Source organism: Eucalyptus grandis, chromosome 6, assembly GCF_016545825.1.
Source record: "Eucalyptus grandis isolate ANBG69807.140 chromosome 6, ASM1654582v1, whole genome shotgun sequence".
NCBI classification, from domain to species: Eukaryota; Viridiplantae; Streptophyta; class Magnoliopsida; order Myrtales; family Myrtaceae; genus Eucalyptus; species Eucalyptus grandis.
Window position 1 is genome coordinate 16062 of NC_052617.1, and position 72089 is coordinate 88150.

Genomic DNA, 72089 nt, shown 5'->3' on the forward strand with positions numbered 1-72089 from the left:
GCACACTTTGAGGAATTAGAATGAATAGCAGTTGTCCAACTCTATCACACTTGCTATTTGCGGATGACTCCATTTTCTTTCTTGATAGAACAACATTGGAATGTCAAAATCTAGCGACCATCCTTCATCAATATTGTTTTGCATCAGGTCAGGCTATTAACCTTAACAAATCAGGAATTTATTTCAGCAAAAGCTGTCCAATTAGTTTGAGGAGGAATATGGCTTCAGAATTAAGAGTTCCAAAAATTGCAAAATTGAGGAAGTACTTAGGAATTCCTTCAGACTGGGGGGTTTCAAATAAAGATATGTTCGCTTGAATTCTAGCCAAAGTTAACATGAAGCTGGAAAGTTGAAAGGAAAACTTGTTTTCAAAAGCGGGTAAGGAAATATTAATTAAGTCAATGGTACAATCTATTCCTCAATATGCTATGTCCATCTTTAAAATCCCTATTTCAGTTTGCAAAGCTATTGAGATGAAAATTGCTAATTTATGATGGAGGAATAGCAATAAAAGTGCTGAGGTTCATTGGAAAAAATGGGAAAACCTGAAACTTAGAAAGGATGAGTGGGGTCTTGGCTTCAAAGATTTGACTGCTTTTAATAAGGCGATGCTAGGCAAGCAAGCCTGGCACATTTCACAGCATCCTCAATCCCTCTTAAGCCGAGTAATGAAAGGTCTCTATTATTCACAGTGTGACTTTTGGAAAGCTGGAAAAGGTTCTAGACCTTCGTGGGGATGGCAAAGTATTATACTAGGAAGAGATTTTATATCTCAGCATACTATGTACTCAGTTGGGAATGGAAAAGGAATTTCGATTAGAGGGGATAAATGATTGAAGAGCGGACCTATTGGGGGCCTAGCAACAAGTGGAGAACCAGATCAGGTGGCTAATTTAATTAACCAAGAAACTGGAAAATGGAACGTGCCGATGGTCGAGTCACTATTTGAGGAACAAAGAGTAAGAGAAATACTTGCTACCCCTATCAGATTGCCCACTGAAGAAGCTAGATTGGTCTGGATCAAAAACAAATCATGGTCATATACAGTTAAAAGTGGCTACTTCACCACAAGAGAAATCCCTACCAGCAAACATTCAGCAACAGCAACTTCATCGCATCAGACTAAACCAGAACTATGGAAATATATCTGGTACTCTGAAATTCTCCCCAAGGTTAAACTATTCTTATGGAACGCATGTCAAATAGCTTTACCCACAATGGAGAACTTGTACACGAGCAAGATAATACCTAACCCGTTATGCCCTATTTGCAAACAGGAAGTTGAAACCATCGAACACACTCTCTTGCTCTGCTCTTGGACAGATCGAATATGGAAAACAGCTCCCTTGCAAATAAAAATTTCACGAATAGGGTTAACTCAGCTAGATGATTGGCTATACATGGCAAAATCCAACCAAAGAAAGACCATCAAGTTTAACCTAACAGCAGCAACCCTCTGGAGCATCTGGAAGGACCGGAATCAGTGGATTTTCAGCCATCGCCCCCTGCAACAGCAACAAACACTACTCAAGGCTATGGCCTTGCACGAAAACTACACCGCATGGAACTGTAAATCAAGAGGAGAGCAAGACAAAGCGACCCAACCTCAAAAATGGAAACCGTCAACTCCAAATGCGCTGAAGAACAAACTCATGCATCATTTCCCCCAAACGAAGCAACTGATCCAAAATTCGGAGAGTGCAGGGGAGCGGATGAAAACAGGGGAGCTATAGCCTATATTTTCCTAGACTTTAGGGGTCGTCTCATCGACAGCTTCGTCAAAATGGTAGCGGCTTCATCGACACAACAGGCAGAAGCTCTGGCCTTCCTTGAAACCCTAGATTTTCTTTCGAACTGAACTAATCTAACTCTGCAAGTACAATCCGACTATCTTCCACATGTGCAAGCCATCAACAGTTCGAAGGAGATATGTTGGGAAGTGAAGACTGTTGTGGACCGGGCCAGGGCAAAAATGAAGGAATTTCCGGGCCTTTCTCCAGCCCATTGCAGCAGAGATGCGAATAAACCAGCCGATTGGCTTGCGAAAGCCCGAAGATATAGCTCTCTTTCATCGAATTGGTTATCTAGCCCTTCGCCTGCTCTATTTGATCTATTATGCGTTGATGCTTTTGATGTATTTACCCCAAACTTGGCCAAGTAACTTAATAGTAGTCGTTTATTTCGCCAAAAAAAAATGCGCTTGAACTTAAAATCTCTCTTGGCGATCTCCTCAGGTGTTGCACGCTCCTAATAAATGATATCAAAGCCGATAATTGCGCCTTCTAGGCAGGTGGACGTTGTGTGTAGTAACGCAAGCCCATGAGGATGAAGTTGGGTCAAAAAGATACTTGAATTAAGGGGGGTAGACCTAACACTAAGCTCACACGTGAGAAAGAGATTGTTAAGATGCATATGTGAGTGAGTTGTATTAGAGAAATTCTACATTGCAGAATTGATAAGTGTTGAGCAATTAATATATTCTAGTTGGCCTTTAACTTATTAGCTTAAACTTTTAAATAAATATGAGTTCAACCAAATATATTAACAGGCTCAAACTTAGGCTCCCTCTTAGCGATCTCCCGAGGTAAATATATTGGACTTTTACTGTGCGCTCCCAACAATTTCTTCATGGATGTTTGTCCCTCACATCCAAGCTCTCTTTAAATACAACAATGCAAAAGTTACATTCTAAATTCTAGCAAAATAGGGACCCTTTTATCATGTCCCACATACTATGAAAGCATGTCGCCAATGAATTTTTCATTCGATCCACAAATGAGTCATGTAAAGTGGCATTTGCACTTCTCATACTACGGGTTCATTTGGTTCAGCATTTGCAAAACTCTTTGGGGCCACATAACCCCTTCGACAAATACAAATATTGTTTAACAAATTTTTTGGTTTTTCGTTGAAGAGATGCAATTGCATCTCTGAAGCTCTTTAAAGGTTTTAGCCGAAGCTAGGTTTAGAGATATTTGGGAATCCTACATTTCGGAAATGCAAATAATTTTTTTTCTTCCAACTTTGCCCTCACTCAACTTCATAATTTTGAAAAATATCTTTGAAAATCCTAACTTAGCCTCAATCACCGATGAACAACTGGCATGTCGTGCTGCTGACGTGCCATCGACAAGTGGCCTAAGGTGAGGCGACCTTAGGCAATCTCTATTGGCTAATTTGGCTCACCGATAGCAGTTAAATTCCATCGGTAAATAATTTGAGGCTTTCTATAATGAAAAAAATAACAAAAATCCTTTACAAAGTGTAATTTTTACCAAATGACATTTAATAAAGTTTCTTTTTAATGTATTTTTAAAATACATTTTACCAAATAATACTTACATTTCAAAGAATCTAAAAGATCATTACCAAAAACCGAACCAAACGCATTCATTTTCGAGAGCCCCCCTTTTCCCATCCACTCCTTCACCGTTCTATCTGCCTTGGCTGTTTGGTGGGCCCACGTTGCAGCTGCGGGTCCCACCATGAGTTCCGGCTCAAAACGGAGCGGAATACTCATTTGTGTAAAAACGTGCTTTTATGAAATTAGATGGCGAATCGCCCCTTTTATCCAATCAAATTTGCGCCTCGTCTACCTCCCCCCACTACGCCTCCATCCGTGTCCTGTTGCTTCATGAGCTCCTCCAATATCTTCCTCGCTTGGTTGCTGCTTTCGCTACTGCTGTTTGCTCGTGCCAGTGTTGCCCTTAGCCTTCTTCTTTTTCTTTCCCTTCTCGCCCTCACCGTCCGCATCATCGTCGTCCTCGTCAGAAGACAACTGGGAAGAAGATGCTTTCTTGCTCTTCTAGGTGCTTCCTCCACCGCCGCCTCCTCCTGCTTCGGCCTCCAGCATTCTTTGCATCTTGGCCGTGAAAATCGCTTGCATCTTATTGTATAATGGAATCGGGACCTCTTTGCATGAAATGCCTCCATAGGCTTGTCTCCGTTTTCATGGGCTTAGGTGAGTTTAATGGGTTTGGGCTTGATTGGTTTATGTGAGTTTGGACTGAAGTGGATTTGGACCAGTTTTCGGTTTAGTTCGATATGGGCTGAGTGGTCTTCATTTGGCGTTGTTTTTAAATGGGCCGAATATAGATGGCTCGAATTGGCTCCATGGCTCAGACCAGCAAAACCACATCTGAAATTATTCATATTGGGCCTTTAAGCCCAACCTGGGCCCCCATTTTCGGAATTAAAAATATTTTTAAACAAAGTCGAATTTTTTATTAAAATATTTTAAAAATAGAAACTATTCTAGAAATAGGTCGTTGAGGTTATCAGCTTTTTTTATATATATTTTTTGGTAAAAGCAATAAATATATAGAAAAAATGTCAAATGTACAAAAGATCACGGCATCAAAAACTTGCACTCAAGATGAGAAAACATTATGAGTGAAAGGATGCCTTGATGTAAAGCCGCAGCCACGACGTCCAAATACAAGGACCAGGAGAACAACAACAAAAGCAAGCACGGCGGAAATACAACCGGCTAGACACAACCCCTCGGCAAAGGAGGAGAGGACTTCCTCAAGCATCAATAATAAGATGGGTCATTTAAGGACCCCCGTGAAGATAATGGGATCGATGCCCCAACTTCTTTGCAGCTTTCTATTCCTGAAGTTGTCCTCCACATTTCTGAAGGTGCTAGCCTTATCTCTCACCACCTTAAACATATGGTTCTTCATCGCCGGGACGGTGAGGGGTTGATCCCTGAAAAGGATGTTAATATTGTTCTTCCAAATGATATGACAAAGAGCACCAAAGGAAAAGCGAACAATGCTTTTAAAGAAATCCTTGCCCATCAAGAAGGATGAAGCCCAACGAAGGTTTTCTCCCCAAGATCTGTTTTGCCAAGGTAAATTGCATCTAGCCACCCAAAAGAAAGCAATACCAGCCATGACAGGACAATCAAAAAATATGTAATCAATAGAATCAGGCATTCTATTGCAAAAAGCACAAGAATCCCTATCAATTCTACCATAGGATAAAAGTAGAGCTTGGGTGGGTAGCCTGCGTCTGGCAACAAGCCAAAGGTTAAGCTGATACCTTGCCGTGATTGTGTTGTTCAGATAAAAGCATGCCAGTAGACAATGGACTGCTTTCGCCTGATGGTTTCCCAAGCGGACGCCATCATGAACCGGCCCGACGGGTCTTCCCTCCAGCAACATCAGTCTTCTTCTTAGGAGAGGATCGAAAGGGGATGATCCCACGTCTCAAGGACTATCCTGAGAGCCTGCCCAGCATCGGAAAAGAGATCTGCAACTGAAGCCTGCCTCGAAAGCCCTAAGCTCTAAATAAGCAAGTATGAGAATATTAAATTCAGCCTTCCCCTTAGGTGCCAGTTGTCAAACCAAAGCAATACCGAGCGGCCATCACCAATCCTCCAGGAGAAGGCATTCCAAAATTAACTCCTGAGACTTAAGAGTTTCTTCCAAGCCCAGGAGCAAATAGTTGGCTTCTTGGCGACCCAAAAGTTCTTATCCTTTAAAAACGTGGAGTGAATCCATTTGCACCACAAGGCCTCTTTATCCGAGAATAGGAGCCAAATTTGCTTCAACATGGCTGCCCTGTTGCAATCTCAGAGTCTCCTGATACCAAGTCCTCCTTCCTTCTTAGGAAAACACACATCCTCCCAGACCACCTTGGCACCTCCTCTACCCAATTCTGGGCCTTTTCACAGGAATTGTCTGAGGATTTTTTCAATCTGGTCCAACACAGCTATAGGAAGCATAAAAACACTCGCTCAATAGGCTCGGATAACATGAAGAACTAACCTAATAAGGTGTAGACATCCAGCTAGAGAAAGGAAGCAATGAGTCTAAGATTGAACCCTTGCTGTGATTCTGCTAACGAGAGTGCAATAGTCGGCCTTTTTTAGTCTCGAGGTAATAATAGAAACTTCCAAATACCGAACCGGCAAGTTACCTTCAGGGAACCCAAACTCAAAGAGAATCTAATTACTTTAAGGTAGACGTGCCTCTCACAAGGAATACTTCGCTCTTAGTAGCATTTGGCCGCAAGTTGCTCCAGGAGGAGAAGGTTTGGAAGCCTTCTTTGAGGAGGGCCACTGAAGGTAAGTCCACCTCGCAAAACAAAAAGACGTCGTCCACAAAGAACATATGCGAGAGATTCGTTGACTTGCACCTCCAAAATAACTTAAATTCCATCTTTGAAGAGCACCTAAATAAGATCCCTAAAAGCACCTCCATAACCGAAGTAAATAGATAGGGAGAAATAGGATCATCTTGATGAAGGCCACGACCACTTGCAAAGAATCCGTGAAGCTCTCCATTTAGTGCAATTGAGAATTTGGGAGTGCACACACAGGTCATAATAAGATGAACTACAAACTCATAAAATCCAAAAGCAAAGAGAACCCTTTCGAGAAAGTCCCAATCAACCGTTTATATTGTTATTTAATTTAGCAAAATGCCAGTTGCATGACCCACCTTTAGTTTAGGGGTTTTAGTGAGTCATCTTCTTATATGAATTTAGTTTTAGTAGATTAATCTTTTGGGTAAGGAATTAAATTTGATATGAATTCAGCTTTATGGGGCTTAAAACGTAGCCATGTGTACTCTTTCCCCAACAAATCGGGTTTTTATTTCTGCACTTTTACTTTGAGCCATTAAATGGTTAGGTGTTTAGCTCTCACTTTTAACACATTAGTTGTTCTTTTCCTTTTTAGTACAGTTAGGATAAGCCTTAGGATCATAATAAACTCCTCAAAAGCCATTGCATGACACTTAGCAATATCGAATGACATTTACGACTCATAACTTTTAAGTCCCATATTATTTGGATTGCAGACATGGTTATATCTTTACTTTTGACTATCTAAGGTCACAATTCACATCCAAGCCCTCGCCAGCCACATCTCACCCAGATTTGGCGAGGGCTTGCTAGCCCACGAGGATTGCCTAAAATCAAAAAAGAAAACAAAAAAGAGAATAAGAAATAAAACAAAAAATTGTTAAAATATTATTAAAAATGTCTACATCAGTGTTCCCCACGCCACATGGGATAGCCGACATCTACGTCTGTGATCTTTGGCTCAAATTAGTCATATGAATTTAATTGGCAAAATGTGAAAATATTTATGATTAAATTGACACATTAGCCATGTCCCTTAGGATTTTATATTATGCTATAATCAGTTGTAGTAATGGATATTCATGGCATATTATTATCCTCGTTTAAGGATACATGGGCTTGAAAAATTAGTCCAAACGAAAGGCTTGAAATAACACTTAATATTAATAAATCTCTCTCACCATAGTGAAGCACCAATCCTTTTCCTATATATTCACGAAAAAATAACTGGATCAAAACCATTGATTGTCTGAATGTGCAACTAATAATGACTGGATAAAAGCTAGACAAGGAGAGCTTATTTATTTAGTGGTAACTTGCCCATCGATTTGCTTCTCATTCTTCCTATGCTTCATGTAAATTTATAGACCTTGTTAGGCAATCTCGGTGTGAGCATTACTTCAATCGGCATTGCCTTGGCAATTGTTATTCCTGTACCCTCTGACATATCCACCGGTAAATTGTCGGGAGTTGCTACCTTGAATGCATGCAGAAACCTAGCGAGCATAGAATGTACTGATTGAATGCCAAAGGACATTCGAAGACAAATTCTTCTACCACCTCCAAATGGCAAGTACTCAAAATTAGGGTCCTTCACGTCAATTTTCTTATGACTATTCAAGAACCTCTCGGGCCTAAACTCCATGGGTTCCAGCCATGCTCTTGGATCAGTTTGGATTTTCCTAAGTTGAAGATCACCCTTGTGCCTTTGGGCACATGGTACCCATTGATGATGCAATCGTCAGTCGATACGTGTGGTACGACCAATGGGACTAGCGAGTATAGTTGGAGGGAGAATTGTCCAAAAAATCCTAAACCTATTACACTTTTGCCAATTCAATCCTAAACCTTTTAACTTTGTCAATTGAGTCCTAAATTGTCAATCAGTCCATCCGGCCAATTTTAGCCGGAAAATGCTGACGTGGACGTCGACGGTGCCACGTAGGACCATCGGTGCTGACGTAGACAATTTTTAATAATATTTTAATATTTTTTGAATTTTTTTGAATTTTATTATTATTTTTCTGTTTTTTCCTCTCTCTTTTTTTTTCTTTCTTTTTTTCTTTTTGGCTTTTTCTTTTGTCTTTTTCGATGGCCAGCCTTGCCTGCCACAAGCGAGGCCCGGCCAGGGAAGAGGAGTTCCGACGAGGGCAGCCCTCACCCAGGCACGACCCAACAAGGGTTGCCCGGGCAAGGCCGACCCTCACCTTAGGGCGGCCTCGCCGAGCGTCGGCCAGGTGCCGGCAACGCCAGGAGAGGCCGACCTAGCCTGGGTGAGGGCCGGCCTCGCCAGATCTAGCGAGGGGAGCCCTCGTCGGGGCTTGCCCTCACCCCTGGCCGGCCGACACCACCCACCTCGATGAAATCACCTCTCTCTCCTCCGGCGTCGGCACCACCGCCACTGCCATCGTCTTCGTCTTCTCCACTATGGAAGACAAGCCTCTCGCCTTACCTCTTCGCCTTGCTGTCGTTCATCGTCTTCGGCCAACAACTCCAAGCCGCCCGAGCTCGGCTAGGGGCGAGGGCTGGCCTCGCCGGATCTAGTCTCGGGCAAGCCCCAACAAGGGCTCCCCTCACCAGATCCGGCGAGGTCGGCCCTCGCCCTGGCCAGGGCAGCCTCGCCCGCCGTCGTCGTCACCGTTGCCCGGCTGAAGCCTGGCGAGGCTACCCTGGCCTGGGCAAGGGTCGGCCTCACCCAAGCAACCCTTGCCGGGTCACGCCTGGGCGAGGGCTACCCTCGCTAGAGCTCCTTCTCGCCCGGTTGGGCCTCGCTTGTGGCGGGCGAGGCCAGCCGGCTGGCTATGGCCGATGGCCGGCTGGCTGTGGCCAGTGGCCGGCCACCGAAAAGGCAAAAGAAAAAGCCAAAAAGAAAAGAAAGAAAAGAAAAAAAAATTCAAAAATTCAAAAAAATTCAAAAAAATTCAAAAAATATTAAAATATTATTAAAATTTGTCCATGTCAGCACCGGTGGTCCTACGTGGCACCGCCGGCGTCCACGTCAGCATTTTTCGGCCAAAATTGGTCGGATGGACTGAATTGACAAGAAGTGAAAATGTTTAGGACTCAATTGACAAAGTTAAAGGTTTATGACTGAATTGGCAAAAGTGCAATAGGTTTAGGACTTTTTGAACAATTTTCCCTATAGTTGGAGGGTCTCTTTCACTATGGCATGTAGATAAGTTAGGTTGGAAATGTCCGACTCTTTGACATGTCTTTCTTTACCAATTTGAGCATTTAGTGCTTCTTGAGTTTTCTTTAGAGCATGACGATTGTTTAACAACAAAGACATTGCCCGTGTTATGGTGGTTATTGTAGTATCAGTGGCACCCGCTGCAAGAGCCTTCAAAGAAGAAATACATATTTTTTCTAGGAGTGATATATGGACAAAATAGGGCAAACAGCAAAACTGTCAAAACAAAAGTTCTTCTCAACTCGTTTTTCGGCAACTCTGGTGCAGTAGATAAGATGATGAACACGGATAATTCAAATAGAAGGCTTTCAAAGAAAATACTCTCATAAATATGTCATTAATCTAATAAGCTACATTATGAGGAAACATAGTGAATATTTATGTCTAAATGAAGAAACTATAATTATAAAAATAGGAAATAGATCAACCAAAAGGAAATTATATCCTACTAAGTATTTATTCTATATGACAACTATTAAAATTGAAACAAATCACCTAATGTGCCAACACAATTTCTGAAATAAATAAAGACAAGGAAATAAACAACAAATCATTTAAAGTACATGTTATAAATCAGGATAATAACACAAATCGTCCATGAATTAAGCCTAATGTGCAATGTGGTCTCTGAATTTTTAATTTGTTCAATGTAGTTTATGAACTTTTTATACATGTTCAATTTAGTCACTGATTTATACGAAAGTATTTAATATCGTCTTTTTATTTATTCAGATTCAATGACAATAAATATTTTCATATAATTCAAAAACTAAATTGAACATATACAAAAAATTAAGAGATCATGTTGAACAATTTGTTAACATACCACATTGAACAAATGAAAGTACATGAATCACATTGCATATTGAGTCAAAATTTATAAATTACTTATGTTATTTTCCTTTATAATTCTTATTTCCTTTGACCAAGACCATGGACAGTTTCAAAAAAGACACCGATATTGTTTTATAAAATAGAAGTCCAAAAATATTAATCAACTAAAACAAAAACACATAATTGTAGATACATCAGAAAACTTGCTAGCCCATAGAAAAGATCCATTACTGCCATGTGTGTTACAAACCACCTTGCAATCTTGATTGTTATAATAATACAAACAAGGTATAGTAGAAATTCGATATTCATCTTATAAAATTCCTCAGATGGAACTTAAGTTCAAATTCAATAATCTATTTAGCAGGACCGTTCTGTCTTAAAAATCTATCTTAATAAGTTGTAATTCAACTAAATTCATATCAATCACACGTGACATTAATTTTTCAATGTAAAACTCTCTCACTTAACGCCAACACGTCAGTTGATCTCCATCTCCTTCAGGAAAAATTGACGGTTGTACAGCTGAATGCGCTATGTTTGGGATCGGTGAACCATTTAATCAGGCAGGACCCAACGGATTTGACAGTGCAACTGTACTCCCTTATATAATATATCCGTCCCTCCCTTCTCTCCTGCTCTCTCGACACCATGACACAAAAGTCTTGTGATATGTACGTCATGTACAGAGGACTTTTCCTAAAAGTGGTCCATACAAATCAAAGTTCAGCATTTACGACGACTGTTCACAAGCACATGCGGGTCGACGGACACCGATCAGGCTAAGAGCGAGACTTTCTCCTCATGCAAAATAAGCAGGCACGAATTGTGCGCACGCACTCCGCTTTGGAGTACAAAGCAGTGGGTCCAAGCGGGGGAAAACAAGCGTACCTTGCATGTAGCTTTGATAATTGTATCAGAGTCGAAACCTCCGATGTCCATGCCCTCGAGGGTCGAAAGCATGACGTCCATAAAATCTCGATCGCCCCTATTTTAGCTCGGGTTTATGTTGTTCCTTTTGTGCTCCTCTAGCCAGCCACTTAGGATCGTGTCCCATTCTTTGGCGGTACTCTTCATAGACTTCTCCTGGCCACCCAAGTCTAACCATCCCAAAAAGGGAAGAGCGTCCGCCACCGGAAAAAGCCCTGGGTTTTACACGAGTTCCCTCAAGGCACGGTGGCGCTGTCGCTTCTGTTCCTCATCAACCGTGGCAATGCTGCTGTAGTAGCCCTTGCCAACTATAACTTTAAGGACAATGTTCTTAGACAACCTCGCAACCATTGCTTCAAGTCACCATACAGCCTGTGGTAAACACGGGAAAGATCATTTAAAAAATCTTAAGACTATTGTATTTTTACTAATTTAATTTTAAATCTTTTAATTTTGTCAATTGAATTATCAAACCATTTCACACTTTACTAATTGAGTCCATCCGACTACAGATCGCTAATGTCAATGTTTACCATCTTACGTGGCACCACCGACATTGAGATAAACTTTGTTATAATGTTTTAATATTTTTTTTCAAATTTGTTATTAATTTTGTTCTTTGTTACTTTTCTTCTCTTTTCCTTCTTTTCTTCTTTTCTATTTTTCCCTTTCTCTAATTCCTTTCTTTTCTTTTTCTTCTTTTTTTCCCTTTTTTCCTTTGTCGACCATCACCGAGCCTCATCAATGGCCAGCAGAGGTCATCAGCCTCAAGCAAGGGCTGCCCTTGCCTACCTCAAGTGAGGGACGCTTGGGCCTAGGTTGGCAAGGGTTGTGCTCGCCAGGCGAACATGGGCTACCCTCACCAACCCAAGCCTAGGCATCCCTCGCCTGAGGCTAGCAACTTGCACTGGCCATCAATGAAGCCCGACAATGGCCGGTGGAGGGGAAAAGGGAAAAGAAATAAAAGAAAAGGGAAAAAAATTTTAAAAAATGATAATAATTTGAAATATATATATATATATATATTGTTAAAATTGTCTACGTCAATGGAGGCCGTGCCACATAGGACGATCGACGTCCATGTCAGCGGTTTTGAGTCAATATTAGTCAAATGGACTCAATGGCAAAACATGAAAGGATTTAAGATTCAATTGGTAAAATTAAAAGGTTTAAAATTAAATTGGCAAAAATGCAAAAAGTTTAGGAATTTTTGGAAAATTTTCCCATAAAGACAAGCATGGTGTTAGACTAAGCGAAATCACATTTCTGTGTTTACCGTACAACATAATCACTTTACTGAAATCACTTGGCTTGGCTTGTGTCTATACACTAGTAGTTGAATTTTTTTTATAAATATTTTCTATTCCAAGTTCAGCCGATAACTACGATATAATGGATTACACCACCGTATAAAAGGGAAAATAAAGCATTTCAAATTTGCGCAATATACGGGGTAGTACCTGAATCATTCTTCTTCACGGTCCAAAGCATGTGCAACTCTTTAATGGCGATATCCGTGGCGGAGGCCAGTACCGGGTTGAGCAACGACTCGATCCTCCGGTTGGAGAGCGGCTCCAAGGTGGCGATTTCCTCATCTCACGCCAGTATGGACCATACCGAGTGAACTTTAAAAAGGCATAGTTGTAGCCCATTACTTCAGTGGCTAATTGCTGTGGACGAGAAGCGAGGACGAGGTCGTGCTTGGTGAAACATTCCTTGGCTATCTCGGAACTGCTAACCACTATGGCCGGGAACAACCGGAGCCTGATGGTGAAGATCGGTCCATACTTGTCAGCCATGGACACAAAGGTCCTGTAAGGAAGATGGGATTTTGCTAGTATGGGCATATGCCCCATGATGGGCCATGTACCTGCAACTTCCGGTGGTGTTCTGAGCTTGCGAGATGAGCCTGATTTGAGCCATACATGGATTGATAGGATGAGTATGGCTAGGATCATTCCATAGAAGTGAGTGGAGTTCATTTCTTGAAGCAGAGAGTCCATTTGCAATAGGTTCATCATTGAGTGGTGTGTAGTGTGTTTGAAGGAAGAGCATACACTTATACACATTCCCCTCGTAGGATCATTAAATATTTCTATGAAGTACAGTTAATTCACAGATTATGTTCAATTGAGCTTAAGAAGTTGCCTAAGCCTCGGAGGATCACTGAACTGTTCCTGAGAGCTACGGGAAAAGCACATTGCACGTGTTACGGTAAAAACAATTCTGAAATAAGTTGCGGCAATTAGACTTTTGCTCCAGATGACAGTGAAAGCACAACTGCCCTCAATATTTCTTCCATTCCAAGTATCTAGAGTTAGGCCATTTTCTTCAAATAATTGATCACTTATAGTAATTACCAAGGTTTATAATAATGAACGACCCACAAGCTACTCTCTCTTTTGGCCTTACATGGAAATTGTGCATGTAGGCTTGTTTTGTCTCACGTATTAACTACACATTAATAACCCTCGCATGCAAGTCAAGAAGGAACCGCATGGAGCCCATCTTAAAAAGAAAATGCTTGCATAACTGTGCCGTTTGATTAGAAAAGGGACAATGAAACCTCAGCCGGAAATGTTGAAAATGGAAAAGACGATATAAAAATCGAAATTAGGCCCTCCTTTGATTTTGTGACTGGCATTTCACCGTTATAGATCATGCTGACAAGGCTCTTTGTTCAAATACTACGCACATGCATAATAGATAATTTTTCACAGCAAATTTATGTCCGATTGCCCATTATACAAAAAATAAAATGGATGGCCCAAACTGCAGTGTTTCTCATAAAAATAATAGTGCACGGTCATGCTAGCGCACTCCCAAAACAAATCATTTGAGTGGTGATCCCACTCATGTAAATCAAGGGACCACCACTATATCTAAAAAACTCGTGTTGAAAAACCCACTACGTTATTTTTTATTTGTAAAAAATAGTGTAAAATTTGCTTTAAGTTTTGGCCGTTTAAATCAACCTTTACATTTATTTTAGATGATTTTACCATTTACAATCAAGTAACTTATTTAGTTAATTCGTTACAGCCATGGATAATAGATTTGCCTAACATCGGCCACTACCTAACAGAAGTTCATTATTATTTTTTTAGTGGACTTATTTAATTCAGTTGAACCCAAATGATATTTTCTCGTTTCTTTAGTGTACAATACATGTACCTTTATTAATAAACAATGTGAAAGGTGTAGGAAAAATTACTAAAAAGAAATTCCTAAATCTATGGTATAGATGCCAATTCAATTATGAACATTTCTATTTGATCCATTTAGATTTAAACCTATTTTACAAAGATCGCTAACATGGATATCAATTGACTTTAATATGGATAATTTTTACAAATCCCTACAAAAATTATGAGTATCTCTTCTTTTTTTTTTTTTTTACTTTCATTCTTTTCTTTTCTTTATTACTATGGCCGACGAGGGTCACCAAGTCCTCGCCAGCCATTGGACGAGGGCTTGGAAGCCCTTGTCGACCACTAGCAAGGGCTGCCTTGCTTGCAGCTAACCACCAAGAAAAAGAACTAAATAGAAATATATAAAAAAAAAATTGAAGAAAATTATAAAAAAAAAAAAATTATCTACATCAACACTGGATGTATTACATAAGATGACTAGTACCTAAGTCAATCGTTTCTAGCCAAAATTGGCTAGAAGAATTTTATTGGCATATTATTAAAAGGTTTAGGATTAATTGGTCAAATTGAAATGTATAAAAGTAAATTGGCATCTAGACAATATATTTAGGATTTTTATTTTTTTGGCAATTATCTCAAGAGGGCTATTGTATTTGGAAACTAATAATCCTATTAATTGCATTATTTGTGTAAGATGCCTGTTGACACCTAATTTTTATCTTTCAAAAAGTATATATAAAAAAAAATCAAAATCAAAATCAAAATCAAAATCAAAATCAAAAATTTTAATTATTAATTTTCCTTTAAAAAAAAGTCGTGCGGGTCCAAGTCGGGTCGGATCCGGCCTTAGCCCGACCCGGCCCTTTTCCCCTTATTTCTCCCCGCGTGGGCCTAGGCCCAACCCCTCTCCTCTCCTTTTTCTTCTTTCTTTTCCCCTCGCGCGACCCAGCTCTTCTTCCCTCCAGCCTGGCCCACCCCGTTGTCTTCTCCCTCAACCGTTTTCTAACGGGGAACCGGCGAAGACGAAAGCAGAAAGCAGCCGTCCACATGGGGAAATGGCGAAACCGAAAGCAGGGCCGCCATGGCAGCAGGGGACAGCATCATCTCGCGGGTGCAGGCGATCATTGGAATCGGGAGGTTAGAGCCGCCTGGCAAAGTACGCCGGTTGGTAAGCCAAGTGCACGCACGCGCGAGCTGAAGGAAAGGGAAGCATAGAGAGATCTAGAGCAAAAAAAGAGAGAAGAGAGGGGGAAGAGAACATAAGAGAGAGAAGTGCAAGGAGGGAGTTTGAACGAAAGAAATAGAGAGCAAAAGGAGAGGGAACTCACTGAGGCCACCGCCGTCGTCGCATCTCTCGATCGCTGCAATTGCCGCCTACGCATCTCTAGGCCGCCATCGCCGTCACCACCACCGCAGACATGTCTCCAATCTACCATCCCCGTCGGAACTCAGGTTGGCATTTCATCGAATACATGGTGTGTATTTTCTAGCTCAAGTTGGCCGGAGCTTGTTCCATCCATTTCGAGCGAGCTCCGGCCTCCGTAAGTCCCCTCTTAGGTCTTTGTTTATTGTTGTTTATTTGCTGGTCACCACCGCCACCGGCTCGAATCCCCATTAGGTCGGAAGCCGCTCGATTTGTTAGTGTCCATCACTTGTTCGCCGTAATGCCCAAATAGGCTCTCCCTCCACGGTTCCTCTGTGTAGAGTCCAACTAGTCTCTTAGTCACCGGAATGCTGCTGCCGTTTGCCTGAAAGCCAGACCATATCCCTTCAAACCAAGGCAGCACCGTCGCAACCCCAACCGGATCGCCGATGCCCCCTCGCCCATGTCTTCCCTATTGTTGCAACGCCCTAGTCGCGACTGAGCAGTCGCTGACCAGGGGAGCGCAGGCTGAGCTAAGCCAAGTCTGCGACCTAGCCCGCTCGACCTCTCCAAGCCTGCAGGCCCACTATCCGAAATCAGCCTGGGTCGTGGGCCTGCGAGTGAATCTTTTATTTTATTTTATTTTTAAGACTTGGGCCTTCCGAATTGGGCCCAAGTCTGGTCCGCCCTCAAGCAGGCCTGGTCAGGCGAACCCAACCCATCTTGCTCGAGGCTGAAACCCAGGTCCGGTCTGACCCGACCCGATCCGGTCCCAAAAAAAAATTCATTAAAAAAAGAAAACAATTTCGAAAAATTCAAAAAAAATTAAAAATTAAAAAATTAAAAAAAATTAAAAAAAAAAAAAAAAATCGAAAATTAAAAAACTATGGGGTTTGGTTAGAAATTGCTATGTTTTGCATTTTTAGTGTAATTAGACCTTTATTTGCTCGTATATTAATTATGTTGCATGTTTAATTTACATATCTAATTGTGTTTAATTGCTTGTGTTTAATTTTATTGCAATTAGGATCTTGATGGTTATGATTGTTACTTTAATGATTGCGCACCCACGTGATCACCTCACATGTTAGTGGATAAGCATAAAATCAATCCAAACTGCCTGACAAAAATCATTTTGTTAAAATGAACAAGATTAGATACCGAAAGGGCACTAATTGGTCAATTAGTGTAATCAAGTCTCCGACCCTAGATTCTCTAGTTGCGTAGGAAGTGAGGTACACTCCCATGTCTCCCTTGGTTTCTAGCCGACTCCAATAGGCTAGTGGCGACTCCTTTTGTGCAAAAATTCCTAAAGAATATCCCATGTCACGCAGGTATGGGCTTGGGAAAGCTCGCGCCTAATCATGGGCCTTAGGCCCGTCTTTTAGGCAATACTCTTAAACTTGTTCCCTCCCCCCAAGGGTAGGTCGCGATAGCTTGGCGACTCCGCTGGGGACTTGGTTTTAGATATTAGAGGACTTAGGCCAAAATTAATCTTGTTCAAAAATATTTTTGTTTGGCAGCGAGGATTCCGGATATGTCCCTAACATTAAAGGTGTTAAATGTTTTTGTAGAATGGGAGGTATAAGGGGAAGTGTTTGCTCACCTTTGTCTTGCAAGGAGATGTAGAAATGTATGGTTTATTTTTTTTATATATGAAGTGTTGATTGCTTATAAATTGTCATGTCTGCGTCCCATGCATTGCACTACACCATAGCACACACTACTTGCCACTAGACCTGGGCCGCATAGGATCACTTAGGATGGTGTTAAGGTGGATACCACTCCGACTACAAGCATGTAGTATAAGTCGCCCATCTCAACCCCGAAATTTCTTTCTTGATGTCAGAGGTCCCCACCCTGGTCTGCGAGCATGCGACACGGGCCAGTCCTTTGACAAAGCCGGGGTCATGGGTAACACGATCTAGCCACGAGCTTGTTGGTTCAATCATGTGATCCCATGGCTTCATTTTGGGCCATCTAAAGTAGAAATTGAACTATTGTCCATGCGCATGTCTATGACCTTTACATCGCTGCTCAATGAGTAAAGTAAGTTTTTCTTGAATTCTTTTCTTCGCAATTTACTTATTTGCTTTCATTTTGGTCGGTCCACGACAAATTAGGTTGATCATACGATTAGGGTACCCGACCTTCATATCATCTCCGTCCCGAAAGCCGAGCTTCCCACGTGGTGGGATAGATTAGATCCAACTAACCGTGATTGGGTGCGATCATATGTTGGATGTTTACTTCCCCTATTGGAGATAGAAACTCATTCTGGTGTCGTGCAAGAGTTAACGCATTTTTGGTGCCCCGCAACTTGCACGTTTGTACTCGGTGATCATGAACTCACTCCAACCCTGGAAGAATATAGTGTTGCCATTGGAAAGCCCTTGGTGTCGGAGTTTGTTAGCCCACCTGTTAGCCCACCTGTACGTACTGAGCATGCATCGACCTTATTTGATTTCCTTAAAATTAAAGGAGAGGACGTGAGGAAGGTTTTAAAAGCTAATCGCAAGACTTGCTCGTTTTCATTCTTAAATGAGTTTTTTCAAAATGCCCAATCTTTTCAAAAGAAAAGGATTTTCCTCTTAGCTTTTTTTGGGTTTGTATTATTCCCACATTGTAAGAACGCTATTAACCCTTTCATGGCATGGGTAGTTCGTGAGGATTGTATGGGAAAGGGCTTTGTTAATGCCGTTCTAATCGAAACCTTTATTTCCCTTATTCGTTTTAAAGAAAACAAAAACAAAGCTTTCTATGCTCTCCTGAACTCTTGCAAATTTGGTTCTTTTCTCACATTAAGGGGTTAAGTAGCTTGATGACCGCAAGCGACATTTCTGACTCTAGCCACCCTATCCTAAAGTTTAAAGATAGGAAAATGTTTGCCCCTGATTATCATTATTCTGAGTGGTTAGTTTTCATGACCAAATCAACCCTGGACCTGAGGACTTCCAATGACATGCCAAATGGCTCCAAGTTCAAGAAGCGTGGTTTGTGTGTGGGCTTACTGGACCTATTCCTTTGTTGGAAATCACTGGAGTCACCGAATATTACCCGACACGAGTCACCCGTCAGTTTCAAGAGATTCAACAGCTTCCACCGGCGATTTAGGAGGACCCGCTCAAGATAGACTTCCCTAATGGATGCCAAGGTCACGAGGATTCCGTCGCATTGGTCAGGTCGATGTGGGATATGTGTCACCCTCGGAAGCTAATTTGGCTCGAAGAAGAGTTGGAGGGGCGATAGAAGACTTACTATGCCTCGAAAGAGTACATCCTTAGGCACAAGATCCCAGAGAGCCTCTGCTCGAAGATTCCTGAAGTGCCATTAAAGATCACCCATCGAGCCGAGATAAAGCGCCTCAAAAGGGAGCTCAAGGAAGCTGAGGAATGTGCTTTGAAGTTAACCCGAGTTAGTGAAGCTGCCACGAGCGGAAGCCGTCCTCATTAGTTAGATTGAGTCAAGTGCGATTTGTATCAGGACCATACTCACATGCGTTACAATGTTAAAGAATTTGTCTCGAGTCTCAATGTTGGGAGTTAAAATAATGTCTTTCCATCTTCGAAGTAGCTTCGTTGTTTAGGGGTTTTCTATCATGTTTTTCTTGTATTATGTGGCAACCTAGCTTTGAATGAAGCAAACAAATTGGGGAGATTAGATCTTTGTCGTGGGCCGACCGCCTAATTATTACTTGTACTTATATATGCTTATCTCCCTTTGCTTCAGATACTAACTGATCGATTGTCTTCTACTGATCGTCAACACGGCCAAGCGAAGATCTCCGATTTGCACGCGCGCAAAAGTCAGAATGGAGAACGATGACACCAACGTGTGCATGGCCAAGATGGAGGACCAGCTGGCCTAACTCACCGCAATGATGCTTGAAATAAGCCAGAAGCTTAAGGAGCCCCCCGTTGTAGCTGTTACTAGAACATCCACTCCTACGTTATCAGGACACGTTTCCCCGTCAATGGGAGGCACGCACGTTGTTGATCTTCATGGGAAAGAAACTGCCGGAGAGGCTCCTTCTATCACACCAATCATCGTCAATTTAGATCCTCCTCCGAAGGAAGCCCCAACATCCCGCCTAAGCGAAGAGAATGAAAAACGTTTGGCAAAGATGGAGGAGCAACTTTGTGCCTTGCAAGGTTATGAACTGAAAGGGGCTAATAGGCTGTCTCCATACACCAAGACAAACTTCCCTGAGAATTTCCAAGAGCCTGAGTTCACAAGAAAGTATGACGGAACGGATGCCTCAAGACTCACCTTAGGTATTTCATGAGGAAAATGGCTTGCTACGTTGACAACGTGCCATTTCTCATACACACACTCCAAGATAGCTTGGAAGGCATTGCCCTAATGTGGTTCACTGCACTAGACATTGAAGAATTCACTAGTTGAAAAGACTTAACCAATGAGTTCTTGCAGCAATACCAGTTTAATACTGAGCTCGCCCCCATAAGGGAAGAGTTGACCCGTATTGAGAAGAAGAGGAATGAGTCATTTAAGGCCTTCGCACAAAGGTGGAGGACTATGGCCTCACAAGTGAAGCCAGCCTTGAATGAGAGGGAGATGAAGCAATTGTTCCTCAAGACATTGCCCTCTGAATACTTCCAAGGGTTAGTGTTCTCGAGTTGCCAGACATTTTGACAACTAGTTGAGGTAGGCGAAGGAATTGAATGGGCAATGGTTGAGGGAAAGATTTCAACCGGAGGCACGAAGAAATTCCCAGCAAGAAAAGATAAGGAGGCCGCAATTGAAGTAGCGCTTATGCAAGAGACACATTTCCCTCGGCTAGCCACAACACCCGCGCACAAGCCTACGATGGTTCTAGATAGTTCGTACAAGCATACGATAATGGCAAGAGGCCCTTTCAAAGGGTTTTCCCCACTACCACACCCGCTGTCAAAGTTATTATCCATGCTTCTCAAAAAGAGGATGGTCGCAAAGAAGGTACCTAAAGATAACCTCCCGAGGTCCGCCGGGTTCGATATGACCAAAACCCGCAAATACCACATGGGCGAAATGGGGCATGATGTAGATAATTGCCACATGCTGAGATACAAAGCTCAACAGCTTCTAGACAAGAACATCTTGACTTTCAGGGAGGCTCAGCCCAACGTGCAATAGAACCTTCTACCAAATCATGCAGGGGGAGTGAACTCAATTTCCGAGGACACGTGGGCGAGTCAACAGCCTCTAGTGGTGGATGTTTCCGAGTTGTATGAGTCCCTAGTGTTAGCAGGATACTATGAAGGTCAGGAGGATGTAACCTTAGAAGAGAAATTGAACCGCGTCCGCAGGATGGTAGCCATGGGAGTGATCAGACGCAGAGAAGAGGAAGAGAGGGTCATATACGTGACAATGCCATCGTCATTCCGCTCATCTTTCTGCAACTTTGTTGGTATGTCTCTGGCGAGGAAGGTTATGCTTGGAATTTCAAAGACCCCAACTTTGTACGAGGAAGGGGTGATAGCTATGATAACCCCGATGGTGATTGAACTATCCGATGAGGAGCTCACCAGCGATATTGAGATGGAAATCGCTGAACCCACAGTGATCGACCTTATGGTCGAAGAGATGTCAGCAATCGAAGTCATGGGAGGAAATGTAACGCCGGTCACGATTGAATTGCCTCCTCAAGAGTAAGATGGAATGATAATGCTGGAGTATCCTCCCAAATTCGATCCCAAAGCTATACCCCGGGGTTATGGAACAAATGAGGTAGATGTTGTCACGCGATCAGACCGCTGTTACGCACCTGATAAGGGAATAGAAAATAAGGCCGTGACCAAGGAAGAGGCAAAGCAATTTTTGGCTGTAGTAAAGTCCAGTGAGTTCAACGTGGTGGATCAACTGCGGAAGTTGCCGGCTCAAATCTCCCTCTTGGAATTATTCAAATCTTCCGAGAAGCATAGGGACATCTTGCTAAAAGTCCTTAATGAGGTGCATGTCGATTGTGCGGGCTTTTGATGGGATGAAGAACGAGGTGATAGGGGAAATTGAACTTGAGCTGCTGATTGGCCCTATACTTTTCCAAGCCTTGTTCCAGGTATTAGATATACCAAGCGCTTTTAATTTTCTACTAGGGAGGCCATGGATCCACACAACGAGTGATGTTGCCTCTAGCCTCCATCAGAAGGTACGATTGTGGTGGACAACAGGCTTATCACGGTCCATGAAGAATTCGACTTCAAGATCTACCACGAGACAGCCATCCCCTATGTGGAGACTGAGTGTACTGAGGAATCCAGTTTTCAAACCCTTGAGCTGGTATCCATGGTCCATGTGCATGTAGGGTCCTTCACAAAGACTCCTGAATTGTCTAAGTCGGCCATAACTACGGGAAAGATTATATTGGCAAGTGGGTATAATCCTAGAGAGGGCCTTGGATCACACGGTCAAGGTGTGCGAAGGCCCATTGAAGAGCATAAAAACTCAAACATGAGAGGCCTAGGATATGTTGAGGGGCGAGAAGGTCGTAGCGAGCAAGGTGGTCGTGGCAACCGAGGAGGCCGAGGTGGGTATAGAGATTAGAGTGAACGTATTGCCCAAACCGAGGAGGGTGAGGGTGATCAAGGCCCGTTTCACCCGTTGTTGGAAGAAACATTTCCAGGACCTCCAAGGATGTTATTCGAGGAAGAGGGGGACATCTATGCTGTGACCAGGCTATTCGAGGAAGATGTCATATGCACCATCCTGGCATGCGAGGAAGCTGAGTCCTCTAAAGTCATGGATGTCCCTCCAGAGTAGGCCAGTTCTCATTTAGCCTAGTCTTTCATTCTATGTTTTCTCCCCTACGTGGGATCTCAAAGTTTTTCTTTCTTTATTTCCTATTTATGTCATTTGTAATGTGAACTATGGTCAACTCCAATCTTGAGCCGTTGGTCGAGGGTGGTGTGTGTTAAAATACGGCCTTATCTTTCCTCATTCAATAAAATAGACACATGTTTTATTAAGGACATGTGGATGCACATCGAACTAGTCCTATGATGGTCGCTGAGGCCTAGGTCTCCACATGCTCCCTTATTTGACTGCCTTGCAAGGATGAGGAAATCCGAGGATATTATGATGAGTTCTTGAAACTTTTACAAAAATACTTCAAAAATTCTTCGAAAAATGACATGCATCATCTTTATTGGTTACATTGTTCTAACTCATCTCTCGCCACATCTTAGGCATTACATTATGCATAATCATAATAAGGACGCATATGACTCGAACGCGCATGAAGAAAGTCTCTCAGGTTCCAATGACACCAACGATGACGATTGGAAGGGGATTGAACGCGAATGGAATCGACATGAAGGATCGAAGCCATTGACAGAAGAGCGAACAATCACCATAAATTTAGGTGATGCGGAGAATGTCAGGAAAGTAAGGATCGAGGCATGTCTCTCAGAGTTAGAGGCGAAAAAAATGACTAATCTTTTCAAAGAATATCAAGATGTGTTCTCCTGGACATATGCCAACATGCCGGGATTGGACCCCGAAATTATGGAACATGCGTTGCCAACAAATCCTGATATGCCACCCAAGAAGCAAAGACTCAGGAGAACTAAACCAGAGTTGTCCAAGAAGATCGAAGAAGTAGTAATTGAGATAGCTAGTATAAGCACCTAGAGGGGGGTGAATAGGTGTAAAAATAATTTCTCGAGATAAGAGAGCAATACTCAGCAGACAATAGAAAGGAAGTTATCCTTTGGTTAACAAAACGAATTATGATCAAAGTAAAGCAGAGAGTAGGGAAGAGAAAATTGAACACAAGGTTTATAGTAGTTCGGCTTATTCCAAGCCTACGTCCACTCTTCCGCACTGATAGCCCACCGGCTAGATTTCACTATGAACAAAAGAGTTATTACAGCAAGTCTCTCCCTTGATTTCATAGTGTAGATACTCTACCACACTTCCTCAATGTTTCTCAGAATATAAACTCTCTTTTGCGTACAAGATTTCGCTCAGCAAACGAATTGACTAAGAACAAAGAGCTTCAGACTTTGGAATTCTCCTATCGCGCACTCTCTCGAACAATTGGAACGTTTTCCTTTTATACTCATGTATGCCATCATACCCGTTGGCACTTACCAAAGGAATTCCTCCAATCTACCCGTTGGACGGAATCAATTAGAAAGATCATTCGAGCTATTTAAGTAACATGTCGATAGCCCATCAATCATGCTCGCCCATACAATCAGGATCTTGGTTTCCATAAGTAGAACCTTCCAAGTATACTTTGCCAATCATCAGATCCTTAATCAATCTTGATTCAAATAAAGGAATCCGTTATGTCATATCCAGCCAAGAGATCTTCTCCAGTCGATAAGGTCAAATCCTTAATGAAACACCCAGTTCTTGATAGCCCTTCTTCGACGGATTAGAAACTGTCAATGAAATAGACTTTGAGTCTTGAGTCCGGCAGTCCGGAGGTTTTCAGACTTTAAATAGTAGAGTCTGCAGATCTTCAGACTAGACTAATGGAAACGTTTTGTCAGATTCAAAATACTCCAGGAAGATTTCTCCAACAGTAATGAAGCTGCTAAAAGTAGATTTTATTGAAGTGACACATTATCTTGATTGGGTAGCAAATATCGTGCATGTAATGAAAAAAGATGGGCGAATCAAGGTATGTGTTGACTATCGTGACCAAAATCGAGCAAGCCCCAAAGACGATTTTTCACTCCCGCATATCGATGTCTTGGTTGACAGCATGGCAGGATTTGAGTTATTCTCCTTCATGGACGGTTTTTCTGGATATAATCAAATCCGTATGAAGAAGAATGATAGTAGCAAAACATCATTCATAACTCCTCGAGGAACTTTATGCTACAAAGTGATGCATTTCAATCTAAAGAATGCTAGGGCAACATATCAAAGGGCCATGGTCACGTTGTTTCATGACATGATGCACAAGGAGATAGAGGTATACGTGGATGATATGATCGCAAAGTCAAGACGAGGTGAGGACCATGTTGGAGTCTTGCAAAAACTGTTCAAACGTCTTCGCAAATTCAAGCTACGCCTCAATCCCACAAAATACGTTTTTGGGACGAGATCGGGGAAGCTATTAGGGTTCATGGTTAGTAACAAGGGCATAGAGATTGATCCGTCGAAGATTAAGGCTATCTACGATTTACGATCCCTAACCACCACCAGGGAAGTCCGCAACCTGATGGGGTGGCTCAATTATGTGGCGAGATTCATATGTCAGTTGTCTGAAACAACGAAGCCATTCTTCAAGCTCCTGAAAAAGAATGCAAAGATTGAGTGGGATATCAAGTGTCAGGGTGCCTTCGGAATATAAAACACTATCTCACTCACGCATCAGTCTTAGTACCCCCTCTCCCTAAAATTTCCCTAATTTTGTACTTGAACATACATGACGAATCATTGGGAGCCATGTTAGCACAAAAAAGACCAAATGACGGGAGAGAATGCACAATATACTACTTGAGCAAGAAGTTTATTGTTTCTGAGATGAACTACATAGAAGTTGAGAGAACTTGCATGGCCTTGATTTGGGTCTTGCATAGGCTACGGCAAAACACATTCCATCACTGAATCCTGTTGGTGACCAAAAATGAACTCATCAGGTACCTCTTGAAGAAGCCTACACCGGTTGGCAAGTTGGCCAAGTGGCAAATCTTAATTTCAAAGTTTGACGTTCAGAGCCAGGGGCGGCGAAAGTCCGTTAAAGGTCGCGCCATAGCAGACATGTTGGCAGAAAGTCCCGAGAGGTCCAGGGCTTCTGATAAGGATAGTGATGCAAAGGAGCAAATTTTACTTGTATCAAGCGACAAATGGATGATGTACTTCGATGGTGCAGTTAACTTAGCTGGGTCGGGTACCGAGGCAGTTCTTATCTCCCCAGACGGTCAGCACTACCCTGTTGCCGCTAAATTGATGTTCCCTTGCACGAATAATATTGTCGAATATGAAGCATGCATTCTTGGCCTCCAAGCTGCTATTGACATAAAGATCCGAAAGATGCAAGTTTATGGTGATTCAGCCCTAATCATCTTAGAGACCGAAGAAGAATGGCAAACACGAGATTCTAAATTAATTCTGTATCATGCGTTCCTGGGGGAGTTGATGAAGGAATTCCAAGAAATATCATTCAAATACTTACCAAGGTCTCAAAATCAGTTCGTTGATGCCCTAGCTACCTTGTCTTCAATGTTGCAAGTAGCTGGAGGCTTGGACATTGAACTGTTAAGAATTAAAATCTTTAGGCGCCCGACTTATTGCATGACGATTGAAGAAGAATTGGACGAACAGCCTTGGTATCACGACATCTTGAAGTATCTGTAGAAAGGTGAATTCCCCGAAGGAAGTGAAGCAGCAGACAGAAAGCATATGATAAAGCTAGCATCAAAATTCTTCACTAGTGGAGATGTCCTCTACAAAAGGTCCTTCGACTCGACATTTCTAAGGTGTGTCGATGCTAAAGAAGCCGACCGTTTGATGAAGAAGATACATGAAGGGGAGTGTAGCCCCCATATGAATGGACACTTCTTGGTGAGAAAGATCATACGACTCGGTTATTATTGGCTGACCATGGAGTCCGACTGCATTCAGCACATACGACGATGTCACCAGTGCCAGATTTATGGAGATAGGATAAATGCCCCTCCAAATGAACATCACCAAATGTCTCAACCCTGGCCCTTTTCAATGTGGGGAATTGACATGATTGGGCCCATTAACCCCAAAGCTTCAAATGGGCATCGATTTATCCTAGTAGCGATAGACTATTTATCAAGTGGATCGAAGCCAATTCATATGTTAATGTTACTGCCAAGAATGTGGCGAAGTTCATTTGTCGCAACATTGTCGCTTGTTACGGGGTGCCGGAGGTGATCATTACCAACAATGGCACTAATTTAAACAACAAAGTTGTGGATGGTTTGCTTAGCGAGTTTCGAATTAAGCATTTGAACTCGTCACCATACCGTCCTCAAATGAATGGAGCAGTGGAGGCAGGGAACAAGAACATAAAGAAAATCCTGTCAAAGACTGCCGAAAATTATCGTGATTGGCACAATAGGCTCCCTTACGCGCTAATGGCATACCGAACTTCTATCCACACCTCCATAGAGGCAACTCCTTTTTCACTTGTGTACAGGATGGAGGCAGTCTACCTGTTGAAGTTGAAGTCCCTTCTCTAAGGATCATTTCCCAATCTATGCTCGATGAGACTGAGTGGATGCAGCAGAGGCATGACTAGTTAAACTTGATTGATGAGAAGAGATTGCGAGCTGTGTGTCATGGCCAATGCTATCGTAGACGAGTTGCAAAAGCCTTCAATCAAAGGGTGCATCCTAGACACTTTGAAGTCAACGACCTGGTGCTGAGGAAAGTGCTTCCGATTATACCAGACCCTCGTGGCAAATTCACCCCGAACTATAAAGGGCCGTATGTCATTAAGAAGATTCTGCCTAGTGGTGCTATGATTTTAGTTGAAATGGATGGCAGTGAATTGCCTAGACCTGTAAACTTAGATGCAGTCAAGAAATATTTTCCATGATTGAAATCAAGGTCGAGGAGCCACTTCATGCGCAATCTGAGTCACATGGCATCATGCATAGCATCAGCATCATAGATATCATACATATATCACATACATGCATATCTATTTGTGTTTCAGGCACCTTACCGTTCGATGAGGAAATGGCAGAGGGAAAAGTCGATTCAAAAGACCCATCAAGTCTCCGCACAAATGATTGAATATCTCTTTTTCTTAAATGAGGTAAAAAAAAAAGGCATGGCGTCATTCGTACAACCTATTTTTTGGTGTCATTATACGTGCTTCATATCGGTAATCCTTGAAGAGGGGAGCTCGTAAAAATGATTTTATTCGGATGAAAAGGTGAAACATTAATCATGCCAAACAAGGAGTACTTAGGATGAAGAAAGGTAAGCCATTTCCAAAACACATCCTTCAAACACTTTCAAGAGTTGAGTGAAAAACAACCTTCTCTTAGGATGAAGGATCCATTCGCATTGAGCGTGAAGATCGAAATGATAAAGGCATTTCCTTCATCAATCTCAAGTGTCAAGCTGACATATTGCTAGCCCTTCGGGCCAAATAGAGATGATCCTCCAAAGTACCCCTGTCGAGAACGACCCAACATTAGGGCAGCATAGGAGGTTACAGTCGTGCTGTAGAGCGAATGATTGGGAAAGATCCTATTACTTTCACTTGCATCAATCTTCTGGTGATAGCTTCAAAGGAATTCTCATTAGATTTTGACTCATCCCAATGTGAAGAAGAGCATTCCATTCTCCACCCAAACACTGATACCCATTGCTTTAACCAATTTGGGCCTGATTATTCATTTCTGAACCCCGAGCGATGATCATCTCCCTTCACTGGGACAAGGCATAAGAATTGATCAAATACAATTGACAGTTACAAGAACATGTGGAAAACATCTCGAAATTCATAAGAGTTACAAAAGTTCAAAAAGCAAAAAGTTCGACAAACTAAGGGGCATGAAAAAGCAGTGTGCCTGGTAAAAGCAAGGCCGATGCCCATCAAGAAAAAGAGCCAAAAGGCTGCGTCTTATGTGAAAAAAAAATTATTATCAAAATCCAAGTGCAAAAAAAAAAGCACCGCAAAGGGCAAAGGAAATTAGAGAAAATAGCAAAGCTCCCATGCAAAAATAATTAGTCAATGGGACTTTCAAGATGTGCCTTGTTTCAAAAGCCAAATGCTTTCAAAAGGTTAAGTGGCTTGGTCACAATCCCATGATGATCCTCGACTCTTAAGAACCCTTTTGAAAATTTTAAGCCCTTCGAGCCTTTCCCAAGCCAACATTATAACCATTTTCTGAAGCCTCTTCTGATTGGGATGATTTGAGTGAAAAATGAGAATACCACAAAGAAGCTACTACTTGAAGGAGTGGAAGTAATTCTATCTTGTCTCATCTTCCAAGCTCTTGACTTGTAAAGCCGATGAAGATAGTGACAAATGTTCCTTTATTGGCCTTAAAGCAATAATTCATTTGTGTAAGCCCTAACCGAGCCTATATCGCGGTCCTTTTAAAAGACCTTTTTGATCGATCAAATTATGCTCATTGTGAATGTTTCTGGAAGCCTTTGACATAGGTTATGTGAGATACCTTCAGCAACCAATTATCTCCCACATGAATGGATGCAGTCAAGTAGCCATTTTATTGAGATTGTGTGAGAAACCCTTTCTGACTAAGAAACTCTAGTTTGGCATGCTTAATGAGCCTTTTTCCCAAGTCACAGCTATTTTGATGAGAACTTGTCTCCTAGAGAATTTGATGATTAATGATATATCCACGAGCAAGATGACAGTTTTGCGCCACATGATGCTAATGGACATCGAATGTTTTTCTAAAGCAATCGGGCTTTGCTTGATTATTTTGTTCAATTAATGCTACAATATTGCCAATACGTCTCTTGATGACATCTCTAATGACATTTGCTCAAGTTGAGTTTGACAGGATTCATCAATGAAGCCATGCAGTTTTCTAAGGGGTTAGCAGGTGCTTCCCTAAAAAATCAAAGGTTCATGGTTAGCTTTAAACCATGTTATCTTCAAAGGTTTATGGTTAACCTTAAACCATGTCATTTCCAAGATTGGTGGGTTCATCTGTAAACCACGCCTGTCCACCTCCCAGTCGAAACCCGTTCGTACACGATGAGACTATCATAGCCGATCAAAACTCATTTTTACACAATGAGACCCCAGTCATTCCCCATTTTTATGACCCGGAGAGTCTTGTATCTTAGAGTCTTCCCCACTTTTTATGACCCGGAGAGCTTTGTATCTTGGAGTCTTCCCCACTTTTTATGACCCAGAGAGCTTTGTATCCTGAAGTCTTCCCCCCTTCTTATGACCCAGAGAGCTTTGTATCCTGGAGTCTTTCTCACTTCTTATGACCCGGAGAGCCTTGTATCCTAGAGTCTTCCTCCCTTCTTATGACCCAAAGAGTCTTGTATCCTGGAGTCTTCCTCCCTTCTTATGACCCGGAGAGCTTTGTAACTTGGAGTCTTCCTCACTTCTTATGACCCGGAGTGCCTTGTATCCTGGAGTCTTCCTCCCTTCTTATGACCCGGAGAGCCTTGTATCCTTGAGTCTTCATCACTTCTTATTGAAAGTGCTAGTATGAACACCTAGAGGGGGTGAATAGGTGTAAAAACAGATTTTGTAAAATGCAGTGAAAACCTTTACTTTTAACCTGAGTTTGAATAACAACAAACTTTTGAGAGCGGTAGATTTTGAGCAAGATCAGACTTTAGCAGTTAAATAGAACTACAAACAGAATAAAGATATTCAAGGAAGAGAATAAGAACACAAGGTTTATAGTGGTTCGGCTTAATCCAAGCCTACATCCACTCTCCCACGTTAACAGCCTTCTTGGCTAGATTCCACTATGCAATCAACAAGAGATTACAACTTTGAGTGCAAACACTTAGTAGTAGATCACACTATCTCATTAAGTCACTCTTTTGGTATTTCTCTCACGATCACAAATGTTTAAGCTTACAAGAGACAAATGTATGATCAAAGATCGCTCAAACTTTGAAATTATAAATTCTATGCTCTGTCTCTTACTTGCTCATCAGTTGTTCATCTCCTTAAATACTCCTCCACTTCCAAACTAGCAGTTGGACAGTATCTTGAGGATCGTCTTCCAATCTACCCATTGGACAGCTCTATATCTAGAAGATTTGGTAGCCATTGAGTGACAAAAGTAGAATCCCAAATTGATTCCGATCGCCCATACAAACAGAATCTTGGTTTCCATAAGTAGAGTTTCTTTGTATAGAAAGTTCTTGTCTTCAATATCTAATTATCAATCAATTAGATTGAGTCAATCAAATCAATCTTGATGTGGAATCCAAACCAGATCACTAACCGTTATATAATTGGGGCTTGAGTTACGTTTTGTTGAATCTGGATGTAAAGTCTGAGAGTGATAAACTTTACAATCTAAGTCTGAACATATTCTGCTTCTAAATAGATTTAACTTTAAGGTCTTAACATAGTCTGAATAAGTTCAGCTTCAGTATAGAGTCTGTTTTCTGGTTCAGCTTCAGCATAGAGTCTGTCTTTTGGTTCTTCATTCACGTTCAGTCTGGAATTTGTCAAAATTTGCAGACTTCTGATGTAGAATAAACTTTGGTACTAAAGTCTTGCAGTCTTTAGACTTCGACACAAAAGTCTAGAAATCTTCAAAATATACTTTGGAAATATGTTACGTTCACTCTTCTAGCCATCTTCAGACTTTAACAATATCCTTTAAATGTTCTATCATCTGCATGGTCTATTACTTAACCAATAAACACGTTAGTAGCTTTTGATTTATTTTGTCATCTTCAAAACATCATAAGGGATTTCCCTAACACTTATGACCCGAAGAGCCTTGTATCATGGAGTCTTCCTCACTTTTTATGACCCGAAGAGCTTTGTATCCCGGAATCCTCCTCGCTTTTTATGACCTGGAGAGCCTTGTATCCTAGAGTCTTCCTCCCTTCTTATGACCCGGAGAGCTTTGTATCATGAAGTCTTCCTCCCTTCTTATGACCCAGAGAGCCTTGTATTCTCGAGTCTTCCTCACTTTTTATGACCTGGAGAGCCTTGTATCTTGGAGTCTTCCTCACTTCTTATGACCCGGAGAGCCTTGTATCATGGAGTCTTCCTCACTTGTTATGACCTAGAGAGCTTTGTATCCTACAGTCTTTCTCACTTCTTATGACCCAGAGAGTTTTGTATCCTGGAGTCTTCCTCCCTTCTTATGACCTGGAGAGCTTTGTATCCGGAGTCTTCCTCACTTCTTATGACCTGGAGAGTCTTGTATCGTGGAGTCTTCCTCACTTTTTATGACTCGGTGGGCTTCTGTAGCCCGGAGTCTTTCTTCATCTTATTGACAAGACATGTTTCCATAGTTATGAGTCATTTTCATCAACCTAATACGTGCATATGCACCTAGGATCTTTCTATCGCCAAAATAATTTATGTCTTCTATCTTTGATTGCAACCTCTTCGAGGCTACATTCAAAGAAAGGCAGCTGTTGACACCTAATTTTTATCTTTCAAAAATTATATATAAAAAAATCAAAAATCAAAATCAAAATCAAAATCAAAAATTTTAATTATTAATTTTCCTTAAAAAAAAAAGTCGTGCGGGTCCGGGTCAGGTCGGATCCAACCTTGGCCCGACCTGGCCCTTTTCCCCTCATTTCTCCCCACGTGGGCCTGAGCCCAACCCCTCTCCTCTCCTTTTTCTTCTTTCTTTTCCCCTCACGTGGCCCAGCCTCTTCTTCCCTCCGACCCGGCCCACCCCGTTGTCTTCTCCCTCAACCGTTTTCTGCACGGGGAACCGGCGAAGACGAAAGTAGAAAGTGTTGGAGAAATCTTTCCAGAATATTTTGAAGCTGACAAAACGTTTCTATCAGTCTAGTCTGGATAAGTACAGACCTTCTATTTAAAGTCTGAAGTCTTTCAGATCACCAGACTCAAGACTCAAGACTCAAGACTCAAGACTATTCTCATTGACAGTTTTTCTAATCCAGTGACGAAGACAATCCAGAGCCGAAGTATTTGGTTAAGGATTTAGTCCTATCCTCTGGAGAAGATCTCTTGGCTGGATAAATATAACGGATTCTTTTATTCGTAATCAAGATCGTTTGAAGATCCGATGGTCGACGAAATATTCTTGGAAGGTTCTATTCTTGGAAACCAAAATCCTGATTGTATGGGCGAACAGGATTGATGGGCTATCGTCAGGTTCCTTTAATAGCTCAAATGATCTTCTTGATTGATTCCGTCCAACGGGTAGATTGGAGGAATTCCTTTGGTAAGTGCCAACGGGTATGATGGCATAAAGGAGTATAAAAGGAAGACATTCTAGTTGCTTTAGTGTATGATCGATAGAGAAATTCCAGAGTCTGAAGCACCTTGATTATTAGTCGATACATTTTGAGCGAAATTGGATACACAAAGAGTGTCTATACTTAGAGATACCTTGAGCGAGTGTGGTAGATCATCTACACCAAGAAATCAAGGGAGAACAACGCTGTAACATCTCTTTGTTCATAGTGGAATCCAACCAATAGGCTGTCAGTGCAGAAGAGTGGACGTAGGCTTGAAATAAGCCGAACCACTATAAACCGCGTGTTCAATTTTCTCTTCTCTCAGTCTTACTTTGATTATTGTTTGTCTCAAATCTATTAACTGTCTAGTATTATGCAATTATCGAGAAAAATCCTTTATATATCTATTCACCCCCTCTAGGTACTTATACTAGCTATATCAGAAAGCAGCTGTCCACATGGGGAAATGGCGAAACCGAAAGCAGGGCCGCCACGGTAGCAGGGGACAGCATCATCTCGCAGGTGCAGGCAATCGTTGGAATCGGGAGGTCAAGCCACCTGGCAGAGTCCACCGGTTGGTGAGCCGAGGGCACGCGCGCACGAGCTAAAGGAAAGGGAAGCATAGAGAGATCTGGAGCAAAAAAAGAAAGAAGAGAGGGGGAAGAGAACAGAAGAGAGAGAAGTGCAAGGAGGGAGTTCAAACGAGAGAAACAAATAGCAAAAGGAGAGGGAATTCACCGAGGCCACCGCCGTCGACGCGTCTCACGATCTCTGCAACTACCGCCGACGCATCTTTGGGCAGCCGTCACCGTCGCCACCGCCGCAAACGCGTCTCCAAGCTACCATCCCCATCGGAACTCACGTTGGCATTTCATCGAATACCTTATGTGTATTTTTTAGCTCGAGCTGGCCGAAGCTCGTTCCATCCATTTCGAGCGAGCTTCTGCCTCCATAGGTCCCCTCTTAGGTCCTCATTTATTACTGTTTATTTGCTGGTCACCGCCGCCGCCGCCTCAAATCCCCATTTGGTCAGAAGCCGCTCGGTTCGTTAGTGCCTATCACCTGTTCATCGTAATGCCCAAATAGGCTCTCCCTCCACGGTTCCTCTATGTAGAGTCCAGCTAGTCTCTTAGTCACCGGAATGCTGCCGTCGTTTGCCTAAAAGCTAGACCGTATCCCTCCTAACCAAGGCGACACCGTCGCGACCCCAACCAGATCACCGGCGCCCCCTCGCCCCTGTCTTCCCTGCCGTCACAGCTCCCTGGTCGCAACTAAGCGATCCACGACCGGGAGCGCAGCCGAGCTAGGCTAGGTCCGCGACTGCCCGCTCGGCCTCTCCGAGCCTGCAAGCCCACCGTCCGAAATCAACCTAGGCCGTGGGCCCGCAAGTGAATCTTTAAAAAAAAAAAAAAAAAAAAAAAAAAAGACTTGGGCCCTCCAAATTGGGCCCAAGTCCAGTCCACCCTCAAGCAGGCCTGGTCGGGCGAACCCGACTCGTCTTGCTCGGGCTAAACCTGGGTCGGGTGAGACACGACCGGTCCGGTCCCAAAAAAATCATTAAAAAAAAGAAAACAATTTCGAAAAATTCAAAAAAATTTAAAAATTAATTTAAAAATTAAAAAATTTAAAAAAATTCGAAAATTAAAAAACGATGGGGTTTGGTTAGGAATTGCTATGTTTTGCATTTTTAGTGTAATTAGACCTTTATTTGCTCGTATATTAATTATGTTGCATGTTTAATTTGCATATCTAATTATGTTTAATTGCATGTGTTTAATTTTATTGCAATTAGGATCTTGATGGCTATGATTATTACTTTAATGATTATGCACCCACATGATCACCTCACATGTTAGTGGATAAGCATAAAATCAATCCAAACTGCCTGACAAAAATCATTTTGTTAAATTTTTTGTTAAAATGAACAAGATTAGGTACCGAAAAGGGCATTAATTGGTTAATTAGTGTAATCAAGTCTCCGACTCTAGATTCTCTGGTTGCGTAGGAAGTGAGATACACTCGCATGTCTCACTTGGTTTCTAGACAACCCTAATAAGCTAGTGGCGACTCTTTTTGTACAAAAATTCCTAAAGAAAATCCCAATGTCATGCAGGTATGGGCTTGGGAGAGCCCGCGCCTAATCATGGGCCTTAGGCCCGTCCTTTAGGCAATACCCCTAAACCTATTCCCTTCCCCCGAGGGTAGGTCGCGACAATGCCTTAATAGACTATGCTACTTAGATTATAAATCTCCAAATCGAGATGCCATCAAGTTTAATAAAGTAATAGACGTGTCAATTTCTGTTGATTGCTAAATAAGATGTACAATTTCATTGCGAGGTGAACTGTAAGGCCCTCGAAAATTTGAGAAAATGAGCTAACATGACCCCATCAAAAGGGAAAAGGGAAAAAGAATTTTAAAGAGGACAACGGGGTTCCTGACTCAAAGATGGAGATGTCATTTTGAATAAAAAGGGGCTCTTTCATCATATAGTGTTGGCGCGGACGTGGACTTGAACATGTCATTATGCGGTACTTGCGTGCATTGATTAGTCAAGTCTAATGTTCGGATACCTTAAATCATTCAAAAGAAAAGACAATAAAAGGAGAATAATTGAAGGAGATGTCAGCAGCTGTAAAATAGAGGAAACATCGTGATTAACGCGAATTGCCTATTTGGATCGGCGTGAAACCTGACTTTCTAACTTGTACAAGAGACAAGAGCTTCATCTCCACCCCAAATTGGTTATTGGCTTGCCGAGTCAGCTGGACTTCTCATTTACGACGCACAAACTACAATATGACGAGTTAGGTTTAGCAATAATGTATCGGTCTAGCCACGTCGACTCTTCCTTTGAAAAAACTATCAAAACAGTCCTAAATCTATTATAATTTTTTCCAATTTTGTTCTCAACTTTTTATTGGACAATTGCGTCCTAAATCTTTTGTAATTATGCAAATTCAATCCATCCAGCTAAATTTGACCAGCCAATGCTGATTTCTTTATCTCTCTTTCCTCTCTCTCCTCCTTCCTTCTTTCTCCAACCGGTCGCTAGACCTTGGCGACCAACCAAAGGCGACGGCTACTAGCAACCTATGACGCACGGACACGTTCTCCGTGCTTCCGTGTCGTGTCCGACACATGTCGAGCGCGTCAGACACGTCGACACGCATCGGACACGCTCAGACACGCGGTCAACGCGTGTCGGAAATCCAACACGTGGTCAACCTTTGCCCGACACGTTTGGACACGCGTGTCCAGCAGACGATGGAGGGTGGAAGTGATGGCGAGGGAGCAGAGACGGACCGACGGCGAGCCCGCGACGGCAAGAGACGACCAGAGAAAGAGCGGCGAGGAAGGGGGTCGTGTGCGGCGAGCGGCGAGGACATGGCTAAGTGCTGCACTTGCAAACCAGGAGACATGCAGAGATGGGTTTGAGGGCACTAGCAGCATTGTTAAGAGCGTCGTCTCCGGAAGTCTCAACTAAATCATTTCGCTAGTCACACGACTCCTCACCATGGTCCGCCCATCTTCCCGCTCCAACTCCGGCGGCGGCGGAGCAGCAATTTCACCAAGGTGGAGGACGTGATCGAGGCCGCGCCCAATCACGGGACGCGCCGATTCGTGATCTACGTGAAAAAGGGCGTGTACCGGGAGAACGTGGAGATCAAGAAGAAGAAGTGGGTCGTGCGGCGAGTGGTGAGCGGCAAGCGGCGAGGAAGGAGACAAATCTAGAGGAGGAGAAGAGGAAGGGTTGTCCGGCGAGCAGCAAAGGAGAATGAGGTAAAGTAAAGCTAGGGTTTTTGATTGGATGGCCTTCACATATTTTGGGGGAGGGGAAGTGACAGGACAGCTTGTCGATGAATAAAGTGGGGGAAAATGGACAACGTGGGGAGGGAAAAAAAGTGAAAATTTTGGGGGAAATGAGACGAGGGAAGTTTGGGCGAGGGGTTGGTTTCAAAAAATAAAAGTAAATTTGGGGGAGGGGGGATTTCGAAAAATAAATGTAAATTTGGGATAATGAAATTAAAAAAAGTGTAAGATTTATTAATATTATTAGTATAAATTCATTGTAAACTCTTTATATATTTATTTGTGAATTTGAATCAAATTAATTAAAAATAAAAATATTTATTTAATATTTAACGTGTCGGAACGTGTCGAAATTCTCTACTTTTTGAGAAATGACGTGTCGCGTGTCGTGTCGTGTCGTATCGCGTGTCCGTGTCACCGTGTCCGTGCTACATAGCTAGCAACAGTGAGCCTCACCTAGTGACAGCAAGGTCGACCTCACTCTGGGTGGATGAGGCCTTACCGTCACAAGACAAGCTCGGCCTTGCCATGACTAGGAGAGGTCGAGCTTGGCCAAAATGATGGCGAGGTTGGCCTCGGCCAGCCATGGCGACGGCAATGCTTGGCCTTGCCATGGTTGGGTGAGGCCAAGCTCGTCCTATGACAGCAAGGCCTTGCCTAGCCATGGGGATCAAGCATCGCCATTGCTTGGTCTAGCAAGGCATCATCAAGCGATGGTGATGTTGGGCCCCGCCATTGCTAGGTGAGGCCAAGCTTGTCCTATAACAATAAGGCCTCACCCAACAATGGCAAGGGCAAGCCTCACTAGCATTCGTCGGCCAACATGACTAGCTAGGGTAAGAAGGAGGGAGGGAGGGAGGAAAGGAGAGAAAAGAAAAAAAAAAGTACTAAAAAATTGCCACGTCAACATCAGCCAAACGATTAGGCCCTGTTTGGTAACCATCCAAACAGGGCCAAATTCTGATTCTTTGTTCCCAGAATCAGTTTCGGCCTAGAATCGCGTTTGGTAAAATTTTTGTTCCCGGGAACAGATTGGGAATAGAATCAAGAACCAAAAAAAAATTGATTCTTGTTCCGAGAACGAATTTGAGAATCAAAATCAAGAAATTTTTTTCTTCCCTTCGGCCAATCTTGCGACCGCCGTCCACCATCGCCCGCCACCATCCGCCGTCTGCCACCGCTGTCCGCCGCCGCCATCCGCCGCCGCCGGCCGCCGGTCCAGCGAGCTCACCGGACTGGTGAGGTCCGGCGAGCTCACCGAAGGCAAGCCCAGCCACCGGCGAGGCTCGACCTCCCAGATCCGGGCGAGGCCAAGCCTCGCCGGTGGCCAGCGGGCCTCGCCGGGGCGGGCGGGGGCTGGGCAAGCCTCACGACGCCCGCCCACCGGTGGCCGAGCAAGGCTCGCCCGGCCACCGGCGAGGCTCACCCGGCCCGCCGGTGGCCCGGCAAGCCTCGCCCAACCCCGACGAGGCCGGCTCGGCCACGGCGGGGCCAGGCGAGCCTCGCTGAGGGCCGGCAACGCTCCGGTGAGGTCGCCGGCCGAAGAAGAAGAAGAAGATGAGAAAAAGAAAAGAAAAAAGGAAAAAAAATGAAAAAAAAAATGAAAAAAATGAAAAAATGAAAAGAAAAAAAAAGGAAAAAAGTAAAAAAGTAAAAAAATTATTTAAAAATTAAAAGAAATTGATTTGGAACAGAATTAATGAACACGGTACCAAACGCAATTCTATTCCAGAATCGGAAATTTTGGACAGTTACCAAACGGCTTAAAATGCTTAGAATCAGTTCCCGGGAACAGAATAAAAAAGAATCAGTTCTGATCAAAATCTACTCCCGGGAACAGAATTGTTACCAAACGCGCCCTTAGTGTCCACATCATTGTCGATCAGCCAAATTTAGCCAGATAGACTTAATCGGCATAATTACAAAACATTTAGGACTTAATTAATAAAAAAAAGGATTTATGACTGAATTGAAGAAATTACAATAAATTTAAAATTGTTTTGATAAATTTTGTCCTCTTCCTTTTATCAGTGAAAACGGTGGGAATCAATGTCGATGACCTTGTCTTCAATTTGTGTCACAGTCATTACTTAATTTGAACGAGCCCATCATCACCCCATCTTCAGACTTCAGATATGAGTTATAGTATAGCCGGATTTATCTTACATCTGGGGCACAAATCAAACCTACGCCACAGAGAGCCGAAATTTCCTAAGATTGAGGAGCGATCGCAGAATTTGAACTTGTGATCAAGTGGTTTCAAATTATTTGCTAGTGAGACTTATCCCATTTTATAAGTGAAGACTAGCGTTTTTTTTTTCTAATTAATGCGCGCTTGACTCTCCTCCGAAGCAGAAAAAGAAAGGAAAAGGAAAACTTTATACATGGGATGGTAAACAATGGAGAACCACATGGTAAATATAATTCTACGAGTGGTAAAATACACCACGCCGCACTTGCATTATTGTCAAATTAATCATAAAAATATTGTAAGAATGTCAATTGAATTTCTACTTTTCAATCTTATCAAGTATTTATAATTTTTTGCAAGAAATTCTAATGTAACTTTTTAGTCAATTGGCATTGAAAATTGCTGACTTAGAGTCCAGCCACATCAATCATGGTTACTCAGCAATTTTTAGCAACAATCGGCTAGAAAAACTACAATAGAATTTCTGTAAAAGTTTAGGACTACATCGGCCAAATTAGAGAGTTTAAGACTAAATTGACATTTATACAATAAATCAATAGCTGAATTAGTATTTTCCCCTTCCACATAGCAAAGTTTATATGTAATGAAACTTCGAATGTTCTACATTAGTTCTTACCGGAAGCCTTCCACATGCATCAATGCGTGTGACTAACTCTTGGGCTACATTAGTTCTTACCTACAATGAACTGCGTATAGGTTTGCTTTTTTATTCGGGATTACTTTTCCTAATATAGTTGGTGTTTCGAAGCCGAAAATCTGGTAAAGAACGGTCGAAATTTATTGGAGATTCCCCTTTCGTACTCATGCAAATTAGAGATAATTGGAAGAAGAAGACAAATGATAGATAATTAAAGCGACAGATAAAATTATTTGTTTCTATCACCATAGTGAACCACACCAACTCAGTTCCTTTTTATTTAGGACAGACATTGGATCTAAATCATCGATTATCTGAACCTGCAACTAATAATGACTGGATAAAAGCTAGACATGAAGGGCCTCTTTATTTAGTAGTAACTTGCCCATCAACTTGTTCTCTATCTTCCGGTGCTTCATGCAAATTCGTAGACCTCGTCAGGTAATCTCGGTGTGAGCATTACCTTGAGCGGTGTCGCCTTCTCAATTGTTATTCCGAAAGTCTCCGACATATCCACCGGCAAATTGTCAAGAGTTGATATCTCAAATGCATGCAGAAACCTAGCAAGCATAGAATGCACAAATTGAAGGCCAAAGGACATTCCAGGACAAATTCTTCTACCACCTCCAAATGGCAAGAACTCGAAATTACGGTCCTTCACTTCAACATCTTTGTGGCTACTCAAGAACCTCTCAGGCTTAAACTCCATGGGTTCAGGCCATGTTCTTGGATCGTTTTGAATTTTCCATATGTTGAACATGAACCTCGTCCCTTTAGGCACGTAGTGCCCATTGATTTCACAATCTTGGATTGATTCGTGCGGCACGCCAAGCGGGCCTGGAGGGTGTAACCGCAAGGTCTCCTTCACTATGGCAAATACATAACCTAGGTTGGCAACGTCTGATTCATTCACATATCTTTGTTTACCAATTTGAGTGTCCAATTCTTCTTGAGTCTTCTTCAAAATGTGAAGGTTGTTTAGCAACAAAGAGACCGCCCAAGTTAGGGTGCCCATTGTAGTATCAGTACCACCTGATATCATGGCCTTCAAACAAGAAATACATATTAGATATCTAATGATAATCAATTTAAATTCAAACAAATCACCTTACATCCTCACATAATTTTGAGAAAAATAATGACGAGAATATAAGCAAAACTCATAATCTTTAGAAACGTATGACAGCGTCACTCTACTACTCATAAATCGGATTTCCTTTGGCCCATAACTTGTTCCATAAAATAAAAATAAAAATAAAAATAAAAATATTATATTCCTGTTAAACGGCGACATATAATTGTACGTTTGTTAGAAAACTTGCTAGTTGATATAACAGGTCTGTTAGTGCGATATGTGTTAAACATTACCTTGCAGTCTTAATCACTGAGAACAACAAATAAGGTGTAATAGAAGTCAGATGCTCATCTTATGAAATTTCTATGAAGACGCGTAAGTTCAAACTCAATTTCGCTGTACGTCAATTCTTCAATGTAAAGCTCTTGTTGGTTGATATCATACGTCAACCGATTTCAATCTCCTTATGGTTTGCATTTGATGAACCGATTTCTAGTCAAAAGAACTTGCTAGCTGATATATTAATTGATAGCTTTTGTTGCAAGAGATATAGTATTCCCCGTTCACATATCAAATAAGCAACATCATGTCGGGTGAGTCTCATAATATATGCGTCTTGTACAGAAGCCTTTCCTCAAGAGCGGTGCATACGGATCAAAGTTCAGCATACGCGACAACAGTTCACTAGTACATGCGGGTTGTCGAACAGTGATTAGATTAAGAGCGAGACTTTATCCTAAGGCAAAAATAGGCAAAAATAGGCAAAAATAAGCAAGCATGAACCATGCAGTATGCACACAAAATGCGCATTTAAAGTAGAAAGCGGTAAGAGTGGCCGTACCAAACACGTAGCTTTGATAATTGTATCGGCATCATAACCTCCCATTTCCTTGTCATTAATGGTCGAAAGCATGACGTCCATGAAATCTCGATGACCCCTCTTCTCGCTCGAGCTTTCGCTATTCCTTTTGTGCTCCTCTAACCAACCACTTAGGATCGAGTCCAAATCCTTCGCGATCCCCCTCATGGTCTTCTCATGGCCACCCAAGTCCAACCGTCTCAAGAAAGGAAGGGCATCCGCCACGGTGAAAACCCCCAGGTAATGCAAGAATTCCCTCAAGGCATGGTGGCACCGCCGCTCCTCTTCCTCATCCACGGTGGCAATGCCACTGTAGTAGCCCTTACCAGCTACGACTTGAATGACGATATTCAGACACAAGCTTGCGAACCACTGCTTCAAGTCGATTAAGATATGGCCTGTGGTAGAGACAGGCATAGTGTTAGACTTTTCAAATCGAAAACACGCTTCTGTGTTTACTGAAAGTGCTTGGCTTGGTTTAATTCTCTACATAAGTAATTGAATCGTTTCATTGAATAAAGAATTTTAAACTTACGCTGTATAAATGAAAGTACCTGATTCATTCTTCTTCTCAGTCCAAAGCTTGTGCAACTCTTTAATGGCGACATCGGTCGCCGAGGCTACTATGGGGTTGACAAGCGACTCGATCCTCCGGTTAGAGAGCAGCTCCATGTTGGCAAGTTTCCTCACTTCGCGCCAATACTGACCGTAAGGGGAAAACCCAAAAAAGGCATTGTTGTAGCCCATAACTTCAGTGGCTAATAGTCGTGGACGAGACGCGAGGGCAAGGTCGTGCTTGGTCCAACATTCTTTGGCAACCTCAGAACTGTTAACCACTACGACCGGGAACAACCCAACCCGGACGGTGAAGATCGGTCCATACTCGTCAGCCATGGACGCAAAGGTCCTGTGAGGATGTTGGGATTTGGCTAGCATGGGCAAATGCCCTATGACGGGCCATGCGCCTGCAACTTCTGGGGGCGTTTTGAGCTTGCGAGACGAGCCTGATTTGAACCATACATGGATCGATAGGATGAGGATCAGGATGGCTAGGAACACTCCATACAAGTGGGTGAAATTCAGGTCTTGAAGCAGAGACTCCATTTGGAATTTGGTAGAGGGATCGTTTGGTTGTGTGTTGCTAGTTTGGAGAGACGAGCATGCTATTTATCGTTCCAACTGAGCTTAAGAAGCTGCAAAGCCTCGGAAGATCATTGATTCCTCCCCGAGTGCGACGGGAAAATCGCGTTTCACGTGTTATGGAAAAAGGATTCCTACGTAAGTTAGAGTCATTGGAGTTTTGTTCTTGGTGAAAGGGAAAGCAATACCCACGTGTCTTCGCAAAGTTACATGCGTCGATTAATAATTTGGCTGACTGGGTACGTAAAATTGTCGTGAGTTTCACGCTAAAAAGAAAGCCACCGTGGATCGACACTATTGAAGACAAGGAAAAACTTATATCCATTTTAAATTAAATGGATGCAGAACGTACTCTAAGCGGGAAAATCTGAAAAGAAGACAATGCTGGAAATATTGCAAGTTCTTTTCAACTTGAGAAAAGTAAGAAAGATGTAGTATAATGATAAATCTAAGGACATCAAATACATTATGAAATGTCTACGTTGGTCAAGAAAATACACTACAACACTATACTTTCGATTAATACAGATTAGTAAGTTTATGTTAAGTTACTTATAGCTAATTATACGTGAACGAAAGTAGTAGTTCATAAAGAAACCATAAAGAAGAACATGGAAGTCTCTAGAACTCGATATACTTAAAATACTTGACAAAGGTAAACTTAATAAATACAACACAAATTAAATAATTTCCATATAACGTAATATTCTTTAACCTCATGGGTTACTCGACTAATCTCACAAATTACGACGCTCCTTCCAAATACTCTCAGAAGCTAACATATATTAAAACACGTATACTATAAGAAACAGTGTAAACAAGGCATCACATGATTGTATTACTCATCCCATATATATGTGACAATCCTACTCCAACGTATATTTCTTCCGTCATTTGCTTGTGAGACATTGCGGTACTAAAGTCATAAAGCAAAAAAAAAAAAAAAAAAAATGTTGCTCTTGGCGAAGTAGTTTTTTGTCTCAATATAGAAGGAAATTATTGATGAAAGCTCCATAAAACTTAATAAACATACAATCAAAACAAATTTGTAATTTCTAATGCACCATCTCCTTAGTGATACGTACAATCAGCACATGAAAAATCAAGATATTTCCTTATTAAATATATTTAATATGTGCTCTCCAGGTACTCAATAATAGTACTTGACATAAAATAGCTAAAGAACGCAACTTAAGAAATTTCATATATAACTCGGGTAAAAATATTAACTCATTCTTCAATAGTTACCATATTTATAAAATTCACATCCAAAGAAATATTTCGACCTCATAAATGATGGTAGGGACATGTCACAAACTATGATCTCTCCAACCACCCCCACCTCCCTCTCCTTCTTCACTGGACACATCATGTACTGAGAAGTATATTAAGCACACGAGAAATAGGACCAAGTCTATCATATCCTATTGGAGAATGAACCTTATCAACGCGGAACATTTGGAATCACCTGAACGCAGCTTCTGCAGCCACGTTTTTCATGCAATTAATTTCGTATCGTCCATATATTTACCACTGATATTAAATTCAACTCACTCAAACAGAAATTGCAATTCACGTTTTTCATGCAATCCACTTCATATCGTCCACATTTTTTTCTCAGTAATATTATATTCAACCCACTAAAATAAAAATTACTATATAGCTGCTTGATCAAAATTTATGTATCTACAAGTGAGCGCCAAAACTCACAAAAAAAATGCATATGATGAAGCAAGAGAAGTAAAGCAACTACGTAAGTTTAAAAAATAAATAAATAAATAAATAAAAATCAGAGAGAGAGGTTTGCCTAACATACATGTATTGTTTTTTACGGGAAAAGTGCCAAAAAAGTCCTAAAACTTTTGTCTTTGTGCCGATTTAGTCCTAAACCTTTTTTTGGTGCCGATTTAGTCCTAAACCTTTTACGTTGTGCCAATTCAGTCCATTTCCGGCCAAAATTGGCCGGAATTTGCTGACTAGACGCCGGCCGGGCTGACGTGGCCCGATCGGCGCCGACGTGGGCTACTTTTAATAATATTTTATTATTTTTATTATTTTATTATTTTATTATTTTTAATTTTTAATTTTTAATTTTTTTAATTTTTTTTTTTCTTTTGTCTTCTCATCTCCTTCCTCCAGCCGGTCACCCGGACCTCGGCGACCGGCCGAGGCGACGCCGGCGAGGTCGACCTCGACCTCGCCGGCCACCTCGCTAGTGGCCGCGAGGGCGGCCTCGCGGCCGGGTGGCGAGGCTTGCCCTCGTCGGATCTGGCGAGGCTCGAGCCTCGCCCGCCCGGCGCGAGGCCGCCCTCGAGGCTCGGTGGCGAGGCTCGCCCTCGCCGGATCTGGCGAGGGTCGGGCCTCACCCATGGCCGGCGAGGGCGAGCCCCGCCAGCTCGACGCTTGGAGCATGGGGAGGAGAGCGAAGCCGACGGTGGCGACGCTCGGCGAAGGAGACGACGCGGAGCACGAGCCGAAGTCCGCTGTGCCGCTCGGCAGCAGCAACGACGACGACGACGACGAGGAAGCGAACGAAGACCTAAGCCTGAAAATCGTCGAGAAGGCGCTCTCGGTGCGCGCCACGAAGCTCGCCTCCACGCCGCCGGGCGTCGACGTGTCGGAGGAGGACGACGATAGGCCTCGGTTCCGTAAGACCTCGAGGACCGAATCCGGCCGCCTCCTCGCGCCGAGCTGGCGAGGCTCGCCCTCGCCGGCCATGGGCGAGGTTCGCCCTCGCCGATCCGGCGAGGGAGGACCGAATCCGGCCGCCTCCTCGCGCCAAGCTGGCGAGGCTCGCCCTCGCCACCCAGGCCTCGAGGGCGGCCTCGCGCCGGGCGGGCGAGGCTCGACCTCGCCAGATCCGGCGAGGGAGAGCCTCGCCCGCCCGGCGCGAGGCCGCCCGCCAGATCCGGCGAGGGAGGACCGAATCCGGCCACCTCCTCGCCACCCAGGCCTCGAGGGCGGCCTCGCGCCGGGGGCGAGGCTCTCCCTGCCCGAGGGCGGCCTCGCGCGGGCGGGCGAGCTCTCCCTTGCCGAGATCCGGCGAGGGCGAGCCTCGCCGCCCGGCGCGAGGCCGCCCTCGCGGCCACCGGGCGGGTGGCCGGCGAGGTCGACCTCGACCTCGCCGGCCGTCGCCTCGGCCGGTCGCCGAGGTCCGGCGACCGGCTGGAGGAAGAAGATGAGAAGACAAAAAGAAAATAAAAATAAATAAATAATAAAAATAATAAAATAATAAAATAATAAAATATTATTAAAAGTAGCCCACGTTAGCGCCAATTGGGCCACGTCAACCGGCCGGCGTCCAGTCAGCAAATTCCGACCAATTTTGGCCGGAAAGGACTGAATTGGCACGACGTAAAAAGGTTTAGGACTAAATCGGCACCAAAAAAAGGTTTAGGACTAAATCGGCACCAAAAAAAGGTTTAGGACTAAATCGGCAAGGACTAAATCGGCACAAAGACAAAAGGTTTAGGACTTTTTTGGCACTTTTCCCTGTTTTTTACTAACGTAGAGTCGACGAAATTACATAGAAACAATACTTACCTGTACAGTTTGTTATTTCGAAGCAAATGCAAAATATAAATCTTGCAACTCAGCTTGAATCATACATGGATTGATAGGATGGAAAAAATTACCAAAATAGTCATAAACCTATTGCAACTTTTTCATTTCAATCATAAACCTTTTTTTCTGTCAATTCAGTGCTAATCCTTTTACAATTGTGTCAATTCAGTCTATTCGATCATTTTGGTTAGCCAGCACTGACATGAACACCAATTGACTGACCAACGTTAACATGGATAATTTTTTAATAATATTTATTTTTTTCAAATTTTTTTATTAATTTTATTTTTTCCTTTTTTTCTCTCTTTTTTTTCTTCACTTCCTTCTCCTTCCTCCATCCAATCACCAGCAGTGACCGACCAGACTCAAGGAAGCCTAGCCATGGTTGAGCGACCTTACCCAGGCCACCAACTAGGCTAGTGAGGGTTGCCAGTGGCTAGGGGAGGCTCACCCTTGCTAGATCTAGTGAAGGTCGAGCCTCGTCGGCTATGGGCGAGACCCAACCTCACCAATGGTCAAAGTTCGAAGGCCATGACCCTGGCTGCCAATAGCTGCGTGAGACTCACCCTCGCTAGCCATGGTGATGCCCAACCTCACTAGATCTGGTGAGGCTTGACCTCACCCAACCATGGCGAGGCCATGACTTGCCCATGGCCAGCGAGGCTCACCCAAGCCAGTGGCAAGCGAGGCCTTGCCTGGCCATGGCGAGGGCAGCCTCGCTGTCACTGGGTGAGGCTCGCCCTCCCTAGTGGTCGGCAAGGCTGACTTGGCCAGTGCTCACCTTTGGCCGGTTGGCCAAAGGAAGGAGGGAGGAGGAAGGAGGAGGAAAAAAATATATATATTATTATAAAAATTGTCCATGTCGGTGTTGTCTAAATGGCTCACGAAAATTTGCCGATGGATTGAATTGACATAATTATAAAAGGTTTAAGATTTAATTGGATAGAAAAAAAATGTTTTGGACTATATTGGAAAAGTTGCAATAAATTTAAGACTATTTTGGTAATTTTTCTAAGAATGGCTAGGATCGCTTCATTCAGGGGTTTGGAGTTCGAGTCTTGAAGCAGAGTCTCCAATTGAAGAACGTTCATCACTAAGTTGCGGGTTACTATTTCTGGACGAAGAGCATATGACTTGTGCAGTTTCCCCTCCTAGGACTATTGATTACTTACGCAAATCATGATTAAAATACAAATTATGTTCCGATTGAGCTTAAAGAAGTTGCAAAGCCTCGAGGTATTATTGGTCATTTCCTGAGTGCCACGAGAAAAGCACATCTCACGACATAAGTTGGAGTAATTGGACTTTTGTTCTAGATGACAGTGAAAGCACACCTGCCTTTAATATTTCATCCAAGTATCTATACTTGACAAATGCATGGAGAATGTCCAATATAAATATTTAAGCTCATAAACGTAATAACAATATACTAGTAATACATTTCTCATTACCCACCCTTGCGTGTAAGCTGGAGATTGGATGTGGAGGACCAGCGGAACATAAAACAAACATATTAACAAGAATTACAGGGAGAGAAAATTGAGAGAGTGCCAAGATTCAAACCTTGGACTTGTGCTCTGATACCATAGTAGTATGTTCGGTCAAAAAATTAGAAAAATTATCCAAAAAGTCCTAAAATATTGCATTTTTGCTAGTTAAATCCTAAACATTTTCAAGTTTCACTAATTGAATCTATCTGATTAATTTTAGTCAGAAATCACTAACATTAACGCTGTCCGTTAGCGCTGCGTAGACAATTTTTAATACTATTTTTATACCTCACTCAACTAGCAAATTGGCCCTCACCTATGGTCAATCAATACCCTAAAGGGGGCCCTGTGATATGAATTGGAGAATTCAAAGACAAAGTTAGTGACAAGTATGGTGTCCCTCATAAAATGGCTCCTCGGGCTTATAATAGGGACTGTCTTTTAGACACTAAATCCTCCTTTGAATTTTGATTCAAACCATAGAAACACTTTCTAATGGCAGAATTCTAGTGCACGAGTTTTACATAGTGACAAGTGCAACGTATACTATTAGGATTAGCCAAAATGTTATTCTTTCAAAGAACCATTCCAAGCAAAGAAGGAAAAGACTTTAAGAACTCATAGGAAAACTCAAACAAGTTTATTACTTATGGGCGAACTTTCCTTGCCCCAAACTAATTAGAAACTCGGCAGGAGACTGCAGAGGAAGAAGGAAAAGAAGGAAAGAAAGAAAATAAAACAGAAATTAATAAAATAATTCAAAAAAAAATTACAAAAATTGTCTATGTTAGGTGTTCACATAGGCAGCTAATATCCACATTAGCAATTTCCTTCCAAAATTGACCAAATATACCGAATTGGCAAATTTTCAAAAGATTTAAGACTAAATTAGCATAATTACGATAAAGTTAGGACTTTTTTGGTAACTATCCCATCCCTCAAATTTAGGCAAGTCAACTGTTAATGGAGACAAAAAACAAAGAAAAGGTGGTAGCTCGTCTTAAAAGAAAATTAAAGTTTCAAAAAAGTTTTGTGGAGGAACCGCAAGGCATTGCGAGGGGATGGCGGTATTATGGGATGAGCAAATGGAGATGGAAGTGGAGTTCAGTTCTCAAGAACTCATAAATTTGATATGTTTTGATTATGAGAGTCGGAAAAAAATGCGGCTTACTTGTGTGCATGCTCCAAATAGATATGGGGAAAGACTTCAGCTATGGGAGAAATTAAGACAGATGGCTTCTTCTAATACACTCCCATGGATGTGCATGGGAAATTTCAATGAGATACTTTATTATTGGGAGAAAAGGGGCAGCAGAATGGCTGAGAGTTCTAGAATGCAGGCCTTCCAAAATTGTATCCATGATTGTTCATTAATGGAAATTGATTGTAAAGGATGTGCGTTTACCTGGTCCAACAACAGAGAAGGTGCTGAAATGATTCAAGAGAAATTGGATAGGGTCTTCTGCTCGATGGATTGGCGGGTTTTGTTTCCAGAGGCTGAAGCTTTTGCTCTACCAGCTGTGGGATCCGATCACAGTCCCCTCCTTGTGGTTAGCAATGCTGAATATGTAAAGAAACAAAAGGATTTCAACTTCGAAGCTTATTGGATTGAAGATAATGATTGTAGGAAGATTGTAACACATGCATGGAACTCTCAACTTTGCACCCAAGGAGGACTGAGAGAAAAACTATATGCTACCAGCCAAGCATTGAAAGCATGGAGCAAACAGAAATTTCCCAATAATAACATTCGCATTACAGCTTTGAAAAAGGAGCTTCAATCCATCACAAACAGCCACCGGAATTATCAAGATACAAATAGAATTAAAAGGATAAAAGAAGAGCTGGAAAGTTTATGGCGCAGGGAGGAAATGGTTTGGGGCTTGAAATCAAGGATTAATTGGCTTCGTTGGGGAGACAAAAATACAAAGTACTTTCATGCAGCAACGATCCAACGGAGACAAAAAAACAGAATTCAAATGCTGAAAAATGAAGAAGATTAGTGGGTTAGAGGTAAACAACAACTCCAGCACCTTACCACATCTTTCTTCAAGGCACTATACACCTCGGAAGGAACTCGCAACTACGACCCTGTCTTAAATCAATGCCCTGCGCTAATCGGAGATGAAATAAACGACTGTTTAGTGGCGGAAGTAACTATGGAAGAAGTACGTGCTGCAACTTTCCAATTAGGAGCTTAGAAAGCCCCTAGCCCAGATGGTTTAAACGGGCTGTTTTATCAACATCACTGGGATATAATTAGTCTTGATATCTTAAAGGCAGTCCGAGGTTTTTTTCTCTCAGGGGTTTTAGATCCAGCACTTAACAGCACACATATTACTCTAATTCCAAAGGTTCCCCATCCGGAGAAACTTGATCAATACAGCCCTATCAGTTTATGCAACTTCGCCTACAAGATTATTTCAAAAATACTGGCAAACAGACTAAAACGATGGCTGCCTATGCTGATTTCAGGTGAACAAAGTGCTTTTGTTAGTGGAAGACAGATTCAAGACAATATTTACATTGTACAAGAGGTACTGCATCAATTGAGAAAGAGGAAAAGAAAAAAGCATTTTCAAGCGGTACTCAAACTTGACATGACAAAAGCCTATGATAGGATTGAATGGGACTATCTAGAAGGCTGCCTGCTGAAAATGGGGTTTTGTGCTAAATGGGTTCATTGGATAATGCAGTGCGTTACCACAGTCACATTCAAAATTAAATTCAATGGGGAATCTCTTCCTGAATTCGCTCCAACCAGAGGCATTCAACAAGGTGATCCTCTCTCACCCTATCTATTTATATTGGTAGCAAACAGTTTATCAACTTTGATGGGAAAGGCGCTACAAGAAGGAAACATCAAGGGAATTAAACTAAACAGATCATGCCCTATCCTAACTCATTTGCTATTCGCAGATGATTCAGTTTTCTTCCTAGACGGTTCTCTCCAGGAATGCCAAAACGTTGCAGTTGTCATTAACCAATACTGTTATGCTTCAGGACAAGCTGTAAACTTAAATAAATTAGGGATATTCTTCAGTAAAGATTGTCCACCATCATTGAAGGAAAACATGAAGAGAGAACTAAGAGTGCCTGAGCTAGAACAAACTGGAAAGTATCTGGGACTACCATCTGATTGGGGAGCATCAAAAAAGCAAATGTTTGGGTGGATGCTAAATAGGATCAACATGAAACTGGAGGGCTGGAAGGAGCAACTCATATCAAAGGCAGGTAAAGAAATTCTTTTGAAATCAGTGGTGCAGGCGATACCACAATATGCCATGTCAGTTTTTAAAATCCCTGTGTCAATTTGTAAGGCGATAGAGAAAAAAATAGCAAATTTCGGGTGGAAGAACAATGATACACAGGCTGGTCTGCACTAGAAACGTTGGGAAATCATGAAAATGAGAAAAGATGGAGGAGGAATGGGTTTCAGAGATCTAGTTGCTGTTAATAAAGCCTTATTGGGGAAGCAAGCCTGGAGGATGGTTAAAAATCCGAATACGCTATGGGCAAATTAATGAAGGGACTATACTTCAATCGCTCAAAGTTTTGGCATGTTGATTCTGGTTGCAACCCCTCATGGGGGTGGAAAAGCCTGCTAATTGGAAGAGAGGCTATTGCGGACTCAGTCCGATGGTCGATCGGAAATGGAGAATCAGTAAACATAAGAACAGATAAGTGGCTGAGAAGAGGTTTAATAGGGGGACCGGCAAACAGAAACGATCCCAAGCAAGTCTCTGAGTTAATACTACCGGGGACACAAATGTGGAATGAACCATTGGTAAGAAATTTGTTTGATACTCAGACTACACAGGAAATTCTTGCAATACCAATAAATGGTCCTGTTTTTACTGATGAGCTAGTATGGACAGGCACACAACATGGATCATTTACAGTCAAAAATGGGTACAACTTGTTGAGAGACAACATCACAGAAAACACAGCCAATCAGCACCCCTCCTCCTCATACCAAACCCCAACAGCATTATGGAACGCAATTTGGCACATGAAAACCAATCCGAAAGTCAAGTTTTTCATATGGCGAGCTTGTCAAAACGCCCTACCAACTAAGGAGAATCTCTGGAAGAGAAATATCTCACTTGACCCGCTATGTGACCTATGCAGAGCCACGGTGGAAACGGCCGAACATACTCTCCTCCTCTGCCCTTGGGTTGCAGGGGTATGGAATCACATGGAAACAAAACAGCAAACCGAAGCACATGAAATCAAACGCTTAGATGAATGGCTGACAAAATTTACAAGCAAAGACCCGCACCTCCCCTCTCTAGAGACAGTCGGCACTCTCCTATGGTAGGTATGGAAGGGCAGAAACGATTTCATCTTCCGAGGAACCAAACCGGAGGCCGACAAAGTGATAGATCTAGCAAGATCTCAACAAATCAGCTACCAAAAATGGGGATCTGGAGAGGAACTAGTGAAGAAAACCGAAGAACCGGAGATCCAACCCACCTGGCAAGCTCCGAAGCCCGGCTGCCTCAAGCTGAACGTTGACGGATCATTAGGCGAAGGATCGACGGAGGGAGCGGTTGCCTGCGTCGTGCAGGACTCCTCCGGCACCCTAGTAGATGGATTCTCGAAGAACGTCTGGGCGGAATCAAGCGTGCAAGTTGAAACCCTAGGGGTCCTTGAAGCCCTAAAGTTTTTAAAGGAGAAAGACTTCTGTGAAGCTGTCTTGGAAACTGACAGCAAAACCGTGTTATCCAGCTTGAAGAACGAACAGCAAACTGAAGTGAACGCACGTGGGGCGGTGAGGAGCTGTCGACTTCTTCTCCAGCAGATGCCGCGACTGGGCCTCGCCTTCTATTCCCGCTCAGCGAACCAAGCTACGGACTGGGCCACACGTAACCAACGCCCGAAGACCATCCCTCCAAATTGGTGGGCCTCCCCTCCCTCAAGCCTATGGGCTCTTTTATGTATCGACGCCCCAGTAGCAGGCCATCGCGGTTCTCCGCGTATATGATAAATAACAATTCACTTTTAGACACACAAAAAAAAAAAAAAAAGCCCCGATCATTACCAATCCGGACCGTTGGAGACTTTCCGACGCCCAATTGAGTGTGCTCATTTCACCGAGTAAAATAGGGTTCTTTTTAGGAGATTTTCTAAACCTTTAACTACTTCCTCTTTTTATATAGATACTCAAATTTTACTTGTCTTTGGCGAAGTTTGAGGCAAATACTTATACGGATCCTCGTCTATATAACATAGGCCAATTATAGCCGTTGATCGTGTGGGCCGTTGGACCCACATGATTAATGACTACAATTCGTGGATAGGTCTTGGCAAGACATTCTCGTCATCTGGCCTCAGTAGGTTACGTGGACTTTACATGATCAACAACAGCGATTCTAGCCATCAAGGCCTTCAATCTCATCAAGCCCATGAGTCCTGTGTGAGCCCATTTGCACTACTCATTTTGAAAGCTCGGACCAAATTAATTTTCGTCATTTTGGAGCCCGGCAAACTGATCTTTTAATTGTTGCAATTTGTCAAATCCCAAGTTGAGGGCGTTGCGTCGTTTCAAATCATCAGTTGCTTGTCTTCTTCGACCTTGAGTCATAAAAGAGTGTTCTATTGTTCTTTTCTTATTTTTTCTTGCCTCCCAATTTAGATTTGAGATTTTGAACACTCTCAATATAATTTTGAATTTGGGAGCCATCCTCTCCCAATCTATAATTTGAGAGTTAAATAAATATGCTTTTGCGGATTTGATACCATTTGCTTTGTCCATTTATAGGTTTTGTGCGTCTAACTTTAATGGTGATCTTAAGAGATTTGATGTCTTGCTAAGCCACAAAATTTTGCTCTTCCATTGATTATATTTGTGTTTGTTCAACTTCTTTTGCTTGTCCCTGGCCAGAGAAAGAAGATGAAGGGAAGAGAAAAAAAGAAAGAAAAAAAGGAAAAAAGAATATAATAGATAAATAAATCAAAAATATTAAAATATTAATAAAAATTGTCCATGTTAGCGCCGACGCACCACGTAGTACAACCATATCCATGTTAGCGCTAAACAGCCAAAATTTAACAAATGGATTAAATTGGCATAAATGAAAAATGCTTATAACTCAATTGGTTAAAAAAAATTAGAACTAAATTGATACAATTATAATAAATTTAAAATGTTTAGGTAATTCTCCTGAATGTAGGAGATCGTTACACATGACCTTAGGATTATTTTACTATATAATATCCCTACTTATATTTAATTTAAGAAAATTAAGTAAGATAATATATTGAAGATGAGAGGGAAAACAATTCTAGAAAGTAGAAATCCTTATTCCCGTTTCTCAATAAACAACCCATAAAGAGTATGCGCAAGTAGGACGAAATGTTTTGCGTAGGTTGTGCATCTCTTTCTCTATAATCAAGACATCCTTATTACTACCAATTTCAATAGTCACGTAGTTGGCGACAAAACATACTATTTGTTATAGCTATATGATAAAGATTTTATCAATATGTGTCTATGAGAAACTTGTTAAATACCTTGATTGAGAAAATTTTGTCATTTTCAATACATCATTTTACTCATATCATGAGTCATCAATGTATCGGAATTGAAGATGTTTCATTGTTGGATAAGATCAACAAGTGCCCCAAGAAATTCTTTGGTCACATCCATATAATAAACAAAGCATGTCTACAAGAATAATATTATTCAATTTTGTACCTAAGATTAATCATTTATAGATGAGGGGTGTTTAAAGTTGTGGTTACGGAAGCCATGTTTGTCACCATCGATATCCAGGGGATAGAAATGACTTGTCTAATCACAAACATACACAAAACATTCGCATTATTATAAGCTAATAACCTCCTAGGAAAAGTGAGACCACACCACAGCGCGCTAGTCGATTAATATAATAAGATAACAAGCAGGTGAATCCATCATCTTGCTGAATCTGATCGCACTATGGTTGCTTCCTGGAGTCTTTCTCCAGCAAGAGATAACATATAAAATATACTCTAGAATCCAAGAAAATTATTTTTCAGGTAGAAATTGCATCCGAGAAAATGACAGGGCACGCAAGTGGTTTGGACTCTTATGCCCTGTCTAGTCTAGGATTTCCTCTAACTCTAAAAGTTTAAGACGCGCATCATAATCATTCCTTTGCATAAATCAATTTCTGACTAGAAATTGATTTTTTTATTTTATTCTCCAAACAAGGTTCTAAGCAAAACTATCTATTTGATAACCTTATAAAATTTCTATTTCCGAAATATAAAATCGCTTGGTAACAATACAAAATTTCTCATTCCCAAGTGATGGTGGGAGGCATCCGACGGCCGGGGGCCGGCGGGCAACCAACGGCGAGCCCCTGTGTTGGGCGACCGACTATCAGCAGCGGGAAGTGAGTGAGCAGCTTCCAAGGATTGGCAATCGGTAGCGGGAGGGCGGCCAACGACCGGCAACCCGCAGCAAGCAACCAACAATCATCAACCAAAAGCCGATGGCGAGTGTCGAGGGCCGGCAACCAGCATGACAAGAGTAAACAATAAAAAGAGTTTTCATTTATCACTTTTGTTTTAGAAATTAAAAAGCTAAAAATTTTAATTTCTGATTTTTACTCTAAATTTATTTCTTGAGTAGAAATCTATTCTAGTGATAAAAAAAATGAAATTACGTTACTAAATGAATTTCTGTTCTAAATCTATTTCGGAAAATAGAAAAATAGAGAAATAAATAAAGAGAATGATTATCATATTCATAGTCACCTCTTAAGTGACCTCTTAAGTCATCACTTCAGAATATCGAGACTTTTATTGGCTACATAGTTATCGAGTTTGCTCTGAAGTTCTCATGAATTGACATTTGACATATATCTTCTGTGTTTGGCTGGTAAGCAGAAGACGAGAGAGGTGAACTTAATTAGCAGGAGCTTTTTCGTAGGAGTAATCCATCAGGGTAGTACACGGTGAAGAATGGCAAATTTAAGTGAAGAGTACACATCTGTGCAATGCCCGGCTCGTGTGCATGTCCACACAAATTTACAGGTGGCGGCTTGGGACTTAATTGACAGGAGCAAATTACTATGTACTTGAGGTCCGTCTCGACATTTACTTAACTCATGAAGTTAATGAACTATCTTGATCATCGAGGGATTTACCATAGCAATATAGCTAATGTCTTTTCGCATATAAAGAGAATATCTCTAAATAACATCCTGGATATGCATCTCCATCGCCCTTAAATCTTACGACACATTCACATTGACATGAAACTCCTGATATTGTTTGGATTGTTCTTTCCTTCTCGATCGATGAAGGACCTAATTCACTGAAGATCCAAATCCCTCGTAAGCAGAAGGAGACAAGCGAGGCCTCACCATGACTTCGAGCGGAGTGGCCTTGCCGATGGTCAACCCAGCAACTGCAGTCATATCAACGACGCCATCGTCTTGAGCCGTCCTCATATCAAACCCGTGCAGCAAACTGGCCAGCGTCAGCTGCGCCATTTGAACCCCGAAGCTCGCCCCCGGACAAGCCCGACGACCAGCCCCAAATGGGATGAGCTCGAAGTGCTGGCCTGTCATGTCCACGTCCTTGTGCGCACCGGTCAGGAACCGCTCAGGCTCGAACTCATCAGGCCGCTCCCAGATGCGCGGGTCCCTTTGGATCTTCCACAGGTTGGTGATGAGCCTCGTGCCCGCGGGGACGTGGTACCCCTTGATGGTGCAGTCCTGGGTAAACTCGCGCATGCCCGAGAGAGGGCCGGCCGGGTACAGGCGGAGGGTCTCTTTGACTATGGCTTGGAGGTACACGAGCTTGCGCAGGTCTGACTCTTTGACCAGCCTGTCCCTTCCGACGTGGACGTCCAGCTCAGCTTGGGCTCTCTTGATGGCGAGCGGGTTGTTTAGGAGCAAGGCGAGGCCCCATATTAGGGTGACGGCGGTCGTGTCCGTGCCTCCTGCGACCAAAGTCTGCAACAGTAACAATCAAATGTCGACACATCCCTATAAGTCATCTTTTGAAAAACTGACATCCATATAATCGGTACTAAAACCTTCAAAAATAAAGTAAATCCAATCTGGCAGGAAAAGTTTGGACTAGGAAAAGAAAGTATAACGTAAGAAAAGCGTATCTAATACCATGGTTGTGGCTTTGTTGATCGTATCAGCATCAACATCCTCTGCCTTAGATTCATCCAGGACAGAAAGCAGAACGTCCATGAAGTCCTGCTCGAAGTCGACATTAACACCACCCGGTGAAGTCTCCTCCTCCTCCTCCTTCTTCTTCTTCTGGCGATGCTCCTCCAACCATTCCTGAAATATACTGTCCATCTCCTTCGCCGTCCTCGTCATGGCCTTTTGATGTCCTCCCACGTCGAGCCACTCCATAAAAGGGACAGCATCCGCCATCACGAACAGCCCTGCCAGGCGGAACATCTCCCTCATCGCCTTCTGGCACCGCTGGGCCTTCCCCTCATCGCCCCCCACAGCACCACCGATGGAGTAGCGCTTCCCCGTGACCATTCGGAGGATCACGTTAAGCGTCAAGTTCCCAAACCACCGTTTCATCTCCACTGGGGCAAGGTCCGTGCCATCTTTCATCTCGATCCACCTCCTAATCAGGGAGTGACGGTTAATGTCATCAAAGGTATCTCTAATTTGCGCTCATACCTCGTGGATATCCGACCAAAAAAAAAAAATACCTCGTGGATAGGATCGATTAATGTTACTGGAAGAAATGCACCCTCGCATGATCTAGTGACCATGTACTGTGTCCTTAAACTCGATCTGTACTAATGTGCATCTCTTACTTTATTAGGACTTAACATATCTGTTAATCTATTCTTGTTTCTTCATGCATAGGAAATCAGAATTAACCCCGATCAGTTCTCTCTTATTTGGAAACATTAGATGGTGTAACGTTATGGATTAATTCAAACTTGGTCAGGCCTACCTGTACATAGCTTTCATCCAAATCCCCATCTCTGACTCTCTGATATGACTCAGCAGCTCAAGGCGGCGATTGGAGAGCAGCTCCAAGGCGGTTACTTTCCTCATCTCGCGCCAGAACGGCCCATACGGGGCGAACCCGAAGTTCGCATAGTTATATCCCAAGAGCTTCCCGCTAATGAGCTTGGGCCGCGAAGAGACCACAACATCGTGCACCGTGAAGCACTCCTTGGCTGCCTCCCAGCTGCAGACGACCAACGCCGGGTGCACCCCAACACGGATCCTGAAGATGGGCCCATATTTGTCAGCCAAATCGCCCAAGGCCTCATGTGGAAGCCTGGGTCCTGCTAGCAGGTGGAGATGGCCGAAAAGGGGCCACTTTCCAGCGGCTTCCGGCGCTAGTTTGGCTTCCTCGGCTTTAGATGACCTCCGGAGCAAACAAATCGTCAAGAGCAATGCTGTTAGGATTCCAATAGTACCGGCGTTAAGGTACGAGAAGAGGAGATTCATGGTGGCTCTAAAGAAATGGGTTGAAAGAGCGAAGTCCTTTGTTCTGTTATATTCGGTTTTAGCAGTCTATGAATAGTCCTCTCATTTACATTGGTATGTCCTTGTCAAATCACCTTAAAATCTAAGAAGAAAACATAACGTAGATCTTGTCTTGTCTGATTGTAGGACATGTCGCCGCCATCGGCTTGAGTGGCTCCTACTCAAGGTTATTGCATTTGATGAAAAGGAAGGTTATCACGTTCAAATTCAATGTGTACTTGAAAAGTCTCATGACGGGACAAATTCAGCTACTGCTGTTAGTCAATTTTGGTTTATTAGGAGATTGTTACGTGAACTGGTATCCTATCCTTCAGGATGATTACCTTTATCTAATCAATAGGTAATCAACCTTTTAAGTTATTTAACTTGAAAGTAGCTGAAAGAATGAAGAATTTAGCTTTTTGTCGGGGCTACACGAGATGGAAATTCTCGTAGAAGAATTTACCCGCGAATCCCCGTTCTCCAAATGCATGCTAAAGGGGCTTTTTACCTTAGAATTTGCTTACTACAAAAAAGGAACTCTAGAAGGTACACATAGTGCCTTCACAGATTTGACGAAATTCACAACCGAAATCGAGGCGGTCAAAAATAAAAACGGGCGGCTGCAATGCTTGGCTGCGGGCTGTGGAGGAAGTGGAGGAAGCGAAGATAGAGAGACAGAGATGAAGGAAGGTCTTCTTTTCGAGTTGTGTTTTTTGGACGCGGAGCGCAAATAAAATGGCCGAATAAATGAGAGCAGTAGATAGTTACAGAAACAATTACCCTGATTTAAAGATAATTTTTTCTTTTCATATATATATGATGTACGTATTTAAAGAGAGAGTCACGATCGGTAGAATTGAGAAGGGAGAGACAGAAGAGAGGAGCCAAGATCAGAGAAGCTCCGAAGACATCTTTTCTTTCCGAGTTAAAAGCGAGTTCATAACAAACCCGTTAAAACCTTTATTTTCGACTTTTCCTTTGAAACCCGTTATGACCTGTACTTTAAATCGAGGTGGCTGTCTATAACTCACTTTAATAAATTTGGGTGAATATGTGGATTTGTGACCCATTTCGGCCCCATTTGATTCAACATTTCTAAGGAGCTTTCAATCTCGAAAGCCCATTGAGAAAAAATTTATGTGTTTAGTTTAGCATTTGGAGATATCCTTAGCTAAATACTAGTCTTTGAAATGCTGAAAACCCAAAGCAGGTGGAGACCTGCTCTGGGCTTTCAGCATTTCGGAAATGCAAGTCCACCTCTACTATTCATCCGTTAACTTCTTCTTCTTTTTTTTAAACCGATTATCTTCCTCACACCCCAACCGCCATTGATCGGCGATGGAATTTCATCGATTTTTATTTTTATTTTTAAAAAATAATAAAAACCCTTTGCAAATGTTAGGTTCACCTTCTTTCTTTTTTTTTGTCATTTTTATCTTTTGACAATTAATAGCCTAATTTTTTATCAATACACTAGAATGATCATTAATTAACGAAGATGATTAATACTACAATGTCGCGACCTCTTTTTTTCTGGCGCCCGCAATCGGGTACGAGCGCCTAAGGAGGCTAATGGCTCGGCTGAAATTAATTATGCCCGGACTCTCCCAAGTCCACCAATTCACGACCTTAATAATCTAAATTTTTAACCTATAAATTAATTTTAAAACGGAGTCGCCACTAATCGATTTGGGGTGGGTTGATTAGAAACCCAAGTGAAGTACCGGGAGAAATACTCACCCCTGCGTAACCAGAGAAATTAGGATCGGGGACTTGATTACACTAGTTAATCACTAATGCCCTTTCGGTACCTAATCTTGTTTAAACCCTGAGGTTTTTGGATGTTTGAGGGATTTTCCATGCATTTTGGGAGGGAAAACATTTTCTAGGTATTTTTCTCATTTTTGGACATAAAAGGGATTTTTTGGTATTTTTGGTATTTTTTTTGAAAAATACAAGTCTTTTTGGCTTTTTCTGAATTTTTGGCTTTTTCATGAAATTTTGGATTTTTTTGGATTTTGGCATTTTTTGGAAAATATGGAATATTTTTGATTTTTTTTTCGGAAAATAAAATATTTTTTAATATTTTTCAAAACATTTTTGGAAAATAAATTATTTTTTGATTTTTCTCGATTTTTTAGAAAATAAAACATTTTTCGACATTTTTAAATATTTTTCGATTTTTGGAAATTAACACATTTTTTTTAATTTTTATTTATTAAAATATTATTTTTATATTAAAATAACAAAATAAAACCGACCCGGCCGGATCCGCGGGTTAGGTCCGACTGGGCCAGCGACCCAAACGCGGGCCCGACTCGGATTTTTCATCTCTTTTTATTTATTATTTTTTTTACTTACTAAAACGACGCCGTGGCGGGCGTTTGGGGACGCCCGGCCCGGCCCGACGACCGGGTCCACGACCCGCTCCGCGACCCGGCTCCCCTGCGAACCCTACCCGGATCCGACCCGACCGCGACCCGGTCTTCCGCCGCGCCCGCAATTTGCGGAATCCCTACCCGGTTCCCGACCGGGTCCGACCCGTCAACCCGGGTCGCGACCGGAAAATCGGGAACCCTAGGGTTCCCGAATCGCGGCACCGAGGCACAACAGCGGGGGCGACAGCGACGGCGACGGCGGCAACAACGACGGCGACGGCAGCGCGGCGGTAGCGGCGAGGTTGGACTTCGGAGGGGGAAACTATGGCGACGACAACGGCGGCGGTGGCGGTAACACTACTGTTCGTGGCGATGGCGTCCGGATGGTGGTGGCTGGGCAACTCGGTTTCCCGATCTGGCGCGGCGTCGGTGAACCAATCACGGCAACGGCTTAGCAGGTGGGGCACGGCAACAAGCTGTCGAAGCAACGGCGTCGGGAGGCGAGGCGAACGGCATGCGGCACGGCGTCGGCGGTAACAACAGCAGCAAAAAACCAGATCTACTCGGCCGGACCCTCCTCAGCCTTGATTCCTCCTCACTCAGGCCAGATCCAAGCCTCCACCGGCCGGATCTGACCTTCTCGAAGTCACTCGCCGCCGGCCTTCCTCGAAGTCTCTCGGTGGAAGGTGGGCTGAGCTCGCGACTCGAGCTCTCTCCTGCGCTCGCCCTTCAACCCTTCCCGATGTCTCTCAGTGAAGGATCTCCGAGCTCGCCACGCCCTCCGACGATGCTTGAGGCCACCTATTTATAGGCGAAGGAACTCCGGTCGACGGAGGGGCTCGGTCGCCGGCCTCCGGCTTGCCCACCGATTCCGCTCGGCTGAACCGGTGTCCCATCGAGCTTTCAAATGGCTCACTCAGCATTAATGGCGCCCGCGATCTTATCCCCTCCGGCCGACGTCGCCCTACACTCCTCGGTCGTAGGCCGTCCTTCGCGCGCGTCGCCGGCCACCGCGCGTGGGATGCAAGCGACTGAGGAAGAAGAAGATAGGAGGAAGAAGAAGAGAGAAAGGGGGCCGGGCCAAGGTTGAAGGAAAATGGGCCATATGGGCCACGCGGAGGGAGAAGAAAAGGAGAGAAAAAAGATGGGCTGGGCTTTTGCTTTTTTTTTTTTTTTGTGTTTTTATTTGGTTTTTGTTGCTGTTTTGTCTTTTTATTATCTATTTATTCGAAAAGACAAAATTAAAAACTTAATTAATAAAACTAATTAAAATTGAGGTGTCAAACCCCCCTCTTTGAAGGTGAGCTCGCAGAGGTTGCATTCAAAGACAGATGATGCCTCAATTTTATCCATACATGCGTAGCGATTATATTTTACTTGGGATCTATTATTCTATGTAGGAAAAGAGCAATATAACTTTACATATACTAAGACGAGATAAGAAGATACCCGTAGTTACTTACCGGGAGTGAGTGAGATAGGGTGTGAACCCCGAGTTTTGGCAAGTATCAAGGCGTCATCTTACCGGGTGATATGAGGAGGTTGCTTTTCCGGGCTCGAACCATTCTTCGGTCACCTGTTAAAACAATCAATGATTTGTCTAGGATCCGAACCTTTCTTCGGTCGCCTTAACGGGAGACTGCTCTTCCAGGACCCGAACCATTCTTCGGTCGCCTGTTGGAGTAATCAGTGGTTTGTCTCGGACCCGAACCATTCTTCGGTCGCCGTGACGGGAGACTGCTCTTCCAGGACCCGAACCATTCTTCGGTCGCCTATTAAAACAATCCATGATTTGTCTAGGACCCGAACCTTTCTTCGGTCGCCTTAACGGGAGATGCACCGACCTTTCTCAGGGTATCTCATTTATGGGTGCCTGATTTGTATCGAAGACACCAGTTGGTACCCGACCTTTCTCGGGAGATGCGCCGACCTTTCTTAGAGCATCTGTTTTGTTGGGGTGTCTGACTTCTGTCAAAGACACTGGTTGGAACCCGACCTTTCTCGGGAGGATGCACTAACCTTTCTCAGGGCATCGATTTGTGGGGCGTCTGACTTCTGTCGAAGACACCAGTTGGAACCCGACCTTTCTCGGGAGGATGCGCCGACCTTTCTCAGGGCATCGATTTGTGGGGTGTCGACTTCGTCGAAGACACCGGTTGGAACCCGACCTTTCTCGGGGCATCGATTTGTGGGGTGTCCGACTTCGTCGAAGACACCCGCTTGGAACCCGACCTTTCTCAGGGCATCGATTTGTGGGGTGTCTGACTTCTGTCGAAGACACCAGTTGGAACCCGACCTTTCTCGGGAGATGCGTCGACCTTTCTCAGAGCATCTATTTGGAAGATACCTGGACGATCACAAGCATCGGAGGGGTACCTGGACAATCACAGGTACAAACTCTTGGTGTATGGAATATCGAGGACGTACTTGAGATATTCGTGTGGAAATATCGAGGATGGGTCTTGCATATATGTGAAGGTCTCTCACCTGCTGGTATTTGGGAATATCGAGGATGTACCTTGGATATTCATGAAAGTCTCTCACCTCCTGGTAAATGGGAATATCGAGGGCGTGCCCCGAATATTCGTGAAGGTCTCTCACCTCCCGGTAAAGGGGAATGAATGTAGCACGAGGCTTGGACACACGGATAGCCACGTGTACAAAGTATTGGGATACTTGGATGAACACAAGTACTTAATGATACAACACAGGACCACTCAGTTGGTCCAAGGGTAAGAAAGCATACTTGGGTAGGCGCAAGCACACAAAGCAATGGAATGCTTGAATAGCTGCTAATTATTTGGGGACAACTCGGGCAAGCTGAGTGTCATGAAAAGGAAGTACCTAGACAAGGGTGGGTACTTGATGATATGGGGATACCTAGACAGCAGTAGGTATTCCAAGAGATACTTGGTCAGTCACAAGTATCAATACTCTGGGGACAACTCGAACAGGTCGAGTGTCAAGAAAAGGGAGTATCCGAACGGTGACCGATACTCAAAGACAATAGGGATACCTAGACAGCAGTAGGTATTCAACGATAAATGGATACTTGGTCAGTCACAAGTATCAATACTCTTTGGACAACTCGAATAGGTCGAGTGTCAGGAAAAGGGAGTATCCGGACGGTGGCCGGTACTCAAAGACAATGGGATGCTAAGACAGCAGTAAGCATCAAAACTCAAGGGACAACTTGAATAGGTTGAGTGTCAAGAAGAGAGTACCTAGACAGTGGTAGGTACCTTAAGACAAATAGAGATATGCTTACCTGGCAATATCTCTGATCTCTATGAGTATGTCTACTATTTGCATAGTATGCACACATGATTGTATATGCTGTAAATTCATGAGTTCAAATGAGATTCATGCATGATAATTTTGTCGATTCGCATCTTTTGATTTCCACTAGGGAAGATTTTGAAAGACAACCTTCATTTAGAATGTAGATGTCTTGAGCATGCCGGATGAGGGACTTTCGATCCAAAGGACTTTCCGCTCACTTTCATGGAAAAGGCTATCCCGACCATTGATGCGGGATTTATAAGGACCACACTTTGTCTCACTTTGTCATCATGTCGGCGGGGTCCGAGTATTCTCGCAAAACAGTACAACTTTACCAATGTGAGAGGTCTTTGTTGAAAATGTGATGAAGTCTTGGTCAGTAGTTCATCAAATGGGACCATCAAGGTTGAAGCTGATGGACGAAAATGTTGCACGATCATCTCCGGGTTTGCAAGTCAAGAGTCCTGCGAAAAGAGATAGAATAGTCTTGCTCGTACTTCTTCGAGCGATGCTTATAAACATATGAAATCCCACGTTAATTGAAGTGCCCCTAGTCTGAAGAGACTTTTACAATGGGAATGTGATGTAGACTTGGCTCACATGTAAGAGGGTGAGAGTTGGTGACTTTGTCTCGGCATTTGTCGCTAGTCTTTCTTGTCATATGGAGGTTCTGTGGACCACAACAACTTTTTCTTGGCTATATTTTTTTTACTAGAGGGCATTGGCCTTGCTTTTACCAGGCACACTACTTTTTTATGCCCTTATTTTTTATTCCAGTTCTTCAAATATGGGCATTGACCTTGCTTTTACCAGGTACACTGCTTTTTTATGCCCATGTTTTTTCATTCTTGTTGCTTGAGAGCTGATCTTGACAAGTTCAAGCAAACGCCTTTGTTAGACTATTGAGTCTTCATCTTTTGTTGGCGCTTTTGATTATGCTGCTCAAACGGCAGTAGCTTCTGCTTTGCCTCCATGTGAGGATGAATTTACAGACTCAATTGGGTTGCACAATGAATACAAGTGCGTAAAGAAAGAATTGCTCTTCATGACTCTAGGGCACTTAAATTAATGTGAGTGTTCATATGCAATAAAGACACCCAAAGATTGATGCAAGTGCGAGCAAGAAAATTTCTATCTCTCTTCTCACCTTGTGATGCTACTTTGCTTCTAATCTGCCCCAGTGTAGGGGTTGATCTTGACAGGGGTATGAGAGAAGCTTCATCAATGTATGGGGCTCAATGGGGTGAGCAATGGAATGCCTCTCACTATTTTGGTTATCGTACCATTCGCGAGAGAACTCTTTACCCTGCAGCCATGGAATCTTCTGCACTCATCTCACAAGTGTATAGATGTGGGACTGTGTGTAGGATATGGCTTGCCTGTCATCATTCTGACACACCTCATCCAGCATGCTCAATTAATCTTGTATTCTTCACTTAGCTGTCTATTCTGATAATCCTCAGTGGAATCAGTGACTTAGACAGACGAAATCATCATGTATAATTCATCTGAAATGACATGCAACATTTTGAATATGATGGAGTTTGAACAAGTGAATGGTTTTGACTCGCAAAAGACCCTATTGACCACTTTAGGGGCTAACATAATGGTGTTTCCAAATATGTTAGATTTTGAACATCAAAAGGGTTATTCGCAAATGGACGTCGATGGTTGTCCCTATTGATTAGGAATATGACACATAAATGATCGGTCGGGGTTGGGAATCGATCGGGCATCTCGCTTTTGCCCCGCGAAGAGAAGATGTACAAGTAGATCAATTAGTTTGGCCAAAATTAAATGTGAGTTGAGGCCTGAAGGTTTTCTGTCATTTGCTTTGGCAATACTTGAGATGCCATTTTGCTTGGGAGAGTTTGTCATGCCTCTCATTGATTTGTTATCTTTGTTTTTGACAGTCGGGTGATCCTGCAACAAACAAGAGGGAATGTGTTAGTCATGAACTCTTTCAAGAGTCAAATAACTGGAATCGATACAACTTTACCCTTCACTAGTGTGTAGATGATTGGGTGAACCTGAAGTGAGAGGGGGACATGAAGTCCTATGTCCCTTGCTTCATTAGGTCAATTATTCTCTGAATTAGCTCCTGGATGACATGTCTTTTTACACGAAGCCAGGTGAATTTAATGTGGGTTATTTCCACGTACTAGCTTGGCCAATATTGATTTGCCTAACCATTGAGTTTGGTTCTTGAGTTGTGATGCTCCCCTGTCAATAGGGGGAATATGTCAAAAGTGAATTCAAAGAAGGGGGAGTATTGGAAACGATACCAAATTACTCTTCTCCAAAGTTTGTATTTGCTGACTCCTGATGATGTTTGAATGTTGATGACAACCTTTTCGTCTTAGCATAGTTTGACATTTCTTTCGATTGGCCTTCCTCACTTGTGACCATGTATGCATGATTGCTGGTTGTTGATTCATCTTCAACGCATTCTTTCTGTGGAATTTTTCCTTCTGCCTTTGATCAGGCAAAGTCATGTACCTCAAGCTTCTATGGAATCTGAGATGGACAATCAAAACCTCCAATTCTCTAATGGCAATTACTTCTTGCAAGAGCATGTGTTTGGAACAAGAAGTGAGGCTTCCAGATTCTAAGATTGTTGACTGGGACAGAAGGTTTCTTTTAACCAGATCGGTTCTGAATGACGCATCCTTTACACCGAGTGGGCAAAATTGACAGGGATTACTCTTATGCGTTTGCACAGGTAATGTTGATTTGTTCAAGTTATGCCATCGAGTTTGCTTCTTGATTTATGACACTTCCTTAAAGACTGGTCATCACCATTCATTTTTCTCCATTGAGTCAAACACACATTTTCATGATGGTGTAAATACATCACTCATATATAAAGGTGCATAAGCATTTTCATTCTGATAGAGAGGTGCTTGGCAATGCCAGACAATAAACATCTTTCAAGGGTAGTACTTTTTTACAGCATCGGAATTAACTGGTTTGGAGAATTCCCGCCCATCCATTTCGGTCGAAATCAAGGCTCCTCCGGGAGTATCTTCTTTATTACATAAGGACCCCGTAATTTGGGGCGAACTTGCCTCCGAGCTCGGAAAGATTGGCAACGTCTTTCTCAAGACTAGCTCATTTACCTCGAAGTGCTTGGGTCGTACCTTTTGATTGAATGATTGAGCTACCCTTTGCTGGTAACACTGACCATGACAGAGGGCTTTCAGTCGTTTTTCGTCGACCATATTCAGTTGTTCGAGCCTTTGTTGCGTCCATTCTTCCTTGGACAATCCTGCCTGGGATAAAATTTGCAGGGACGGGATTTCTACTTCCACAGGCAAAACCGTCTCCATGCCGTAAACCAGGGAAAAAGGCATTGCCCCAGTGGAGGTTCGAATCGAAGTTCGATATGCTGTTAGTGCGAAGGGTAACCTCTCATGCCAGTCGCGGTAGTTTTTAGCTGTCTTGGATAGGATTTTCTTGATGTTCTTGTTGGCGGCTTCCACGGCTCCATTCATTTGTGGACGATAAGGGGACGAGTTCAGATGCTGGATTTTGAACTCAGAAAACAATTGATCAATCAACTTGTTGTTCAAGTTCGACCCATTGTCGGTGATGATAGCTTTCGGTACGCCATAACGGGCGATTATGTCACGTCGATGAATTTCATAACGTTTCGTGCGTTACGCTTGCATAGGATGCGGCCTTGATCCATTTTGAGAAGTAGTCGATTGCGACCGAAATGAACCGGTGCCCATTTGATGCCTTTGGATTGATTGGGCCAATCACATCAATGCCCCACATTGAAAATGGCCATGGCTCAGATAATTGATGCAATTCGGTTGGAGGGACATTTATCTTGTCCCCGTGGATCGACAACGATGACGGCTTCGCACATGGTGAGCACAATCGCTCTCTAAGGGGAACCAAGAATAACCCAATCTCATTATTTTCTTGGCCAACATACGTCCATTCATGTGAGGACCACATACTCCCCATGTACTTCTTGCATTATTTGTGTGGCTTCGTTTGCATCCACACACCTTAGCAGGACTGAATTATATGATCTTTTGTACAAATTTTCACCGCTGACGAAGAACCTCAAAGCCATTTTCATAAGGTATTTTCGATCAGAGGGAGTGCTTTCTTTAGGGAATTCCTGCTTTTGGATGTATTTCATGATGTCGTAATACCAGGGTTTCCCATCGGGTTCTTCAGTTATAGTCATGCAGTGGGCTGTCTTGTCAAGACTTCAATTTTCAAAGGCTCTACTTCTAACCCCTTCGCTACTTGTAACATGGATGATAGTGTTGCTAGTGCATCAAAACCGGTTACGGATTCTAGGTAGGTATTCAAATGAGATGTCCTGGAACTCTTCTACCAATTCTTCCAAGTAGTCGTGATAAGGCACTAGTTTGGCGTCTCTTGTCTCCCACTCGCCCACGATCGGAGGATAATTAAGGCGGAGTCACCGAACACTTTTAGTTTTGACACTTCCATTCCAATAGCCGCTTGTAGGCCGAGGATGCATGCTTCATATTCGGCTATATTGTTGGTGCATGGAAACATCAGTTTTGCAGCCACGGGATAATGTTGCCCATTCGGGGATATCAAGACCGCCCTAGTGCCTAAACCTGACAAATTTACCGCTCCATCAAAAAACATAGTCCACGTGTCCTCTTCTACTGCTGAGATTCGATCATCTGGGGAATGATCATCGCCTACTTCTTTAGGGCAATCTGCTAACATATCAGCAATCACCCGACCTTTAATCGATTTTTGCGACATCACTGGATGTCGAACTCGAGATTAGGATTTGCCATTTGGCCAATTTTCCCACCAAGGCCGGGCAACCAAGCAAATACTTGATTGGGTCACTCTCAGTTACAAGGAATGTCTGGTAATGCAAGGTATACTGCCGGAGTCTGTGCAACACCCATACCAATGCAGCACAGGTCTTTTCTGATTTGGAGTAGTTTTGTTCTGATGTGGTGAATTTTTTACTCAAATAGTAAATGGCTCGTTCCTTCCCATCATGGGGTCCTTTCTGTGCCAACATTGCACCTAGGGATTCACTTTGTTGATGGTAAGGTAGAGGGTCAAAGGGTGTCTGGAGTAGGGGGTACTAAAACCGGGGGTTTCATCAGGTACCGCTTCAAATTTTCAAACGCCAGTCCGCAGTCATCATCCCATTCGATTTGTGCATCTTTCTTGAGAAGTTTAAAGAAAGGTTTTGCAGTTTCAGAAAGCTGGGAAATGAATCGCGCAATGTAATTTAATCTTCCCGGAGGCTCCGGACTTCTTTCACAAATCGGGAGGAGGTATCTCAAATATCGCTTTAGTTTTTGACGGGTCCACTTCTATCCCTTTACAGCTCACAATGAATCCAAGTAATTTGTCAGAGGTTGCCCCAAACACACATTTTGCTGGGTTCAAGCGCAACTTGAACTGGCGAAGTCGATCGAATAATTTTTCCAGGGTCTTCATATGGTCTTCTCCATGTCTGGTTTTGGCGATCATGTCATCGACATATACTTCAATTTCTTTATGCATCATGTCATGGAAAAGGGTGACCATGGCACGTTGGTAAGTTGCTCCGGCGTTTTTCGGTGCCAAAAGGCATGACCTTATAGTGAAAAGTTCCCCATGGAGTAATGAATGCCGTCTTTTCCTTGTCTTCCTCCTTCATTTTTATTTGGTTGTATCCCAAGAACCCATCCATGAAAGAGAAAAGTTTGAATCCAGCAGTATTATCCACAAGAACGTCTATGTGAGGTAGTGGGAAATCATCCTTTGGGCTTGCTTTGTTCAAATCACGGTAGTCGACACAAATCCGAATTCGACCATCTTTCTTCTTCACTGGTACAATGTTTGCCACCCAACTAGGATATTGCGAGACTTCGAGGAAGCCTACCAGAGCTTCATTACTTCTTCTTCAATCTTTTTTGACAATTCAGGCTTAGCTCTTCTTAGCCGGCGCTTTCTTAAGGGCCACATCGGGTTGGTTGGCAAGCTATGCTCCACGATCATTGGATCAAGGCCTGGCATATCGGCATAAGACCATGTGAATACATCTTGATATCTCTTTAGGAGGGCAATTAAGCTTGCAGCTTCTTCTTCAGAAGGTTCGCGCCAATCTTTATCTCCCTTGGATCTTCTCAGTGCTGCCTAAATTGACAATGATGGTGTCTTCAGTAGTAGGGGGCCTTGCTTCTTCGTGGCGCTTCCAATTCCATTGAATTTCGTCGGAATCATCAAAATCATCATCTGAGTCATCAAAATTGCTATCATGGCTACTTACGGTGCTGGTTTGGACCGTTCCCATACCCTCGCCTGCCGCTATATTATTCCGGTGTCATAGAGTAGATAGGCTAAGGGAACAAATAAGGTTAGTAGTATGCATGCTTCTTTCTTTTGAAAAGGTGATAAATTGCTTTTAAAGATTAAAGACAAGGAAACATGAGGAGACCCGGGCCTCGATTTCTTCTTTCATTTGACGGTGGCTATCATCAACGGGCTGGTTTGGTGTGTCTCCGCATGCCCTCAAAATGTTTTCAACTTTATTTATTAGTAGACGGATTTACAGGGTGGTTTCAAAAAATAGTTCCTTGAGTGGAACTGTTGTTGAAAACAAAGCAAGCTAGACTTTAAGAAATATGTACAGGCTCCCACGTAGGGGAGTATGCAGAGGAGTTAAAAAGGATTCTACTCGAGCGGGCCTGCACCCATTTCCCCTGACGGTCCCTCATTGATAGCGCCCACGAAGAAGTCTTCATACCAATTGCCGATCCACGTCTCCTTGTGCTCCCGGCTTTGTGGATTTCGATCATCCACGTCTCCCCATCCATCAGGGACGATGTTGTGGTGATGATCATAGAAACTTTGGGGAATTGAATAATTGACATAGTAGTCAAATTTACCACTTGGTTGACCCAAAGTGTCTATGATTGCTTCTCCTTTATGCGCCTCCTTAGCATGCTCGGGAACATGGTACGGGTCTTTGGGTACCACGAGGAGGTGATCATTGCCAAAACACAGCCATGGAGAGCGGAAGGTGAATACCCCGGATCCAAAAGATCTTGGACCTTGTCTCTCGGGATGGTGCAATCATCTAGCGAGTGTCCTAATTCCCCGAATGGTAATCGCATTGCTTGGATGGATCATAATCAATGAAGTACTCGGGGGTAGGATGGTTCAATTCTCTGCCGATTATCCCTTGCTCTAGGAGGATGGGGAAAATAATGGCCATTGATTTAGGAAGAGGCGAATATGGTCGTGTGCTTCTTGGGGATAAGGGTAGCCGTGCCCCTCGCCAGGTCGTGTCAGTAGGGTCCTCTTCATTTATCACCAGCTCCTCATTGTGACGAAACGGAATGCACGGGTAGCTTGAGCGAAGTTTTCTGTCAAATGGTGTACGGTCTCGCGTAATTCTTCGACTTGGTGTCGAAGCCGATGAACGAGAGTTATTGCATGTCTCTTCTAATTGTTCTTCCTCAATGGCACCTATGAAAATATCCTCGAGCATGGTGGTCATGTCATCGGCCCCTCCTTTTTATAAGTGAGGGCCAAGTTGTGTCTTCTGGGTTATGGGTAATTTCACACTTTCGGGGTTGAACCATTTTGGAGTATCCACTTCCTCTTCCTCATGCATCATCTTGGTGGGCTGGGAAAGTTTCCTCAAGACGGGGATATACAAGGCCGACTTTTTCTTTGCTTTTCTATCTGGGGAATATCCCAAACCGACAGTATAGGGTCTTCTCCGAGCTTCAATAGGCTGACGAATGCCCTGGCCTCTCCTACCAAGCCCTTGTCCTGGAAGGAAACCGTGTCCTACCATGATTTTTCCTACCATGATTGCAGCACTTGATATCTCGGGGACGAGGGGCAAAGTCCCTCGAGTTTCGTGTATAGTAGACACGAGCTCGAACGATTGATAGCTAGCTTCGCTCTTGTCACTAGGTTCAACATAAGGAATGGCCGTCTCGTGGTAGATGCGGTGATCTTCTTCTCCTCGGACCGTGACCAGTTTTCCTCCAACCACGAACTTCACACTTTGGTGGAGGCTTGAAGGTACTGCTCCTGCGACATGTATCCATGGGCGCCCTAAGAGGAAATTGAATGCAGTGAGGATATCCATCACCCGGAACAAAATTTTGAATACGGTTGGGCCAATTTGAATGTCGAGCTCGATCTCTCCCCCTTTGTTTCCTTCTTTGTTCCATCGAATGCTCGAACAAGTCTTGGGTACTGGATCCATGATCTCTCTATTTTAAGGCGACGAGTGTCGCTAATGGACATATGTTAAGAGCAGATCCGTTGTCAATTAGCACTCGACCGACGTGAGATGCGTTGCACTTGGCCGATATGTAAAGGCCCTTGGTGTGTCCTCTACCCTCCTCGGGAATCTCTTCATCGAAAATGCCATTTGATCCTTTAGAAGGATGGTACCGACAAATTCCTCGAGTTTGTCATGCTCAATAGTTTCGGGACATGTACTTCACTTAATACTTTCATGAGGGATTTCTGGTGCTTGACGGATGTCCGAAGCAATTCCGAGAGAGATCTCGCGCCGGTGATTTTCGTGAATCGTTCCACCACATTATATTCGGCTGGCCTTAACTACGGCCAAAAACTCCTTGGCTTCTTCGTCGTGACGAGCTTAGCGACGAGTATTTGCTTGAGCATAGGTTCGCCCGATCTTGTGACCAAACCAACATCAAGGTCATAAGACCATGGTACCGCATTGTTGTATTTGTATTTGTAAGGTTGGGGAATCTCAATGACTATAGT

General features: G+C 43.0%; 2 protein-coding genes and 1 long non-coding RNA gene across 3 annotated transcripts in view; all 3 read right to left on the minus strand.

Moving 5' to 3' along the window:
* Window positions 1–2809, minus strand: part of LOC104429028 — a 6682-nt gene extending 3873 nt beyond the window's left edge. The window contains exons 1-2 of the long non-coding RNA XR_722252.3: window positions 1606–2809; window positions 1249–1505 (exon numbers count right to left, since the gene is read on the minus strand). This is a non-coding gene — a long non-coding RNA (uncharacterized LOC104429028). The remainder of the gene's footprint in view (window positions 1–1248; window positions 1506–1605) is intronic.
* A 36474-nt stretch (window positions 2810–39283) lies between these two features.
* Window positions 39284–42176, minus strand: LOC104429027 (cytochrome P450 CYP82D47). Its single transcript, XM_010041933.3, has 3 exons — window positions 41564–42176; window positions 40992–41407; window positions 39284–40120 (listed from the first exon to the last, which is right to left on the minus strand). Exons 1-3 carry the CDS (start codon window positions 42111–42113, stop codon window positions 39491–39493), a joined length of 1596 nt encoding a protein of 531 aa, XP_010040235.2. The 5' UTR covers window positions 42114–42176; the 3' UTR covers window positions 39284–39490.
* Window positions 42177–55157: 12981 nt separating this feature from the next.
* Window positions 55158–57702, minus strand: LOC104429026 (cytochrome P450 CYP82D47). The gene is made up of 3 exons (XM_010041932.3): window positions 57137–57702; window positions 56323–56797; window positions 55158–56154 (listed from the first exon to the last, which is right to left on the minus strand). Exons 1-3 carry the CDS (start codon window positions 57640–57642, stop codon window positions 55504–55506), a joined length of 1632 nt encoding a protein of 543 aa, XP_010040234.1. The 5' UTR covers window positions 57643–57702; the 3' UTR covers window positions 55158–55503.
* Window positions 57703–72089: the final 14387 nt, after the last annotated feature.

Bases quoted from the DNA above. Each gene is read 5' to 3' on its own strand.
- LOC104429027 (XM_010041933.3), bottom strand. From the start codon at position 42,113: ATGGAGTCTCTGCTTCAAGACCTGAATTTCACCCACTTGTATGGAGTG. The intron at 41,408-41,563 runs GTACTTTCATTT...TCTCTACCACAG, and splicing joins TGAGAAGAAGAATGAATCAG to GCCATATCTTAATCGACTTG. The intron at 40,121-40,991 runs GTACGGCCACTC...TCTTGTTTGAAG, and splicing joins TTATCAAAGCTACGTGTTTG to GCCATGATATCAGGTGGTAC.
- LOC104429026 (XM_010041932.3), bottom strand. From the start codon at position 57,642: ATGAATCTCCTCTTCTCGTACCTTAACGCCGGTACTATTGGAATCCTA. The intron at 56,798-57,136 runs GTAGGCCTGACC...CTCCCTGATTAG, and splicing joins TGGATGAAAGCTATGTACAG to GAGGTGGATCGAGATGAAAG. The intron at 56,155-56,322 runs GTATTAGATACG...TTACTGTTGCAG, and splicing joins TCAACAAAGCCACAACCATG to ACTTTGGTCGCAGGAGGCAC.